This window comes from Budorcas taxicolor, chromosome 23 (assembly GCF_023091745.1).
Source record: "Budorcas taxicolor isolate Tak-1 chromosome 23, Takin1.1, whole genome shotgun sequence".
NCBI lineage: Eukaryota > Metazoa > Chordata > Mammalia > Artiodactyla > Bovidae > Budorcas > Budorcas taxicolor.
Genome location: NC_068932.1, coordinates 49628218 through 49699832, shown reverse-complemented (window position 1 = coordinate 49699832; position 71615 = coordinate 49628218). Strand labels below are relative to the sequence as shown.

At 50.2% G+C, this 71615-nt stretch overlaps 1 pseudogene; it reads right to left on the bottom strand.

Moving 5' to 3' along the window:
- Positions 1 to 56066: 56066 nt before the first annotated feature.
- On the bottom strand, positions 56067 to 67693 carry LOC128067779 (28S ribosomal protein S26, mitochondrial-like; annotated as a pseudogene).
- Positions 67694 to 71615: the final 3922 nt, after the last annotated feature.

Below are 71615 nucleotides of genomic sequence, written 5' to 3'. Positions count from 1 at the left end.
CCGGGAAGGAGATATGTCCACAGCTGCTGTGTGAGTCCCAGGATCCCACCCCACACTCCCCTGAGGACAGGTGACCTGAACAAATGAGTGACTTTGAACAAAGTCGCTCAGTGAGCAGGACGGCATCACAGAAAGACGCAGCTGAGATTCTATCTCAAATAGGAACCTCGAGCAGGCCAGGGAGTCAGCGATTCCAAAAGAGGCTGACCTGTCAGCAAAGCCAGCCATGAGCATCTCTGAGAAATCTTCAGTATTTCAGAAGGGAAAGGGGTCCGTTCGCCTGGTGGCTGATACCCACCCCCCAGCAATGCCCCTCCCCCAAGAACATACCTAGAAAGCAGTTCAGCTCAGTTCAGTTTGGTTGCTCAGTCATATCCGACTCTGTGACCCCATGGACTGCAGCACGCCAGGCCTCCCTGTCCATCACCAACTTCCAGAGTTTACTCAAACTGATGTCCATTGAGTCGGTGATGCCATCCAATCATCTCAACCTCAGTTGTCCCCTTCTCCTCCTGCCCTCAATCTTTCCCAGCATCAGGGTCTTTTCCAATGAGTCAGTTCTTCACATCAGGTGGCCAAAGCATTGGAGTTTCAGCTTCAACATCAGTCCTTCCAATGAATATTCAGGACTGATCTCCTTTAGGATGGACTGGTTGGATCTCCTTGCTATCCAAGGGACTCTCAAGAGTCTTCTCCAACAGCCCAGTCCAAAAGCATCAGTACACATATTTTAATGCAGCACATCGGGGCTGGGCATGGCTACACATGGACATCACCAGATGGTCAATACTGGAATCAGATTGATTATATTGTTTGCAGCCAAAGATGGAGAAGCTCTATACAGTCAGCAAAAACAAGACTGGGAGCTGACTATGGCTCACATCATGAACTCCTTATTGCTAAATTCAGACTTAAATTGAAGACAGTCGGGAAAACCACTAGACCATTCAGGTATGACCTAAATCAAATCCCTTACAATTATACAGTGGAAGTGAGAAATAGATTCAAGGGATTAGATCTGATAGACAGAGTGCCTGAAGAACGACGGACGGAGGTTTGTGACATTGTACAGGAGGCAGGGATCAAGACCATCCCCAAGAAAAAGAAATGCAAAAAGGCAAAATGGTTGTCTGAGAAGGCTCTACAAAGAGCTGAGAAAACAGACGCAAAAGGAAAAGGAGAAAAGGAAAGACGTATCCATCCGAACGCAGAGTTCAGAACAGCGAGGAGAGATAAGAAAGCCCTCCTCAGTGATCAGTGCAAAGAAATAGAGGAAAACACTAGAGTGGGAAAGACTTGACATGGCCTCAAGAAGATCGGAGACACCAAGGGAACATTTCGTGCAAAGATGGGCTCGATAAAGGACGGAAATGGTATGGACCTAACAGAAGCAGAAGGTATTAAGAAGAGGTGGCAAGAATACACAGAAGAACTGTACAAAAAAGAGCTTCATGACCCAGATAACCATGATGGTGTGATTAATTACCTAGAGCCAGACATCCTGGAGTGGAAAGTTAAGCAGGCCTTAGGAAGCATCACTACGAACAAAGCTAGTGGAGGTGATGGAATTCCAGTTGAGCTGTTTCAAATCCTAAAAGATGGTGCTGTGAAAGTGCTGTACTCAATATGCCCTCAAATTTGGAAAACTCAGCAGTGGCCACAGGACTGGAAAAAGGTGTTTTCATTCCAGTCCCAAAGAAAGGCAATGCCAAAGAATGCTCAAACTACCACACAACTGCACTCATCTCACATGCTAGCAAAGTAATGCTCAAAATTCTCCCAGCAAAACTTCAACAGTATGTGAACCAAGAACTTCCAGATGTTCAAGCTGGATTTAGAAAAGGCAGAGGAACCAGATCAAATTGCCAGCATCTGTTGGATCACTGAAAAAGCAAGAGTGCCAGAAAAACATCTATTTCTTCTTCATTGACTACATTAAAGCATTTGTGTGAATCACAACAAACTGTGGAAATTCTTAAAGAGATGGGAATACCAAATCATTACCATCTTTCACCTGACCTGCCTGCTGAGAAACCTATATGCAGGTTAAGAAGCAACAGTTGGAACTGGACATGAAACAACAGATTGGTTCCAAATTGGGAAAATAGTTCGTTAAGGCTGTATATTGTCACCCTGCTTGATTAATTTCTATACAGAATACATGTTGCTAAGTGCTGGACTGGATGAAGCACAAGCTGGAATCAAGATTGCCAGGAGAAATAGAAAAAACCTCAGCTATGCAGATGACGTCACCCTTTATGACAGAAAGTGAAGAGAAACTAAAGAGCCTCTTGAAAGTGAAAAAGGAGAATGAAAAAACTGGCTTAAAACTCAAAGTTCAGAAAACAAAGATCCAGCTCCATCACTTCATGGCAAATAGATGGGGAAACAATGGAAACCGTGAGAGACTTTTATTTTCTTGGGCTCCAAAATCACTGCAGATGGTGATTGCAGCCATGAAATTAAAAGATGCTTACTCCTTGAAAGAAAAGCTATGATCAACCTAGACAGCATATTAAAAAGCAGAGACATTACTTTGCCAACAAAGGTCCATCTAGTCAAAGTTAATGTTTTTCCAATAGACATGTATGGATGTGAGTTTTGGACCATAAGGAAAGCTGAGCACTGAAGAATTGATGCTTTTGAACTGTGGTGTTGGAGAAGACTCTTGAGAGTCCCTTGGACTGCAAAGAGATCAAACCAGTCAATCTCAAAGGAAATCAGTCCTGAATATTCATTGAAAGGACTGATGCTGAAGCTGAAACTCCAATACTTTGGCCCCTGATGCCAAGAACTGGCTCATTGGAAAAGACCCTGATGCTGGGAAAGATTTAAGGCAGGAGGAGAAAGTGATGTCAGGGAACCAGGTGGTTGGATGGCATCACCGATTCAGAGGACATGAGTTTGAGCAAGCTTCAGGAGTCGGTGATGGACAGGGAAGTGTGGTGTGCTACAGTCCACGGGGTCACAGAGTTGGATATGACTGAGCAACTGGACTGAACTGAAGTTGGGCTGCAAAGCGTCAAACCCAGCAGTCATTTTCCAGGGCCAGAGTTAGGCTTGCGAGCACCCCTCTCCCAGAATCATCTCTGCAGGCTGTCCAAGCACATGGGAATCTGCAGGAGAGGAGAAGGTGCTTCTCATTTTTAGAAACACGCTGCAGATTCAGACTCCGCCAGAGCTCAAATTCCTCACCTGGATCCCCCAGGGACGCTCTTGACCACTTTTAGAATTTAAATTGAATCTTCAAACATTGTAATTATTGGCTTTCCCCTTCAAATTGAATGCATTTTGTAAAAGCTGCATTTGTGGAATACAGATTTGGAGGAGATGGATTTTTCAAAGCCCAGGATTCAGTTAAATCTAGAGAGTGATATTTTGACAGGGAAGCGTTCACATGCAGTTGCATGTCTGAGTTGGCTCGTTATTCTTTCTTGAGCACATTATGGAGAAAGTCATTTGACTGGCGGCTCGGAGACCCCACAGACCCACGAGATGCCGTCCATGCTCTGGGTCCCGGTGATACACTGACTGGTTTGCTCCTGCCCTGGGAGATTGTTAACATCTCAGCACCTGAGGACACTGAGTTACTCTTTTTCCTACCTCGTCTCTGAAAGACCACCATCAGTTAGAGAACACAGGTGCTGCTGCAGAATGGATTCAGTGGCCTGAAATACTGACTCTTTCTTCCAAGAAATCACATCTCACAAAAGTACCTGAACAGTTGTTGTTCAGTTGCTAAGTCAGCTCTGAATCATTGTGACCTCATGGCCTGCAGCATGCCAGGATTCCCTGTCCTTCATTATCTCCCAGAGTTTGCTCAAAACTTATGTCCGTCGAGTTGGTGATGCCATCCAACCATCTCATCCTGTGTCGCCCCTGTCTCCCCTTGCCCTCAATCTTTCCCAGCATCAGGGTGTTTTCCAGTGAGTCCACTCTTCACATCAGGTGGCCAAAGTACTGGAGCTTCAGCATCAGTCCTTCCAATGGACTGTAGCCCACCAGGCTCCTCTGTCTGTGGATTTCCCAGGCAAGGATAATGGAGTGGGTAGCCATTCCCTTCTCCTAGGGATCTTCCTGACCCAGGAATGGAACCCAGTTCTCCTGCATTGCAAGCAAATTCTGTATTATCTGAGCCAGCAACTGAATCATCGGCAAGACCTAATCGCTTTTATGTTAAAAACATGAGGCTTTAATGAGGTTAAGTTACTCCTCTTCATATCTAAGAAAAATGACCCAAGTACGTTTTATCAGAATTTTTTAGATAAAAATTTAAATATATAAAAATACGTGCCCTGATTGCATAAAGTTTAACATTGAGAGATGAGAATTCACAATTAGGAAGAGTTATGCTTTGCTTCGTATAAAAACTCTGATTTCATTTGGATACCTTCCAATAGACGTAACCCTGAAAGGACCATGCGTCTGGTTAAAAGAGCTTTACCTTGTTGACAACGCTGAGGGTGGAAATGGCACCAGAAGATAAGGAGCCTTTGCTGTGAGTTTCGAAAAGAGATGAAGAGGAGGCCACTGGGAAGCTGCAAACATGCTCGGTAACGAGGGGCCTGGTCAGGCTGAGTGCGCTGCGGGGGCAGCTTCATGAGATGAGTCAAGACAAAAATCTTCAGAGACTGTGGTCAACATAGCAGCTTATCTCCTCTGCAAGAAGAATGTACTGGAGCTGAGGGTCAGGAGCCTGCAGCAGCAGGGTCTCCTTCCCTCCCGGGGTCCCATCTGCACACCAAGGCCCTCCCGGGGCCCCCATCTGCACACCAAGACCCTCCCGGGGCCCCCCATCTGCACACCAAGACCCTCCCGGGGGCCCCCATCTGCACACCAAGACCCTCCCGGGGGCCCCCATCTGCACACCAAGGCCCTCCCGGGGTCCTCCATCTGCACACCAAGACCCTCCCCAATTTTTCTGACCTGCACAATCATCACCTGCCTCCTGGTGGGCAGTAGACATGTGCAATTAAACTATTGGTTCTACTACATAATTTTCATAAGCCCTTCCTCTAGTCTCAGTAATCTGGCTACTCACAGGCATTTTATCACAAGGCAAGCAACTTTTACTGCCAAGAATTTATGTTACCTAAGTTAATTGAACCCAATTATGATCCAAACTACAATGTTTAGCTGCCTGCACTTTTCTGTCGTTCCTTGAAACAGGGACATTTATGGCGAGGGAGAATGGCCAACCACAGGCTCGCCGACAGTTTGTAAGAGATTTTAGAATCAGTAACTTGCACGTTAGCCAAAGCATGTTAAAAGCCAAACAATTATGACGATGAGATACATACTCATACTCCAGAATGCCACACAGAAACGAACATAAAAGAAATCTTTCCTGCAGCAAGAACAGGTGTACACATTTGAATCAAAGTAAGCAATACTCAGGGCACTATCTTGACCCTGGGAAAGGCAGTGGTGGACACCGGGGAGCTTTGGATGATCAGAGTCTTCAGCATATGGGGAAAATCTGGTCACTGAAGTCTGTCCCTGCTGACGGCCGTCACCATGGCGGCACAAATTCGTGATTTGGGAAGATGGTATAGAGAAACGGAAGGTGAGGGGTAAGAAGGAGGGGAGGGAGGGAGGAAGAAAGGGTGGCTGTTGCTTGACGCTTTAAGGAAATCTGAAGAGACCTTTTTTTTTTTTTTAATCCCAGATCCAAACATTGTAGATTTGAACATAATTTGTTTAGCCTAGATTATTAATGCACAGTTCAGTCGCTCAGCTGTGTCCGACTCTTTGTGACCCCATGGACTGCAGCACACCAGGCTTCCCTGTCCATCACCAACTCCTGGAGTTTACTCAAGCTCATGTCCATTGAGTCACTGATGCCATCCAACCATCTCATCCTCTGTCGTCCCCTTCTCCTGCCCTCAATCTTTCCCAGCATCAGAGTCTTTTCAAACGAGTCAGCCCTTCCCATCAGGTGGTCAAAGTATTAAAGGTTCAGCTTCAGCATCAGTCCTTCTAATGAACACCCAAGACTGATCTCCTTTAGGATGGTCTGGTTGGATCTCCTTGCAGTCCAAGGGACTCTCAAGAGTCTTCTCCAACACCACAGTTCAAAAGCATCAATTCTTTAGCGCTCAGCTTTCCTTATGGTCCAACTCTCACATCCATACATGACCACTGGAAAAACCATAGCCTGGACTAGATGGACCTTTGTTGGCAAAGTAATGTCTCTGGTTTTTAATATGCTGTCTAGGTTGATCATAGCTTTTCTTCCAAGGAGTAAGCATCTTTTAATTTCATGGCTGCAGTCACCATCTGCAGTGATTTTGGAGCCCAGAAAAATGAAGTCTCTCACTGTTTCCATTGTTTCCCCATCTATTTGCCATGAAGTGATGGGACCAGATGAAATGATCTTAGTTTTCTGAATGTTGAATTTTAAGCCACCTTTTCCCCTCGCCTCTTTCACTTTCATCCAGAGGCTCTTAGTTCGTCACTTTCTTCCATAATGCACACCCTTGGTTTTTCCCAAAGTCTTAATTTGGATTAGGGAAGACAAGGGGAGTCCAGTCTCTCCTCCTCAGTGACTTATGAGTGAAGGTTGCTCTTTGCTGACCAGGAGATGGTTCCCAGGTTAGGACCAGAGGACGCTGTGTCTCAGCAACTGAACAAGTGACTCGAGCGGATAGGCAGGGCCATGGAGTCTGGCTCGGTGACCACCTTCACACGTAGCACCTCTCCATCTCTGAACTCCAGAGCCAGGCGGGGGCATCTTTCCCCAGGTTTAGACCCCTGATAGGGAATCTGCCTTTTCTGAATGCTTACTATGAGCCAGACACCCAAATTCATGATTTAAATGCTTCAGTGTCTCTAACGACCTCACGATGCTGGTCATCCAATCCACACCTGTAGACTTGGGGCCGACGAACGCGGCCACACCTGCATGGGTACTCTGTGATGACCTGGGGCTCCACTGTAACCCAAGTGGGACTCACTTTGAGCTTGACAACCACCAGCTCCAGTAAGTCTGCAGACATATGCAGCCAAGCAGCTGAGGACATGCCATCAGCAGCGGTCACCCAGTGGGACTGAGTTCTCCCATCTTAGTCCCCCTCCAATACAAGGCAAGTCTGGGGGGCTCAGGCCCCAGATGCCCTGGGGCAGCCCCAGCTGTGGAGGGGAAGGAGTTCTAGGCAGGGATGGAACGTGGTGGGGGTGGGGGGCTAAGACCCCCCAGGCAGACACGCTCAGCAGGACGCCGCCCAGGGGATTGAGGGGGACAGAGGGAGTGAGTGAGAGGACCGGGGGGCTGCATCGCGGCAGGTGTAGAGCAGGGCCTGGCGAGAGCTCCAGGAGAGCCTGGACCAAAGAGGCACAGCAGCCCTGGCCAGTCTAGTCTGCTGGTCTCAGGACCGGGAGCCTGGCGGGCCCTCGGGCCGGGTCCTGCGAGCGTGACCACAGACCTTCAGGCGTCATCAGCCCCTCCTCCTCAGGACAAACTGCCTTGCCTGCAGAGCTGACTGTGGCGGCAAGCTAGGGGCTGGTGCAGGCCAGGCTGCAGGGCTGTGGGCCTGTGCAGCAGGGCTTCTGGGACAGTAAAGCTCGGGGCCGAGTGGGCTGCCCTGGGGGGAACGTGCCATCAGGCAGCTTGGTCATTGACAAGGGGTCCTCCCTGCTGTCATTGTCAGCCCCAGCCCACCCCCTCGGCCCACCCCATACTGTTCCTACTTCTCTGGGTGCCCGAGCAGCAGTGATTCAGAATCATTTCTGTCTTTGGATGGCCCCCAGCCGCTCGGCTCACTCTCTGGGGTCTGCAGCCCAGTTCTGGAGTTGGCTCGGGGTGATGCTTCCCTGGGCTCTCAGGCCAGCAGCTGTGCTCACTGGGTCCTGACCTGCTGTTCTCCTGTGCAGACCCTCTGCACGTGTGTGCATGTGTGTGTACAGGCCAGTGCCGGGTGAGTATGTGCCTGCATGTGTGTGCAATGCATGTGTGTGTGTGCATGCATGTGTGTGCGTGTGCACACACCTGTGTTAGAGCTGAAGAATTGGAAGGGGCTGGCTGTCCATGGACTGCCTCACATGGTGTAAGGAGTGTGATTGGCTGTCTGGGCTGCCAATCATCTCTGCCTCTGGGGAGAGACTCCAGGGCTGGAAGCAGAAACTGGTTTCTGGCAAAATCTCCTGCATCCCGCAGTCCGCTGGCCAGGCCCCAGGGTGGGGAGAAGGGGGCTGCTCGGCCACTTGCAGAAGGGGCTCCCAGGGCTGAAGGCTGAATCCCCCATGGGCTTCCTGTCGGGGAGCCCAGGCTGGGGTGGAGCCCCTCGGGTCCTGGGTGAACTGGGGAGGACTCTGGATGAACTGGGGAGGACTGGCCGCTTCCGGTGTCTGGCTCCTCTGCTGCCACTGACTTCATAAGAGCTGGATGAGGCCCCAGATTTTATCACGTCCTTAAGGCAATCTCAGAACAGGGAATGGCATTTCCTTCACTCAGGGAGGAAGAGGGGGAATTGGGATCCCAACCTACGGCATTTTAATCAATTACCTGAAGTACTGAGGGTCTCCCAGGTGGTGCAGTGGTATAAGGGATCTGCAGGCCTGTGCAGGAGACCCAAGGGACACGGGTTCAATCCCTGGGTTGGGAAGATCCCCTGGGGAAGGAAATGGCAACCGACTCCAGTATTCTTGCCTGGAAAATCCCATGGACAGAGGAACCTGGCGGGCTAGAGTCCACGGGGTCACAGAGTCAGACACGACTGCACATGTCCGTGACCCCATGAGAGTCGGACACGACTGCACGCACACACCACCACAGTGTGTGTTACGGTTTGTGCGTCCACACGTGCCTATGTGCTGTTTTATTCATTTTCACTTTCGCCTTATATTTTAGGAAGCTACTGAATTCTGAAGGATTTAGGAATGTTGATTTATGAGGGGCGTTGCTGCTGCTGCTAACTCGCTTCAGTTGTGTCCGACTCTGCGTGACCACATAGATGGCAGCCCACCAGGCTCCCCCGTCCCTGGGATTCTCCAGGCAAGAACGCTGGAGTGGGTTGCCATTTCCTTCTCCAGTGCATGAAAGTGAAAAGGGAAAGTGAAGCCGCTCAGTCGTGTCCAACTCCTAGCGACCCTGTGGACGCAGCCTACCAGGCTCATGAGGAGCATCATTCCTTATAATCATATTCCACGTTAAAAAATGAAATATTAAGACAATTAACTGAATTCTTGATGCTGCATTTAGCTAACACATTACTTTCAGAGATCTCAGCACTCCGTGTCAGTGCTTAAATATAGGATTTTAAAACGTATTTGGTAAAGTGTGAGAGCATGTTGAAGAGCCAGGCCCTGTGATCCCACTCTGTGTGACGATGATGAAGCCTCGGTGCTATTTCGATGGGACACGGCGACGGCTCTTCACCAAGTGACAAAACAAGCAGTGCGGAGTTTTGGAAGGGAAGCTGAAGTTCATGTTCCAACCTCAAGGAATGAATTAGAGCTGCCATAAAAAGCACGCAGGCAAGTTAATTGAAGGGTGCAATGTGTCCTCCCGATCTTGGTTGGGGGGCTTACTTACATACTTGATGCAAGAGTCCAGGCTTGGAAGCCTCAGGATTAAGGACGTGAGAAACACATCCCCAGAAACAGCTTCTCCTCATAACAAAGTTCACTAGCAAATTGTGGAAATGCCATATACATTTTATGTCGTACCATGTAATTATTCATTTGGCCTACTGCAGTCCATGGGGTTGCAAAGAGTCAGACATGACTGAGCAGCTGAACTGGATACAATTATTTATAGTTGTAATTATATAAATGTATATTTTAAAGTATCCATTTAAAATTATATATAAGATACCCACATATGTCTATCTATAAATCATGCAAAACGTGCAGTGTGGTTTCTGCCCCGTGTCTATTTTCCTTTGCTCTCCCCACTGAGGACAGGCTTCCCAGGGCCAACATGGCGCCTGACACGGGGAAGTTAGTCAAAGGCCGCAGCGGCCCCGACGCTTCCAGCGAGCGGTCAGCACCTGCTCTGTACCAGAGTCTGTCGTGCCCACACTTTTCTGTACGCTGCTCCATGCATTTTCACTTTCCCTTCATTTTTCCTAATCAATTACTCGAGAAAATTTAGAAATGTTGACTTACAAGGAATATTAGTCTTCCTTCCTCTTGGAGAACATTGAATGGATGTCTCCATCCTGAAACAGTTGTCTGACTGTCTGTCTATACTCAGCGGTCTCTGAATGAGTCACCAGCTCCACACAAACACATCGCACCCAAAACACCTCTAATTATGCACAATGACATCAAGCTCATTAACTCGCGGCCTGTTGGTCCAAACCTCCATAGGGATCTGGTGGCACTCAGCCAACCACAGGAGCTGTATTTGGATCAGTATTTGGAACCCAGTTACTTCTTATCTGTGACTGATTTATGACATCGAAGAGACAAAGGGATGGGGATTCCCTGGTGGTCCACTGGTTAAGGCTCTGCACTTGCACTGCAGGGCGTGAGGGTTCGATCCCTGGATGGGGAACTAAGGCCCCACATGCTGAGTGCTGTGGTCAAAAAACAGGAAACATGTACAAAGGGACGGAGGTGCCAGGTGTGCCAACGGTTATCCTGATGGAGCCGCAGAGCCTGTGGTCCAGGGGATGAGCCTGCTCCCGTTCCAGATGAGGAAATCAGGGCTCTGGTCTGGGGAGACACAGAGGGGACCCAGAACCCATCAGAAGGACCTGGAGGCTCAGGCGGGGGCCTCTCGCCCGGCAGTGGCCTCACCTCCCGCCTGCTGGCTCCTGATTTCCCAGCGCTTGGAAAACGTTACAGAACACTTGAATTCTCAACATCAGATCAGAAACTCTTCTATTTTCCTATCATGCTATCTATCTTGATAACTTTTTGATCTAACTTACACGGCCCGAATCCCCAAAATGTGTTTTGCCAGCTGGCACGGCTTTATTGAGCTATACATCACGATGGTGACATTGCTGCTAACTAACCAGCCACAGTTACAGATGGCAGCGATGCGTTCTCGGAGACCCGGGCCAGGCAGATGATAGCAAATGCAGTTTTTTAATGGTCTTTCCTTATTTGGTTTTGAAAATGACAGGATATCAACCAATGTGTTCCATAATTCCAGAGACTAATAATACCGGAAGGTTTTGTTTTCTCATTAAAGATGAATGGCATTGACATTTAAACAGATCACTTCCAATAGGTCCTTGGGACTTCAATCAGGTAATTATTAAGAATAGTTTCCAGCACATTGCAGCCCAGCCACATACATCTAGACGTGTGATTCACAGGGAGAGAACCATGCCTGCTCATCATTTCTGCCTTGCTGGGGCTGCCATGGGGGTCGTCCCAGAATCCCCTGGGAAGAGCGAGGCTGGGCCGGTAAAGACTGTCATTCCAGCGAAGGTTCCTTTAGAGCCTGGAGTGACCCTGTCGATGTGCCCGGTCCTGCCCCAGGGAGTAGGCTGGCCTGTCTCCTCATCTCAGGCTGTTTCCCGGACCATCTTTCTCATGCCACAGCTCTAGCTCCAGAGGACCTGCCTGGGTTCCAGCCTGGTTCCAGCCCCTGTCCCCTGAACATTTGTCTCCCTGGGTGTTGAGCCCAACCTGTGTTAACAGCAAATCTCACAGGTTGGAGTAATACACTGAATGATGGTGCGCCTACTGCTCTCCTTGCTGATATGTATTGAATAGTGTATGATAACCAAGTTTCAAGAACAAAAGCCTTCTTTGCTTGCTGCCCTCGAGGACTCTGGAAGTCTCCATACATTAAAGAGTTACTTCCTGGGCTTCTTTCCTGTCAGAGTTTGCTTTTCATCACAGAGGAGCTATGTCGGCTTTACTCTATCTATTTGTCCAGCTGGTTGCAGCTGTGACACTCTAGGTAATTACACACACACACACACACACACACACACGCGCGCGCGCGCGCGCGCGCGCGCGCGCGCGCAAAAGAAGCAGACATCTGGTAAACCCACTGGTCTCTTGACTCTAGTTGAATGTTACACAAGGCTTCCCTCATTGCCTCAACTCCGAACCTCCAGTGTGCCCTACTTCCTGGCTGTGGAGCCCCCTTCATCAGAGTCCAGCAGCTACAGGTGCCTCCCTCGGCCAGGGGCTGTCTCCCTGCATATCAAAGACCAGGAAAACCTCGACCTCACCCTTCCTCCCCGTGGCTGTGTCTCTCTCTCAAGATGCTCCACCTCTTCCCTGTTTCAACGCAGGCAGCTCTGTTTTGTCCCTTCTATGGGATAACGTTTCCCCTCTCACTTCTAAAGGTTCTCAACAGAAAGGCAGAAGTCGCTGTGCGTAGTTCTGCTCTGTCCTTGTCTCCCTTGGAACCGGGCTTCCAGACTTCAATCTTGATTCGATTCTTGAATCCGAGTGTCACTAGCGCCATGGTCTGGCCTCTCACTCTTGTGGCCACATAGGTATGATGGCCCTCCCTGCGCTCACCTGAGTGCACGACCCCCGCACAGCCCCTCCCTGCGCTCACCTGAGTGCCTGTCTCCCTTACAGCCCCTCCCTGCGCTCACCTGAGGGCCCCTCTCCATTACAGCCCCCCACCTCTGTGCTCACCTGAGTGCGTGTCTCCATCACTCACTGGTACAGGTGGTGATGAGTGTCCTGGCTGCTGTCCACAGGGCTCCCCAGACCTCTCTGGTCAACTTCCTGGTGGCTCCAGCAGTGGGCCAGTGAGGGGGTAACCCTGAGTCAGTGTTGAAAGGACACAGCCATTCACGCTCACTTAGTGGTGAGCGCGGCTGGCAAGCTGGTGGCCCTGGTTCCTCCTCCTGCTCTAGCCCAGCACCCGGGGCACAGAGGACCCTGTGACACCACGTGCAGCCCGAGAGCCCGGGCTTGTCTCACCCTGAGTCCCTCCCTCAGGGCTCCTTCCACCCTCGAGTCTGCGGCCAGGTGGACTTGGCCCGTGTCTCTGGGCTCCAGGCCCCCCAGGCCTCTCAGCGCTCCTCTCCCAGAGCCGAGGCAACCTTCCCACTCCTCTCTGCAGATGTCAACTGAACTAAACACACCCTAGACCAAATTCACCACCTCCACAAAGGTCATTTCTGATTCACTCTGTATGTGAAGTCACAAGCACTCTCTCCATTCCAAAGACCTGTGAGAGGTGTCCAGCAGTGAGATGTGATCACATCACAAGGAGCTGGCAGCTTACCAGGGTGGAGGTCCTCCCAAAAGGAGGGAGGGGTAGGGCGAGCAGGAGTGGGGAGGAGAAGCAGGTGGAGCAGGACGAGGTCAGGACGACAATGCCCTGCCGAGCACCCTGCCCCGGCCCTGAGCCCTGGCTGCCCTCAGAGCTGATGGTATGGGCATCGGGACTCTGAGGTCCCTGCCCCGTACTCGCGTCTTCCTGGCTTCAAGGAGAAGTTAAACAGTGCATGGTGGGATGTGCAAGGTTAGAGCAGGGTCGTGGCCATCCCAGCCCTACAGGGGGAAGGATGAAGGACCAGCTCCAGGTCTGAAGGAGGGCCAGGGAGGACCACACACTGCCCCTGCTGGCTTCCTCCCGAACAGGCCAGCCCTGTCTCGGTGCAAGGACTTTCGTTCAGAAATGCAAACAACACAGCGTCCATTTGCTGACATCTTCCAGTTCATGTTTAAAAAAAAGCATAATTAAGGGTTTAATTAGTTCATGTGGGGCCACAGGTGAGTGTCATTAGTGCAATGCCGGGCTGCACCTGGAACTTGTAAATGGTTTTTTTTTTCTCCTGTGCTGAGTCTGATTGACTGTAGCCATTAAACTTTTCCCAATTTAAAGCTGAACTTCAAGTAATAAAGCTGGCTACGTTTGTTTTTAATATGAGGAATTAGAGCCTGATGATGGCAGATCACGCTCAGGCTCTGATTAGTTATGGGAGCCACAGCCTCCATTGGCAGATCCTGGAGAAAATTACACAGAAAAATTGCAAAGCAGGTGGAATGTGGTTGGAAGGAACAAGGCTGCTTAGGACACACATTTGGCTCAACTGTAGCTGTTTCTAAAAGGTAAAGAATCCAACGATCACTTTCAGGAAAGAGAAGCTACAATAGAGGCTTCTCTGTTGCAGAAGAAGACATTTTCTCATGTGAGATCCCCTTGTTGTATGTCTCAGCACCTGTAACTTGCATCCCTAGCCCACATCCCTAGCCTACAGGCCTAGACTACATCTCCAGCCCACATCCTGAGCCCAAACCTGCATCTGTAACCTATACCCCTAGCCCACATCCTGAGCTCGTATCCATAGCATATGTCTCTAGCCTACATCCCTAGCCTGCATCTCTAGCCTGCATCCCTAACCTGCATCTCTAGCCTGCATCCCTAAGCTGCATCTCTAGCCTACAAGGAGAAGCTGACCTTGCTCTAGCAGCACCATTGCAGACTCTCAGAAAGAGGGGCCAGGCCTATCCTGAGATGCTTTCCAATCCCAGGTCCCAAAGACAGGCCTGGCCCCCTTTTCACCATCACTCCAGGCTGCCAGTGTGTCCAGTGAGGGGGGAGATGTATCATAAATCAATATATCTCTTGCACTCACAGGCACGTACACTCATGTATGAATAAAGGAAACCAGGGAATCAATAAATTTTAACCTGAAAATATAAAATATGGCTAAATGTGCAAGCAGGGATTTATAGTTAAAAATGCAAGTTTTAACGATTTTACATTTTATTTCCCATTTCTGCTTTCAGTCTCTATAAGCGACAGGGGAACCGTCTGTGCAGACCCAGGCAGCTCACGGGACGGGGTATGTTTCTGCTCCCCCTGCTCTCCAACCTGGCTCCAGGCTCTGCTGCAGCCAGGGCAGTCTCGCTGAGGGGTCTTCACAGCTCTCTGTGCTGCCCCCCAACCACGGGGGCCCCTTCATATCCCCCCCAGTGTGCTCAGTGTTGAGCCCTCATTGAGCGTTGCATGAATGACTGTACCAAGCTAAAGAGTAAATTGGTCCATGCAAGTGCATTTTCCAGAGTTAAAGCTCTTTCCTTGTGACTCAAGCTTATTCCTTCAGGCATCATTCTTTCTTTTTTTCATGTTACAAATCCAAAAGGAAATCCTTCAGGCTCTCCGATCTTCTTGGAGCCTTCCGGTTGGCTTGGTGGCTCTGCCTGGAGGCCAGCATGACCCTGATTCCAGCAGGTGCAAAACCCGATCCCCTTTTTGCTTCCTCGAGACCCAGCCTCCCCCTCTGCCTGCTCTCTCCCTCACTGTTCACCTGGTTACAAACCCAGGAGCCTGGGTGTCGTCTCCTGGTTCCCTCTCTGCCTCCCACCTCCCACCTGTCACATGGGGGTCCACACCGCTCTCCACCCCCTGAGGTGGATTCGGGAGGCCTCCTGGTGAGTGCAGCCACGGGCAGGCATCAGAAGGAGACAGACAGTGAGGGGACAGTGAGTCGGCCTCCTCTCTCCCCTCTCCTCCGTGCTCCACCACCTCCCTGCCGCTCCTCCCCCTTCCTTCCCCCTCCCCCTTCTGCCTCCCCTCCGTCCCTCTGGGTCAGCAAGGGTGACTCGACTCCTTTCTTCAAGACCAGGGTGCCTTTATGTGACCCTCTATGGGGCATGTCCAGGACAGAGGAACTAGAAAGGGCCCACGACAGGTGACCCTGTGGTTGACAAGGTGATGCTGGGCTGCTTAAGAGTATTTCTGACATAAGAACCAGGTTGCAGAGACAGCAGAAGGCTGGTGCAGGGCTTATCGTTGGGCCCAGTGAGGGGAGCAGTCAGCTACATAACCCGAGGGCCCACTGAGGAACGATAATGTGAGGTCCCCCATTCAAAAGCTATTAGGACTTTCAGGATGGCAGTGACAGAGCCCAAGGCCAGTGGCGGGCTCTTGGAGCACCAAGCTCATTCCCTGTGTGCACCCCCTGCCAGGAAGCCGGCCATGCCCAGAAGCGGTAGCTCGTTTCATCTGAGGGTGGGCTTTGGACTGAGCGGGCAAGGTTGCTGAGGGATGATCCAACCCAGGGCCGCCCTGGGCCCTTCCTCACCCCGCAAACAGGGGCACATCAGCCATGAAGCGTGGTTATGTCTCAGAAGAGACGGGTGCTCCTCAGACGCCCACGTTCAGACTCCGCACCAGGAGTCAGAAATCCCGCTCCTGCCACCAGCATCTCTCATGTGGAGGCACAGCTGACCTCGAGGGGCTCCTCTGAGACCCTCCTCTGGGTCTGGGGGCACGTGGCCCCAGCCTCCAGAGCCACTATGCCCCTGACCACGGACTTCTGCAAAGCTCTGCTTTTAAGGGCTGCATTTTTAGGGTGAGGCAGCGTGCACGTTTGCGCGTAATTCACACTTAGTTTATGTCCAGAGTGTTCTCTGAAAGCAATTCTACAGGAACTGTCATTTTCCCATTTTGAAATTTACTGCGTTTTTAAGCTGACTTTTGATTAAAAATACCTTGTTACATTTCACTCTGGTGAAGTCATAGATCAAGAGAGCTGCAACATATTTCCAAGGTCCTAGAGAAAACACTGCTGGTAACTTCAGTAGCTCAGATCATAAAAGAGGGGAGCTTTGCTTGTGTCTTATGTAACAGCGTAGAATACGGGGCCGCTTGCCTGCTACTTTTGTAAATAAGATATGATTCCCAAGGGATGGAGGGGTTTGGCCCTTTGGGAGGACTCTGCTTTGGGAGGACGGTGGTTGGTGGTTCCTGGCTCACTCTGGTGACACTGTGATTGAAGAGCCGTGGGACAGGGGCGAACATCTGGGTCTTCCCCTTAGACTAAGTGTGCCCAGTTTGCTGTTTTATGTTGTGATTTGGGGTTAAGGCTCACAAAGAGGGGAGGCAGGTGCAGGCAGGTGGCAGCAGTGCCCGGGTTCACTCCAAAGAAGGTGCCAGGGAGCTGGGTCCCGCTGACCACGGCACTGGACACCACAGCCAGGCGGCAGGCAGCGTCATCCTGCTGTATCCAGACCCGGTCCCCACGTGGGCTCCGGCAGGGGGCATCCTCCCGCTGGGAGCTTGTCCGCTTCCTCACCCAGGCCTGGGACATCCCGAGAAGGAAGCCGCCTAGACTCAGCACATGCTGGCCGGGGACTGTGTCTACCATCAAAGAAATGTGTATTTTGAAATTAGCCAAAAAAGGGGCTGGGCTGTGGGGCCTTGCCATTGTAAGCTTTTTATAAATACTTAGTAAAACCCTAATTTAGAGCATGAAGTGATTGTGGCGCCCTTCATTTGAGTGTGCAGGTAAGTACAAATCTAAGTGCCAAGCCTGGGGAGAAAGGGCACCAGGTCTGTTTCAGTTCTCACAAGGGCCCCTGGGGGCTGAGTGAAGGGCAGTTGGGCCAGGGTCCTCCGACCAGGAGGGCCCATGCCCTCCCCGGCAAGCTGGTCTTTCCTGCGCCCTGCGCCAAACCCGAGGAAGCTGCTGCAAGAAGTATCTGGAGGCAGGTGAAGAGCGGGGCTGCGCCTTGGCCTGGTGGGGGCTGGAGAGAGGCAGGAGGTGTTGGGGGGTGGAGCCCGGGCCTGGGCAGGGGGCTCGGGAGCTCAGGCTGCAAAAGCATCAAGCCCAGCAGATCCCAGCCAGAAGCAGGAGAGTCCCTATCTTGCTGGGAAAGGGGTTCGTGTAGGAATGTCTGTGCCAAACACCTAAGTCACGGAGGACAACTGGGTCTGGAAACTGCCCACAGGAGCCGTTGAGTCAGGGGGTCTGGGAGGTGCACTGTGGCCCGAGTGGTGGTCCAGTATGGAGTCACTGGGGGGGGACACCAGGCCCTGAGCCCAGCGGGCATTCCCAGTATCTGCTCGGCCACGGACTTGTTAATATTCACAGAGGAGGCTGAGCATTTCAATGAGTAATGAACAGGCAGAAGAATGAATGCGTGAAAGAATGGAAGGCTGGATGACTCCGTGGGTAAATAGAGGCATCAGTGCACGTGAAAGAGAGAGAAAGACAGAGGACAGAAGTGAGAAGGGGCCGAAGGAGGACAGGAGGGCAGGAGGGGCTGGAAGGGAGCCAGAGCGGAGGGGGCAGGAGAGAGGAGGGGAGCAGGCCGTGCCCAGGGGACGGGGTGGGGTGTCTGCGTCTCGGCTCCGCCCCGACCTCTGCTTCTCCTTCCACTTTGGAGGGCAGTGGCCAGAACCCCCTGCAGGAGAAACCAGGGTCCTCATGTCCTGCAGACGATGCCCTGTGGTGACTGTATGTCCAAACACGGACAGTGAGCCCAGCTGCCTCCCTTGCCTGGTGCCAGCAGCCGGGCGGGGCACTGTGACTGTGGCCACATTTCTGACGGGTCCCTGGGGAGACAGGCGGGGCAGGTGGTGCAGGCTGTGGGTCAACCCCCGCCTCCCGACATCCGGGTGGACCCCTGCCTTCCCTGTGAAGCAAGACCCAAATACATTCCTGGGGGTGGATTCAGGGGGAGCCCTGCTCACTAGCAAGCAGGGAGGCTCTGCTCCCAGGCTTCACTGGAGAGGAGGGGCTGCCTGGGGAGCGAGGCCCCAGCCCCGCAGAGGGGCTCCAGCTCACGTGGCTCTGAAGCCCCCCTGTCCTGGGCATCCCTGAAGGACAAGGGATCACGGAGGGCTGTGAGCAGAATGGGGACCATTTGTCCTCCTGGGAAACAGGCTTGGGAGGCACCGGGATGGTCTGGTCACAGACCCGAGAAGGGAAAGCTCTGGTCTGAAGACGGGTTCTTCACTACGGAGCTCTCGACGCGCTCGGAGTCCACTGCAGGCTCACAGGCCCTGGAGGCTGCGGGTCTCAGTGGGCGACGGACAGGCCGAGAGTGGCTGCAGCCCACAGGACGTGAGGCCCAGGAGACCTCCTGTGGGTGCCCAGCATGGGCAGGTCCAGGGAGAGGCCGGGCTGCTCAGCTGGTGCTTCTGATCACTTTCCTCTTTCTTATTTCCCACGTGGGCAGGGCTGAGATGGCATTAGAGCTAGGATGTGAGGGGCTGGGGTAGAGGTGGGTGGTGCAGAGCTCCGGGTTTTCTGTTTCCCTGAACCCACCAGCTCTCCCAATTCCCGGTCATTCTTCCTCTGAGAAATTTCAAAATTTATATCACTTATAGTATAAGTGTTGTAATCCTTACAATGGTTTTTTGATGGAGATAGCGGTAATGCCACAACTTAAAAATGATGGCAATTTTAGTGTTCTGCGAAATTGCTCTTCACAATGGAAATAAATCAAGTGGTTAGAAAGGAGCCTCGGATGACAGGCATTCCTGGGGCCCCCGCGCGATGCAAAGGTGTCATCTGATGGATCACGTCTGCGTCCCCTACCCCCAGAGCTGTCTCCTCATCCTCATCACGTATTCAGAATTAGCATACTCAGCCAGATGTGCAGGTTAAAAATTGAAAGTTGGGTAGGCATTTCAGCCCGAGCTCTTTTTCACTGGGTCTGCCTCAAACATTAATCAGTCTTCCATTATAAATGGCTCAGATGTGGAGCAGAGCTAGACGGGTTTCAAAGACATCCTTCCCTAACAAGTATGCCCTGATAGTTCCTAAAGCTAAAAGGGTGGTACATGACAGAGGAGGAAAAAATCATTACAGTCATTAAGGACTGTGGCTTTGCTTTAAAGGCTGCTGAGAACCTGGAGACCGTGGGCACTCGCCTCGCACGCCTGGGAAGCCGGCTCCTTCTTTTATTCATAAGCCCCTATTCGTTAGCCTCCTGTGATGGATCTGGGCGGGCACGGGGCAGGGTCTTCGCCTCCACAGGAGCCGCCTCTGAGCCCTCTGCTTTGATTTTTTATGTTTAGAAACAAAGGTTTTAGCACTGTTCCCTCACTAGCAGACACCTTGCCTCTTGAAGAAAAGCAGTTTCTGGAAGAAACCAATGACTAACATTTTTGTTATTGTTGATTAAGACACAGGTGCCTAGCAGCCTCCAAAGGTGCAGGGCTTGAGTTCAGAATCAGCGGCTCCTGGGCTTCAGCCCCAGTTCCAAGGCTGCTGGAACCTTCTGCTGGGCGAGTGTGAGGCTGTCTGTGGCCCCCGTGAGAAGGCTTCGGAAGAGCCCAGGGCCTTGACGGACCTTCACCTTCCAGGGGGGCAGCCCCTCCCTGTGGAGCCGCAGCCTCTTTCCTCCAGCTGCGTGCACTTTGCTGCGGCGAGGGATGTGCGGGCAGGTGGGGAGATGCCAGCCTGATGGGCGGGCACCTGGCATCAGGGCTTCTCAGTCTGTGCGGCCTCAAAGTACGTCTGAGCCTCTCTCCTTGTTGCGCCGCTGCTGGACACGCAGGCGGATGTGTGCAGAGAGGCTGCTCCGTGACAGAGGAAGCAAGCGGCATCCGGTCGGGGCCTGCCCAGGACAGAGCCCGGTCGGGGCCTGCCCAGGACAGTCCCCCCAGCCCACACCCTCTGCCTGCCTCTTGTTTATAGAGAAACTTCAGCCCCCTAGGCCTTCCCTGAAAGAGCAAGTTTAATCAGAGAAGTGAGAAAATGCAGAAACAAAGGGAAACAGTCACGCAAGACAAAATAGTCAGAGTTTGGCCGTTTAACAAGTCCAGGGCCTTTGCATCTGCAAGGGCTATAGCATTGTGGTATGCTCTTATCGTCCGGCATTATAAATAATACTCTGAGCCGTGTCCTGTCAGCTGCTTTGCAGATACGGAAACCCCCGCCACGTGGGAGAAGCTGACTGCATGCTGCCCCGCAGCAGTAGACCCCAGAACAGCTGGAACCAGAAAGTTGATGATGGTGACTCCCAGTGACCTCATCACCAGCCAATCAGGGGAGGGTCTATGAGCTGGCCACACCCCCTCAGACCCCCTCCCTCATTCTCTCTTTAAAAGCCTTTCCCCTGAAGCTTTCAGGGAGTTCAGGTCTTCTGAGCAGGTCTTCTTGCCTGGGGCCTGCAATGAACTCTGCACTTCCTTCCCCACAACCTGGGCGGCAGACGGGCTTCACTGCAGGCAGGCGAGCAGACCCGAGTTCAACTCAGTGACAATGGCGGTTCTTATGCTGTCAGAAGCCTCTTCCTTTAAACAAGAAAACGAAAAGGCAATAGCAACAGCGAAACAGCAGCCGCTAGCAATCTGACCCATTACATTTAGTCCAGTTCCCAGGTTTAGGTGACATTTACTGTTAACCTTGTGTAGCAGGTGGACTTACAATATATACATCAATATATTAAAAGAGGAACCTTGGACCTGCAGAAACACACTCCCCTGTCACCCTCTTCACAGTTGTGTTCTTGGGAGAGGGGCCGGTTGGCTGAGTTTCTTCTCATCTTGCTGACTGATGTGGAAAAGTGATATTCCGTGGTTGCTGGGTCTACCCAGGCCCTCTGGCTCCAGTGATGACCCCCTCGGGTCCCAGCGATGCTGGAGCGTCAGTACGTCTCAGATCTGTGGTTCACTCCACCCAAACTTTCCACCAACCACGAAGCATTTAGTAACTAATCTTCAAGCAGTGTAGAGGATTCAAGATCCTCTAATAAGTCCTGTCACTTTCTCTTTTCTCACGAGAAAATCTGTTCTTACCAATCTTCTTGAAATCCCTTGTAATACACATGAAATTAAAAACAGAGGTCAAACAGTATGGAACAAAACCCTGTGCAGTGGTGGAGATTCTTACTTGAAATTGGATTTCACAACATGGTTGACAAGATCACTGAATTAAGTGATTGTCAAAATATTTGCTCTTTGCTCAGCAGATGCAGGCCCTTTATTCCTTGGAATTTAAAATACACAGTTCCCCCCCACCCACTGTGATCAAAACTGCAGAATTAAACAGTGATTTCATACTAAGTTTCCAAACTTAGTATTTTTGATCTAAATAGATTCATCAGGCTGAATCGTCTGTATTCAGCTTCCCAGGTAGAGGAGACATTTCTTTCCATCATCATCGCGTGTCAGAGTCCTTACAAGTCCCCCAGGAAACAGGCCTGCTGTGTGTGGGTCTCGCCCCCTCACAGGTAATCTTTCTGTCTGTAGGTTGGTCAGGAAACCCTGGCCTGGGCGCCTCCCTTGGAGACGGCGGTACAGAGAGGGGCCCGGGGATGCTCTGAACATGTGCACACACGGAGCTCTAGTTCCTGGAGACACTTCCCCTCACAGAACCGTCAGCTCCCCTTCCACCTGTGGGTCCTCAGCCCAGCAGGCATGGGGCAGACATGAACCAAGCCTGTGGGATTCAGGGGGCGGCTGAGCTTGGTCAGCCCCGGGCCTGCTCGGAGCCGCGGGGTCTCAGACGCTCAGTCAGCCCCGGGCCTGCTCGGAGCCGCGGGGTCTCAGACGCTCGGGGATAGAGTAAAGTGGATCAGTTACGTATATGTGCGTCTGTCTCTCCATATAGATAAACATTGATTGCCCTCAATTAATGTCTCCATTTGATCGCTATCAACTTCAGCTGGCCTACCTGACCATGGAGCATTGTCCAGCAAGAAAGGCCCCTCACGAAACTTCACGGAACACACAGTCCACTGCTGACACACTCAGTCACAGCGCCTTCCATACACTGCTTTGTGTGTGTTTCAGGCATGCGTTAATCTGTCTGAGAATAATGAAACATAATACACTGAAAATGACTTTCCTTCCATTTTCAGTATTGAAATAGCTACACAAAAATTCACAAATTTTGGTAAGTTTCTCTTGTGTTAATGCACACTTATATGACAGATGTCACAAGACAATCTAACCAAATTGTTCTGAATGAAGCTGAAGGCAACTAAGTGCTTTCAGGTCCACCTTATGGAAAAAACGAACAACCTTTTGGCCAGCCCAGCATGCCTCCCTTCTCTTTCAGGTTTGCTGCTGCTAAGTCGCTTCAGCGTGTCCGACTCTGCGACCCCATAGATGGCAGCCCACCAGGCTCCTCCGTCCCTGGAATTCTCCAGGCAAGAACACTGGAGTGGGGTGCCATTGCCTTCTCCAATGCATGAAAGTGAAAAGTGACAGTGAAGTCGCTCAGTCGTGTCCGACCCTCAGTGACCCCGTGGACTGCAGCCCGCCAGGCTCCTCCGTCCATGGGATTCTCCAGGCAAGAGCACCGGAGTGGGGTGCCATCGCCTTCTCCACTTTCAGGTTCACCCTAGCCTTTTTGTGGAAGGTCATGCTCTGCTCCTGGGCTCGGCTCTCTGACCCTTGCACAGCGAGGCCTCTCCTGTCCACGCTGGTTGTACGTCTGCCTACCCGGCCCAGGCGCCTGCCTCTGCAGCCTCTCCCGGTGCCTGGGGATTAGGCATTTGTTCGTCGCCGCCCTGGTCAGCAGTGGAATGTCTAGAGTTGCCTGCACAGGGCTTAGCCACAGTCCATGCCCAGTGAGACCCGCGTGGGGAAGGATGAATCAGACTCTTGAGACCACAGAGACTTTAATCTTTACCAGAACTTCTCAAGCAGCCAGGCTGGGTGCTCACCGCAGAAAACTCTCCTTGAGCTGAAGTCATAGCCCACTTTCTCTTCGGATTATCTGAATTCTGTGTTTGGTTGAGGACAGTTTAAAACTCAGATCAATGAGAGCATGAGTTCTTCCGCATGCTTCATGGCACAGAGCTTCTAGATCTGTCTGTTCAGCTCGGTGCAGTTCAGTCGCTCAGTCGTGTCCGACTCTTCGCGACCCCATGGACTGTAATATGCCAGGCCTCCCTGTCCATCACCAACTCATGGAGCTTGCTCAAATTCATGTCCATTGAACCAGTGATGCCATCTAAGCACCTCATCCTCTGTTGTCCCCTTCTCCTCTTGCCTTTTTTTTTTTTTTTTAAATCACTCCTAGTGATTCAAAGGAAGGGCATTTACCTCTGTGTAGGGTTAATTCTTCTCTAGTGTCAAGACATCCCGTGACACAGGCGATGATCAGGCTGTGATAGGGAGCAGACGGCATTTCCAGAGCCTTCCTTCTTCATGGGCCTGGCTTCCCCTCGTGGCAGCTGTGGGCACTCAGCCAAGTCTCCACTGGCACCTGTGAAAGTAGAGTTCTTTACACTTAGGGCTGGTTAGCAAGAAGCAGCTGGTGGTTGATCCAGGATCCGCGTCACCCCTGGGGAGGGGTGAGTCGGTGCTGACGCCACTTTTCCTGTCCCCGGTCAACATCTGTCCATCCTTCCAGAGGCCTGGGGAGCCCAGTGGACAGGTTAATAGCATTCCGTTTTCTATTCATGGTGCCCTCGTGTTTCGTATGATTATTCTGACTATCCCATTTCAAATGGCAATGATGTCCCATTCGTTCCGGTCACTTATCTATTGTTTTCAAAATATAAATTTGAACTAGACACACAGACATACACACAGGCATACTTTTCCGCACCAGCCTCTGTGCCTGCCAGGAGTAGACCTCCAGTAACTCTACCTAGAAGGAATTGATTATGTCACCTGATACTTTATTTCAGTTTAGCCTTGGTATTTTGTCTCCACGTTAATGGAGTGAACACTTGCCTGTAAACAAAGAACTTGCCTTACCTTTCCTCAACCTTTAATTGCCAGCACAACATTTGAACAGTGCTTGGCTCATAGTATCCACTTAATCAGGCCTTGATGACATGCGCAATGCATGAAGTCACAACTGCACGCCTCCCCACATGGCTGTGATGTGTGGATTTGGTGCAACGACTTTATTAACGGTCGTCATCTGGCAGGACGTGGATAATCAGGAAAGCACTGTGACGTCTTATTTAATAAGCTTTTGTATGTGTGCGTGCCTGTGTGTTCAGCCACTTCGGTGGTGTCTGGCCCTCTGTGGCCCCGTGGACTGTCGCCTGCCAGGTTCCTCTGTCCATGGGATTCTCGAGGCAAGAACGCTGGGGTGGGCGCCACGCCCGCTGCTTCCTGACCCAGGGATGGCATCTGCGCCTCTTCCATCTCCTGCATCGGCAGGTGGGTTCTTTACCACTGGTGTTGCCTGGAAAGACTGCATTTGTACACAGCACTTAATAAATAAAATTGGTTTTTTCACAGTAAAGTAGGCACTTTTCACTGGGATATGTTTAATCTTATCAATTTTCACATTACAATATAGATGTATTCTCACTAACTATCATAAAATCTAAAGTGAGAAAACATCACAAATATAAAAATAAAAGCCTAAAGACCAAGAGCAATTATAAGCACCGACAAATATCCTGAGCCCAGTACCAGGAAACTCGGCAGATCCTATTATGAGTAATTGGAATGCACGCGATAGAGTTTTCAGTGAATACAAGGGTACTTTGATGTTAGGAGGGGCTTCCCTTGTGGCTCAGCTGGGAAAGAATCCACCTGTGATGTGGAAGACCTGGGTTTGATCCCTGGGTTGGAAGATCCCCTGGGGAAGGAAAAGGCTGCCCTCTCCAGTATTCTGACCGGGAGAAAAGACTCAGATACAACTGAGAGACTTTCTCTTTTACTTTGACGTTAGAAAGTGTTTCGATGTGCTCTGGATGTCAGATGGTTTTGGAGTTAATGAAAAAGCACTGTTTGGTGATGTCGACAACAATTGAAGGGACATTTCATAAACTGGACATGTGTGGCTCTTAACAAAGATTCATTCAGTTCCTAATCTAGGAAGAATTTTTTTCAACGAGAAAAAGAGTTCATATCAATGCTTCCAGGCAACATGAGCAGTCACAGTAAGGATTGCAGGGTTTGAAAGTTTGAAACAGAGGAGCATGGTTCCTGCCACCACAATTGTTCAATATTAGTATTCTCATTCTAAGTAAAAATTAAATCATGAGGAGAAAGATGTCCTGGTATGAGAAGAGACAAAATATCACAACGTCTTTTGAGCAGTCTATTCAGAAATCCAAGCTACTAAAATAAATATCACTTGGAGGGCTAAGGAAGTTTGATCACTGGCTGGTTAAAAACAAATTTATAAAAATTGTCTAAATGCCAAGAACAAATGTATTTGAAAACATTTCAAATATATTGACATTTATTTATAATGGTAATATCAAATGGTTATGGGGCTTCCCTGGTGACTCAGACAGTAAAGAATCTGCCTATAATTCAGGAGACCCCGGTTTGATTCCTGGGTGGGGAAGATCCCCTGGAGAAGGGAATAGCTACCCGTTCTAGGATTCTGTTCTGGAAAATTCTATGGACAGAAGAGCCTGGTGAGCTGCAGTCCCTGGGGTCGCAGAGAGTCAGACACAACTGAGAAATGGAACAATAGCAAGTGTTCAGGGGCATGTTTATCGAGAAACGTGGATGGCCAAGCAAAGAAGGACCACAGAAAAAGCCCGGGAGCCTCAAGCCTGCAGAGGGGCAGGCGGGCTGTCCAGGACACACGCGAGAGCAGCGAACAGGCGGCGGGACGTCTGGAGCCCGGGGTGGGGGAGTTTCATTTCACACACACTTTGCTGCGCAGCGTGCATGGAGCGGTCATAACTGAATGATGAGTAAAGAGACAACAGTTCTCAAACTGTATGTATAATGTCACCTCAATTCTGTTTAAACATGTGTAGCTGTGTGTCCGTGGGTATAGCTGTGTGTGTTTCTGTGTGTGTGTGTCCATGCCTGGGTGTCATGTCCCTGTGTGTGAGTGTGTGTTGTGGGTGTAGCTGTGTGTGTTTCTGTGTGTGTGTGTCCATGTCTGGGTGTCCATGTCCCTGTGTGTGAGTGTGTGTGTTGTGGGTGTAGCTGTGTGTGTTTCTGTGCGTGTATGTCCATGTCTGGGTGCCCATGTGCCCGTGTGTGAGTGTGGGTCCGTGGGTGTAGCTGTGAGTGTTTCTGTGTGTGTGTGTCCATGTCTGGGTGTCCATGTGCCCATGTGAGTGTGTGTGTGTTGTGGGTGTAGCTGTGTGTGTCGCTGTGCATGTGTGTCCATGTGGCTGTGTGCTGTGATATCACCAGACAAGCACTTTGTTTCCAGCTTGGTGGTTTGGTGTCCACCTGTGATTTTATTATTTATTATTTATTATTATTATTATTTATATTTTATTATTTATTATTATTTATTATTTATTTATTCAAATTTGAAAATGTGATCATTCAATGATCTCCTTTTAGCAGCTCTCTGGGCTCTTACTGTATTTAGTTGGGGCCTTTTGAATGCATTGTAGGGAAAGAGCCCCCAAGCAGGAGATGGTCCCCTGGGTGAGACCCACGTGAGCATCGTGTGAGAGGCTCAGAGGAAGAATTCCCGCAGGACCACGACAATGAGAAGCGCGAGCTTCTGCAGCCTTTCTGGACGTTTGCCTGTCAGACGTCTCCCAGCTGCTTTAGTTCTTCTAACGCTTTCCTTCTTCAGGAAAAGATCAGATCCCTTTAGGTCAGGTCAGTTCAGTCGCTCAGTCGTGTCCAACTCTTTGCTACACCATGAATTGCAGCTCACCAGGCCTCCCTGTCCATCACCAACTCCCAGAGTTCACTCAGACTCACGTCCCCCGAGTCAGCAATGCCATCCAGCCATCTCATCCTCTGTCATCCCCTTCTCCTCCTGCCCCCAATCCCTCCCAGCATCAGGGTCTTTTCCAATGAGTCAATTCTTGGCATGAGGTGGCCAAAGTACTGGAGTTTCAGCTTTAGCATCAATCCTTCCAATGAACACCCAGGACTGATCTCCTTTAGAATGGACTGGTTGGATCTCCTTGCAGTCCAAGGGACTCTCAAGAGTCTTCTCCAACACCACAGTTCAAAAGCATCAATTCTTCGGTGCTCAGCCTTCTTCACAGTCCAACTCTCACATCCATACATGACCACAGGAAAAACCATAGCCTTGACTAGATGGAACTTAGTTGGCAAAGTAATGTCTCTGCTTTTGAATATGCTATCTAGGTTGGTCATAACTTTTCTTCCAAGGAGTAAGCATCTTTTAATTTCATGGCTGCAATCACCATCTGCAATGATTTTGGAACCCCCAAAAATAAAGTCTGACACTGTTTCCACTGTTTCCCCATCTGTTTCCCATGAAGTGATGGGACCAGATGCCATGATCTTCGTTTTCTGAATGTTGAGCTTTAAGCCAACTTTTTCACTCTCCTCTTTCACTTTCATCAACAGGCTTTTCAGTTCCTCTTCACTTTCTGCCATAAGGGTGGTGTCATCTGCATATCTGAGGTGATTGATATTTCTCCCGGTAATCTTGATTCCAGCTTGTGTTTCTTCCAGCTCAGTGTTTCTCATGATGTACTCTGCATAGAAGTTAAATAAGCAGGGTGACAATATACAGCCTTGACGTACTCCTTTTCCTATTTGGAACCAGTCTGTTGTTCCATGTCCAGTCCTAACTGTTGCTTCCTGACCTGCATACAGATTTCTCAAGAGGCAGGTCAGGTGGTCTGGTATTCCCATCTCTTTCAGAATTTTCCACAGTTTATTGTGATCCACACAGTCAAAGGCTTTGGCATAGTCAATAAAGCAGAACTAGATGTTTTTCTGGAATTCTCTTGCTTTTTCCATGATCTAGCAGATGTTGGCAATTTTATCTCTGGTTCCTCTTCATTTTTTAAAACCAGCTTGAACATCAGGAAGTTCACGGTTCATGTACTGCTGAAGCCTGGCTTGGAGAGTTTTGAGCATTACTTTACTAGCATGTGAGATGAGTGCAATTATGTGGTAGTTTGAACATTCTTTGGCATTGCCTTTCTTTGGAATTGGAATGAAAACTGACCTTTTCCAGTCCTGTGGCCACTGCTGAGTTTTCCAAATTTGCTGGCATATTGAGTGCAGCACTTTCACAGCATCATCTTTAAGGATTTGAAACAGCTCAACTGGAATTCCATCACCTCCACTAGCTTTGTTCATAGTGATGCTTTCTAAGGCCCACTTGACTTCACATTCCAGGATGTCTGGCTCTAGATGAGTGATCACACCATCATGATTATCTGGGTCATGAAGCTCTGTTTTGTACAGTTCTTCTGTGTATTCTTGCCACCTCTTCTTAATATCTTCTGCTTCTGTTAGGTCCACACCATTTCTGTCATTTATTGAGCCCATCTTTGCATGAAATGTTCCCTTGGTATCTCTAATTTTCTTGAAGAGATCTCTCGTCTTTCCCATTCTGTTCTTTCCCTCTATTTCTTTGCACTGATCACTGAAGAAGGCTTTCTTATCTCTTCTTGCTATTCTTTGGAACTCTGCATTCAGATGCTTATATCTTTCCTTTTCTCCTTTGCTTTTCACCTCTGTTCTTTTCACAGGTATTTGTAAGGCCTCCCCAGACAGCCATTTTGCTTTTTTGCATTTCTTTTCCAAGGGGATGGTCTTGATCCCTGTCTCCTGTACAGTGTCACGAACCTCATTCCATAGTCCATCAGGCACTCTATCTATCAGATCTAAGCCCTTAAATCTATTTCTCACTTCCACTGTATAATCATAGGGGATTTGATTTAGGTCATACCTGAATGGTCTAGTGGTTTTCCCTACTTTCTTCAATTTAAGTCTGAATTTGGCAATAAGGAGTTCATGATATGAGCCACAGTCAGCTCCTGGTCTTGTTTTTGCTGACTGTATAGAGCTTCTCCATCTTTGGCTGCAAAGAATATAATCAGTCTGATTTTGGTGTTGACCATCTGGTGATGCCCATGTGTAGAGTCTTCTTTTGTGTTGTTGGAAAAGGGTGTTTGCTATGACCAGTGCATTTTCTTGGCAAAACTCTATTAGTCTTTGCCCTGCTTCATTCTGCATTCCAAGGCCAAATTTGCCTGTTACTCCAGGTGTTTCTTGACTTTCTACTTTAGCATTCCAGTCCCCTATAATGAAAAGCATATCTTTTTTGGGTGTTAGTTCTAAAAGGTCTTGTAGGTCTTCATAGAACCATTCAACTTCAGTTTCTTCAGCATTACTGGTTGGGGCATAGACTTGGATTACTGTGATATTGAATGGTTTGCCTTGGAGATGAACAGAGATTATTCTGTTGTTTTTGAGATTGCATCCAAGTACTGCATTTCAGACTCTTCTGTTGACCATGATGGCTACTCCATTTCTTCTGAGGGATTCCTGCCCACAGTAGTAGATATAATGGTCATCTGAGTTAAATTCACCCATTCCAGTCCATTTTAGTTCTCTGATTCCTAGAATGTCGACGTTCACCCTTGCCATCTCTTGTTTGACCACTTCCAATTTGCCTTGATTCATGGACCTGACATTCCAGGTTCTTATGCAATATTGCTCTTTACAGCATCGGACCTTGCTTCTATCACCAGTCACATCCACAGCTGGGTATTGTTTTTGCTTTGGCTCCATCCCTTCATTCTTTCTGGAGTTATTTCTCCACTGATCTCCAGTAGCATATTGGGCACCTAATGACCTGGGGAGTTCCTCTTTCGGTATCCTATCATTTTGCCTTTTCATACTGTTCATGGGATTCTCAAGGCAAGAATACTGAAGTAGTTTGCCATTCCCTTCTCCAATGAACCACATTCTGTCAGACCTCTCCACCATGACCAGCCCGTCTTGGGTTGCCCTGCGGGCATGGCTTAGTTTCATTGAGTTAGATAAGGCTGTGGTCCTAGTGTGATTAGATTGACTAGTTTTCTGTGAGTATGGTTTCAGTGTGTCTGCCCTCTGATGCCCTCTTGTAACACCTACCAACTTACTTGGGTTTCTCTTAACTTGGGCATCGGGTATCTCTTCACGGCTGCTCCAGCAAAGTGCAGCTGCTGCTCTTTACCTTGGACAAGGGGCATCTCCTCACTGCTGCCCTTCCTGACCTTCAACGTGGGATAGCTCCTCTAGGCCCTTACATTTAAATAAATAATTTCTTTATGTGAAGTCAAAGAAAAATAGTAAGAAACATTCATGGAAATATGACAAATTGCAGTGGGGTTGATATCTTCCTTAGATAAGCAAAAATTCTGGGACAAATAGGCAATAATTTGTTTGAAAAAGAAATGGAAAGAATGGTGTAAAAATAACAAATGGAAATGAAACACTTGACAATTTGGGTCTTTTTACTTGTTTTCTGTATATCTTGCCTTGGTACCCACGTGTCACCCCCACTTCAGACCACGGCCCTCAGGGGCTCCCCCTTTTCCTCCTACATCTGCACAGTCTGACCATCCTCAAGAGTCTGGAGTGCCATCCGGCTGGCGAAATCCTCACAACCCAGTCTTGAAATCACAAACGCCCTCACCATCCAACACAGGCAAGTGATCATTAATTCCCCAGAGTTAAACTTCAGATTTACCACCATGCTGCTCAAATCAGAATCTACTGCCCCTGCCACCCCAGGCTTTGTCTAAGGAAGTGGCTGATTCCACAGGTTCAGAGGTCTCGTGTGCAAGAGCAAACATGCCCACACTAGGGGTTGGATGGACAGCCCTTGCACGTGAGTGGCCCTGCGCTCCGGCCCTCTCAGTGTGGGTCCCTGCCTCTGGTGGTCCCACACCCGGTGCTTCACCACTGCATGACCTGCCAGCCCCTCTGTCTGGGGTGAGGTGCGGATGCCCCTGGAGGTGGCCTTAATGGATGTAACTGGAGCGCTCTCCAGGGTGCTGGAGGCGGGAACCGGTGCAGGCGTCACCAGAGGAGGGGCCTGCCTTGCAGAGCCAGTGTGTCAGGAGACAGGATTGATCAGACGTGAAGAGGAACGTGGGGAGGAAGCAGAAAGCCTGAGGGAAATGGCTGGAGTGGAAAAGGGGGTCAGAGGTCAGGCTCCACGCAGGGCTGAGGCTTCTCCGCTGCAGGCTGCTGGCCCCAGGGGAAAAGACCATGAAGTGAAGCACAAGCCAAACAAGGCCAGGCTGTTTCTGAGCAAACTCACTGAGCTCATAAACTCGAGACCTACTCACAGGAAAAACCCTGAAGGCAAAGGAACTGAGTCTGTGGGGAGTGCCTGCCCTCTGGTCTCCCTCTGAGCCTCCGGATTAGGTAAATTCTGCATCTCGACTTCCTGGAAACCAAGGGAGGGGCCCAGAGGCGGGACACCTCTCTCCTATAGTAATGAGATTGCAGTCTGGGTGTTTCCCCTTCCTGACTCCTTCCTGCTTTTCTCTGGCAAAGTCCCAGACCTTCAATTTTTTGCACGTTCCGAACAATGGAGATGATATTTTTAAATGAAAAAGTGGAATAGACATCTAAATAATCTGTGTTCCCACCTCTCCCCTTCCCTTATACAGAAGAACATGCTGGTTGAGAGAAGCAGGAACTTGAAGAAGAAAGTACTGCCCGAAACCGATGTGTGGTTTGACAGGAGTTGGGGCCACCCCAGGCTGGAGGGCTCCAGGGGTCCCAGAAGGTGGACAGGGGATCAACAGAGAAGGAAGCCCAGCGTCACCAGACCTAGTGCTTCTGTGGATGCCAGTCCTTTCACCTCTTGCCAAGCCCAGATCGGGGTTGGGAGGAATCCTCTAGCACACGCTTTCCTCGTTAGGGCTTCAAACAACAATCGTTCACTATGCTCTCCACACCCAGGGGCTGCCTGGGGGTCACCCGGTTGAACCGCAAGTCAAAGATACAGGGCAGGTGAGCACCTGGAGCCAGCGATGCAAGCCAGCACCAACTGAAACCCTTTTCCGCCAGAGCCTTCCGGCACCATCCTTGCATTCAACCCTCTGCAGAGACTCGGTGTAATCAAATGCTAGAGAAAGAAAACAGACAGAAGAATAGCTAGTTTGTGAAGGGAGGTGGGCTCATTCTTTACGTAATAGCTATTATTATGTTCATGGTGAGCAAACTTAAATACGCCCAAGGTAATGCATATTCATTTCAAGCAGATGTTAATTAAACAAACTACTGTCTACTTTTGGGGTTTTTAAATGGTTGTCTACCAAGCGGAGACAGACTGAAGTCCAGAAATGACAGAACTTTGTATTATTTACCTTATGTGTTCAGGGAAAACGTCCCGCATCTGACTTGTGTGTTTCATTGTTGATATAAATATCTGCCTAGCTAACTGAATAATTTCTTACTAGTATTGAACATTCATTTGTAATTCCAATAAAAGTCAGAAAATCTGACCACAATTTGGGGGTGGATTTAATTATCCTACCTTCGGAAAAGGGTGTCTCCCCTCTTTCCGAGATGGAAGAATGGAAACGTCTCTTTGAGTGATTGCTCTGTGTCAGTCGAGGCCTGGCAGACAGCACGCAGCACAGCTAATATTTGAAGGTCAGGCTACAGGGCGTAAAGATCCAGACTTTCCTCATACGCAGTTGTCCTGTATTCAGAGAAAGGAAACATAGGGTGTCATGTTGTGAGAAATGGAAAGGCACCTCTTACCACGGGACTGAAGCCTTTGACACTGCCGATCTCTTTCTCACGGGAAGACAGAGCCGGACAAAGTACCGCCTCCCTGTAGCCCAGGGGAGGTGGGGAAATGCCAGGAGCCCTGGGCAGCCTCAGCTTTCCAACCAGAGTGTCGCAAAGAGGCAGAGGCGGGGCTGCACCCTGAGTCTGGGGTTTCTCATTTTGCAGTGATGAACACCAGGAGGAAAGGCCACAGAGTGGGGCTGGAGATGAGTCAGCGCAGGAGAGGGGCAGCTTCCTGCTCAGATTCGTGCCCCCTGCATTTGCATTCATGCTCTGCCATCCTGCTGGGCGTGGCCCGGCAGCTCCCTTACCCTCTCCGAGCCTCAGTTCCTTCATCTGTTAAGTGAGAAACGCATGCACCATGACTAACACTCAGCAAGCACTCACCACTCTGATGATCTTACTGGAGACCAAGATCTGTAGATTCCCTTCAGCCATGTCACAGAGTCCTGGAACGTTTGCATTCACAGTACGGCCACTTTGAAGGCCTAGGCTGTTTATTCAAGCTTCAAAGGGCCCACTGGGTTGCATGTGCGCATGAATCTAAGGCTGCTTTTTCACTGGATGTACAGCCAGGGGCAGCTTTTTCACACAGCAGCAACAGAGCTGCCTCCTAGGTCCTTGATTTTGCTCAATACCAGCCTTTTTTACAGTGTCTTGGCCCTCAAAGCCGCTGGTTCCAGCCATAATCTGAGAAAACAAGGTCTCCTAAACTTGAATGATGGGCACATTAAATGGTAATGGCTGAGGGCTTTGGAAGCAGCTTTGACCCAATGTTCTGGCCAAAACTTGGGCAGCTGCCCAGACTCAGCTGCTCCGGCCCCTGTAGGACAAGTCCAGTCTTGACATCTCTGTGCAGCCACGAAGGGAAAGCCTTCCCTCCCTCTTCCCCCTCTGGAGTCCTCTGTGAAAGTGTGTGTTCCCTGGGTTGTGTGTTGGAGGCTGCTGGAAGCCCAGGCTGAGATCAGGGCAGACTCTCCAGGCAAGCCTGGTCCCCAGCCCCTCCACTGCTCTGTGGGAACCTCAGTAACTGGTTTCTACTAGTCTGTCTGGCCACCTCACTTAGGCAACATGCATGGGGGAAAGGGGCAAACAACAGAGAGACTGCTGGGCCGGACTGACGTTTATACCCAAATGCCCACAGCCCCACTCTGGCCCCCGGTGCAGTGGAGGCATGCTGGACACGGTAATACAAGGAGTCCTGTCCCAGGTATGGCTGACCCTGTGTTCTGTGTCTGTCGATTGCTGTCTGGTGTCTGCCTGTCCCAGAATGCAAAATTAGTATTAGCAGGCCTTAGCAGGTCCTGTGAGCTCCAGGGGGTGTGAGATAAGCAACATGAAGAGTCAGGCGTCTGCTCTCTGGAGGAGGGGGCGTATTATGCAGCTGGAGAATCCTCACAGTTCTTCCATTATTGAGTTGTTCCATTGGTCTATCAATGTTGAGAAGACCAAGTAGAAACCTTCCCCCAAGAGAATAAATAAATAAAAGTTAAAACGAAGCACAGCTACATCTTTGGGGGTAGCAGTGGCAGAGAGCAGAGACTTAAAGATATAGGGATAGTAGTCATCTCTATTGTGTGAAGTCACTCAGTCGTGTCCGACTCTTTGCAACCCCATGGACTGCAGCCTACCAGGCTCCTCCCTCCATGGGATTCTCCAGGCAAGAGTACTGCAGTGGGTTGCCATTTCCTTCTCCAGGGGATCTTCCCGACCCAGGGATCAAACCCGGGTCTCCCGCATTCCAGGCAGATGCTTTAACCTCTGAGCCACCAAGGAAGCCCAGTCATCACTATATATCTCTAATTTATCAAACTGGCCCGCATGAAACTTACCCAGGCCATGGCAGAAGACGGTCAATATGGCCACGGATTCAGCCACCTAGCCCCCGATGCAGCTCTGGGCCAGAAGCAGTCTTCGCAGGAGCAGGTTAGTGCACCCTCCAGCTGCAGTCCATGGCCATTGACTGGGTGGAAGCCCTCTTTTCCATCCCCTTCAGGAAGGAGCTCATGAGTGGTCTGTGCTCACGAGGGGCAGACAAGAGGGCATATTTAGGGTCTTGTGGTGACTCCCCAGAGTCCAGGGCCACCTGAGCACCCGACGTCCAGCACCACATGGGCCTGTCATACCCTTTAGCTGTGTACAACTCTTCGCAACCCCATGGACTGCAGCAGGCCAGGCCTCCCTGTCCATCGCCATCTCTCAGAGCTTGCTCAAACTCATGTCCATCAAGTCAGTGACACCATCCAACCATCTCATCCTCTGCTGCCCTCTTCTCCTACTGCCCTCAATCTTTCCCAGCATCAGGGTCTTTTCCAATGAGTCGATTCTTTGTATCAGGTGGCCAAAGTATTGGAGCTTCAACAGCAGCATCAATCCTTCCAATGAATATTCAGAGTTGATTTCCTTTAGGACGGCCTGGTTTGATCTCCTTGCTGTCCGAGAGAATCTCAAGAGCCTTCCTCAGCACCACGTTTCAAAAGCATCAGTTCTTTGCAGTCTCGCCCTTTTTATGGTCCAATTGTCATATCCATACATGCTACTAGAAAATCCACAGTGTTGACTAGACAGACCTTTGTTGGCAAAGGGGTGTCTCTGCTTTATAATATGCTTTATAATATAATAATAGGTTTGTCACAGATTTTCTCGCAAGGAGCAAGCGTCTTTTAATTTTGCGGCTTCAGTCACTGTTCACAGTGATTTTGGAGCCCCAGCTATACCCATGATGTGTAAAATCAGACCAGTTGAATGGGAGGCAGCAAGTTCCCTGGAGGCCCTAGCAGGTCCCGTGAGCTCCAGAGGGTGTGAGGCAAGGAACACAGAGAGTCAGGCCTCTGCTCTCTGGCGGAGGGGCATCTTCAGGGGCTCAGTGGTCTGGAGCATGCTGGGAAATTCCCTTCTGAGCAGAGAACACATTGCAGCTATATCACCTTCCACAAGGAGAGGAGCAGGGAGCCGGGTAGGCTCCACGTTGCCCCCTGGGAATGCTGCTCCAGGGTGCTGAGCCGGGACCTGGCCCAGAGCAGGGCAGGGCTCGCAGCAGGTCCAGCTTCTGCTACAGGCTGCCTTGCCTCTTGGGCTCCATGAGCAGGTAGACCCGGTGTTGAACCAGCAGTACCTGCAGTGGGGAAGCACACGGTGGCATTTGCGGCAAGCCTCAGGAGGAGAATCTAGGTCTCTTGAGTTCTGGAGCACGGCCAGGGCATCTGCAGCAAGCACTGTACGGCCTCTGGAAAAACTGCTAGGGAGCCTTGAGGCCTGGAGGAGACGGAGCTCCACTCCGGACCGCAGGACAGCAGGGGGCCGCGGGGCCAGAGCTCCACCTGGGGAGCAGATGTTGTGGAGGAAGCCAGCGTTAAGGGCAGGCGGGCCTGGCAGCTGTGCACCTCGAGAGGGAGGAGCCTCCTGGACGGGCCACAGTCGAGGGGGCAGGAGCAGGGTGGGGAGGGGAGGAGCGAGTTTGACCCGAGTGTGACCCCAGTCTCTTCCTTAGCGAACAGTCACGGTTCCCTGGTGAGCTACTTCCCCGGTGGCTCAAACAGTAAAGAATCTGCCTGCGATGCGGGAGACCAGGTTCGAACCCTGGGTTTGCAAGTTCCTCTGGAGAAGGGAAAGGCAATCCACTCCAGTATTCTTGTCCGGAGAATTCCATGGACACAGCAGCCTGGCGGATTACAGTCCGTGGGGTCGCAGAGGGTTGGACACACACGAGCGACTAACGCACACCCGTGGTTCCCTGGTGGCGGGCTTCCTTGTGGCCTCTCAGGGACATCCTGAGCCAACAGTGGGCTGCGGGTTCACCCTCACCCGGCCCAGAACAACCCTGAGGAGCAGTGGAGAGCCCCCCAGAGAGCAGAACTCGGAACGTACCTGATCGTCCAGCCCTGGGCCCAGCATTGCTGAGACGTGGTTCCGATCCACACTGAAGGCCTGCTTTCCTTTATGCTGATAGTGGAGAATAAGATCTCTATTCCTGTGTGTCTGTGTGTTTTCAGCCGGGGTTGCCGCAGGCCCCTGGGTCGGGGGAAGGGGTGGGCTGCAGTCAGGGCTGGTTCTGGCACCTGGTGCCAGCATGCAGTGCTGACCGAGAGACCAAGGTCAAGTGCAGCCCCTTCGCTCGTCCTTCCAACACTGCCCTGGGGCGTACACAGCCGCGAACACGCTGGCACTGGTCTCTGGCTCCGTGGAGTAGGTGCATCACAGAGGAGGAACCCAAGAAGCCCGTGGTGAGTCGTCCTGAGAAGGGTTCCAGTCAGAGAGGTCAGCTGCCTGAGGTGATTGTCAACTCGGCTTGAGCGCTAAAGGCCAGCAGTACCTGACTATTCAGCCTGCATCCCAAGAAGTTAGAGAGAATCCCGAAGAAACATTCTAAAGCACCCCACATGGTTCTTTATTCTCTTTTAAATTATCCATAGGCACTTATATTTATCATGTGAGCTATTTTTAGAAAAAGCATTAAATGCTCTGCAAGGGTAGCTGAAAGCCTTAAATTGTTGCTAAAAGTTAACCAGAGGTCTAAAATGAAATTTACTAATTTCACTGTAAGTGTGTTGCTATTTATCCCATTTCTTAATGGAAAATAGTGCACAATAACCTTTAAAAGGTAATACTTGGAGGGAGAGAGTAACGGCCAAGTAACATTTTTTTTTTTTTTTTTTTTTCGGTTTCAGTAAATTACTTTTTGCCCGGAGCTCAAGGATTCTGGTAAGAGTCAGGCCCCGTGTGCCTGAGGTTACATATTTTCCTTTCATTTTTCCATGAGACTACCTCCTGGGGTAGATGTTTTGCCCTCCAGGTTGTTACCAAGGCTTAGCAGGGTAAGCATCCTGTACCCAAAAAGTGGTCCCTAGCACTTTCTCTTTTAAAAGGTCCATCTTACCTTTATCAAGTTTCTCAGTTATAGAAGATTACGAAGTATCTTTGTAATCGTCTCACTAGCATGAGAAGAATAATCATGCTCATTTCAAAATTCAACTATGACGAGTATGGTTAACTCAGAAATAAAAACCAGAGATAGTCACTGTGAAGAATATTGTGCCTGTTATTTCAGAAGTCTTCCTGTACGTGACTTATCACTGTTCTTGTGCAGGTTACCTAGCAGTGGGTAACGCCGTGTTCTGCCTGACTGGCTTTGTCTGAGTGTTTTATATGGATTAGTTCACAAGACACAGGAAGCCATGGGATTTGCCCAGAGTTGCCCCAAACCTGGGTCTGACACAGAGAGTCTGACTGCCGAAGCCCCCTCCCGACCAGTCCTACCTGCTAGTTATGGAAACCGCAGCTACAAAGAAAGATGTCTCAGTAACACACTCGGGAGCCTGGATTTGTTTTAACATCACTGCGTAGCTAAAGCATCTTTTTGTGTCATATTTTCAGATTATGTTTTAAAGTCTGCAAAACACAGCACTTGTAGAGATGACCAAGAGCTCACGTCTGCAGTCTTCTGTTCAGGGATGCGTCTGTTGTTTGAACCGTTGTTTCCTTTTATACCCAGTATCACGAAGACTATCGTGTTACAAGCTTGTGTGTGAGCTTATGGTGGTGCTTTTGTCTGATGAATGTCAAGGAGAAAGCCGGCCGTATTAAAGAGCATGCACGCATTTCATTTTGTTAAATGTTGACAAACTGACTTTTAACTCCCAGCAGTAAACAACGGGAGTGGCTCTTTTCCCAAATCCTCACTAAATGTGAGCGCCATAAGTCTTTTTCTTTAATCTTTGCTGATCTGATAGAAATAGTAGTGGTAGCTAGTGTTTTTATTTGCATTTCTTTTAAAAATTTATTTATTTTTAATTGAAGGATAATTGGTTTACAATACTCTGTTGGTTTCTGCCATTATTTGCATTTCTTTGACTATTAGGAAGGTTGCGTGTCTTCATATACATATTGACTATCTTTCTGGCTTTCGCTAGGAATTTTTTACCCTTGTTTCTTTTAATACTGACTTTTAAATTTTATTATTTTGTAAGATCACCTTCTGTGTGAAGGATATTGTAGGATTAGTATACAGCAATTAGAAGCAATAAAGTCAGTATCATAAATCAACATAGATTATAGAGTTGAATGAATAAGGAAAAACAGAACAATGCCGATGGCACTCCATTCTGTGTAATTAAGATAACACATGAATGAGTTCTTTCGGAAATGGTGGGCAAGTTAATTTAGGTCAACACGACCACTGAGAATGATTAGAAGAGCTGGGAAAACTGTGCTGGGGAAATTAAGGAAGACCTAATTAAATGGAGGGGTGTGTGGAGTGTGTGGACTGGAAAATTTAATATTGTAAAGTTGTCAGTCTCCCCTTATTTATCTACAGAGGTAATGCAGTGGCAATCCAAACACCAACAGGTTTCATTTGTTTGTTTGGGATTTTTTTTTGGTTAATTTTTTACGATAAACTAATGAGAAAATCCTAAAATTTATATGGAAATGCAAAGACCTCATTCAAGGCCATACTGAAGAAAAAGCAAAAAGTGAGAGAACTTCCCTCATATTAATATTTATTTTCAGTGAGACTTAAGAAAGTTTGTTATTGAACCAAAGATAGACCTAAAGTTTCCATACAAATTTGTGTGTGTGCAGAAACTCAATTTATGGCAGAAGTAACACCACAGAACCCAGGCAAATAAATGGGATGGTCTATTGGCTATTCCTACAGGAGGAAAATGAACTCTGGTATTTACTTCTAAACACAGAAAGTAATTCCAGGTGGATAACAGTTTTAAATGTGAAAGTTAAGAGTAAAATTTTAGGGGCATTTCCGTTTCAGGGTAGAATCAAGCAGTTGTAGTGTCGAGGCTGCTACTGAGACTGATATGAAAACCCAAGTAGCGGTTTGCAGGGTCAGAGGGCTGCGGGAGCTCCGAGAAGCCGAGTGACCGGGCGCTGAGAACAGAGGCGCCTCCTCGCTGGTCCTCTTGCCGATTCTGGACACACGGAAGGAGGCGGGATTTGGGCTCTACGATGAGGAGGTGAGCAAAGCCCTGGGAGAGTCTCAGGCTGGAGACTGAGAACACAGACCCGGGGCCTCGTGCCCGGCTGGCGCCCCGACTCGCAAGCGTCTGCAGAGCAGAGAGGCCCTCCAGCAGGGTGCAGGGTTGGCGATACAGAGCCCAGGACCCACCAGGGGAAGACGCGTGGGGAGCCTGCTGGCTCTCCGTCACACGCCCTGGAAGAAGGGACAAAGGAGGTACACTGCACCTTAGCCTCGACTTCGCCTAGTTCTGGCTGGCGCACTTGGCTTTATGCAGAAGCCCAGCAGTCAGTGTTTTCAGCTCTGCAGGCCACGGGGTCTCCGTCACCACAACCCGTGCCTGCTGCTGAGGGAGAGACGCAGCCACAGACACCACGAACGTGGCTGCGCTCTAGTAAAACCACTTATGGCCGGGGAAGCTTCACGGTGGGTCTTCTTTAGACTTGGTGAGAACTATTTTAAATGGAACAGCTGTCGTGGACACACGTCACGTCTGGCCAGGGCAGGGCTGCCTGTAGGCAACCCTGGGTTAAATGAAGGTGGTCAGTCCACACCGTGTCTGTCTAGTAGAGGCAAGATGAACGCTCTCTGGCTTAGATAACACCCTTGGGATGTTGTATACACAATTCTGTATCTACAGTGTCTGGCATTAGATTAAAGACTGTGAGCCCTGGGAGGACATAGAGTCATATGATACAAATGGAGAGAAAAGGGACAATAGAAAGAGACCGAGAGGTAATGCAAACACGTGTTGGCCTTAGCAGATAAGAACTTTAAAATACCAGTGACTGGACTTCCCTGGCGGTGCAGTGGCTCAGAATTCGTCTGCCAGTGCAGGGGACGTGGGTTCCATCTCTGGTCCGAGGAGGTTCCCCACGCTGTGGAGCAGCTGAACCTGTGGGCGACCAGTATGGAGTCCACTCGGCACAACTCCTGAAGCCTGTGTCCCCAACAAGAGAAGGACGCCACTGCAGTGAGAAGCCTCCATTCTCTGCAACCAGACAAAGCCCGTGTGGAGCAACCAAGACCCAGCATGGCCAAAAATAAAAAATTAGTAAAAATAAATATTAAAAAAGAGTACAAATGAACTTATTATCCACAAAGCCAAAAGAGAGTTACAGGTGAGAAAACAGACTTGTGGGTTACCAGGGAGCAAGGAGCGGAGGGGAAATTGGGAGACTGGGATCAACTCACACACACCACTGTGCGTAAAACACACAGCTCACATGGACCCACCATCAGTGCAGAAGGCCCTGCTCAATACTCTTCAGGGGTGTGTATGAGTCAGGAATCTAAAGAAGAGTGGACATTTGTGTTTGCGTAACAGATTGACTTTGCTGTACGCCTGGAAGTAACATAACATTGTAACTAATTTTACCCAAGTAAAATTTTTTAAAATGCTAGCGAATAATATCTTCAAAAACAGTTAATATATAGTAGTGTGTACATGTCCATCCCAATCTCCCAGCTCACCCCTCTCCCTCTTACTCCCTGATAACCAGAGTCTGTTCTTCCACACCTGTAAGTCTATTTCTGTTTCATAGAGAAGGTCCTCTGCGCTCTGTTTTTAGATTCCACATACAAGTGATATCATAGGATATAAGGACCTATTACACAGCACAGGGAGCTCTGCTCCACGCTCTATAATGACCTGTGTGGGGAAAGACTCCAGGAAGTGTGGATGCGTGCACATGTGTAACTGAGTCAGTGCTGCACGCTTGAAATGAACACAACACTGTAAATCAGCTACATGCCCATACAGACTTAGAAAGCAAACTAACAGGTGGGCCAAATAGATGGATATGTTCACCTGTCAAATGAAAACTCTAGAACTGAAAGATACAATGTGAACAGTTAAGGGTAGGTTTAAGAGATTTAGACATAGCAGAAAGCAGGTCGTGTGAAATGGATGGTGACAGAATTCCCAACTGAAGCACAGGAGGCCAACTAGCCTAGGAAATGTAGAAATGTCAGAAAAACAACGGAAAGCAAGTGAAAATGCCTAAAATCCTTGTAACTGGCATTCTAAGCAGGGCATAGACTGTTTCGTTTCAAAGAAGCTACATTTGAAGAATACCTAATTTTATAAAATTTGAATTTACAAATATAAAATTTCTGTGAAATGCAATGGTGTAGACTCAAAATGACTCATGAAAGCTGGAGAAGAAAGAAGTAAAATAATAACAAGCAAAAATAATCCAGGCTCTTCATGATAGAAATGCTGAAAACAAGGGAGGTCTTATAGGAGCATAAGAAACACTGCCTTTGCTGGAGCAGCTGTGGGACTGGCAGATGACTTCTCAGCAGATATGGGGGAAGCAGACCGCAGAGAACGGGGTCAGCGTCATCAGCAAGAGGAGAGCGGATCCCACCAGCCCAGAATTCTGCATCCAGTAAAAAGATCCTACAATCCTGTGTGTGCGTGTGTGCGCACGTGCATGTGTGTGCGTGTGCATGTGTGTACGTGTGTGTGCGTGTGTGCGCATGTGTGTGCGCGTGTGCACACGTGTGTGCGTATGTGTGCGTGTGTGCGTGTGCGTACGTGTGTGCGTGTGTGCGCATGTGTGTGCGTGTGTGCACACGTGTGTGCATATGTGTGCGTGTGTGCGTGCGTGTGTGTGTGTGTGTGTAGCTGCTCAGTCATGACCAACTCTCTGCGACCATACGGACTGTAACCCACCAGACTCCTCTGTCCCTGGAATGTTCCAGGCAAAAGTACTGGAGTGGGTTGCCATTTGCTACTCCAGGAGATCTTCCTGACACAGGGATTGAACCCACGCCTCCTGCATTGCCCGCATTGGCAGGCAGATTCTTTACCACTGAGCCACTTGGGAAGCCCCTTAAACTCTGAATGCAAAATAAAGATATTTTGTGAAAAAAAGAGAGGATTTATTACCAACAGAGCTTCATGAAAAAAAGCTTCATGAAAACCTCTCTTCAAGCAGAAAGAAAAAGACCCCCAATGGACAGGCAAAAATATAATGGAAACCAGGGAACGGAACCAGTGGCAGGGAAATGGAAAGCGTAAATACATGTATAAACATAGATTGACCATGTATTGAAAAACAAAATTAATATTGCCTGGTGTGATTTCCAAGGCAATAAATTAAATTTTCAATACCATTTAAAAAAATTTAAAGGTCAACTACCTATAACTCAAGCAGGAGGAACGTAAATGGAAGTGAAGGGTTCCAAGGTTCAGTTGTTATGGAGACAGTGAAAAGCAAACTTGTGTTAGGGTGTAATAGGTAAATGGTGTATGTTCTGATTTCCCTGGCAACCACTAACAGAGCAACGAACGACTGTATAACTGCCTATTTAATGGAGGGAAAAATCAAATCATTAAACATATTTGATTATCCTTGAAAAAGACAAAAAGCAAAAGAAGAGACATAAAAGAGATGGGTCTCACTGAAAACAAACGGAAATGGCAGATATAGATGAGAGAGGACGGTAATTTCACTAATGCAAAGTGACTAACTCAATTTAAGGCTGGGATCATCAGACTGGATAAAAGCAATAAACTTTAACTATATGCTTTTTCATAAAAGATGCTATATTTAATACAGAAGTACAGAAAGACTGAAAGCAAGAAAAATAAAGGGATTTATGATGCAAATACTAACTGCACATCTGTAAGCATCCATCAACAAGGCTTCAGAATACATAAGAATATGAAAATACTGCTCAAATGGCAGTAAACATATGAGAAGGTGTTTCCCTTTATTAATTATCAAGGAATTGCAAATCAAATTGTGACATGCAAATTAAAATGTGATGCAACTACAATGGCTGAAATTTTTTTAAAAGATGATAACAGGGTTATAAAAATATGAGTCAAATGCACTGCGAGGAGTGTGAAGACCGGCCCAATGACTTATTTACTGAAGGTGGAGATGTCCCCCTACGACCTGGTGATCCCTAAGTCTGTACCCAGAAGCAGTGTGTGTATTTGTGCATCAAAATAAAGGTGTAATAATGACCATCGCAGAATTATTCAAAATAGCCCCAATAGAGACAATTGACTATGCCAAAGCCTTTGACTGTGGGGATCACAAGAAACTGTGGAAAATTCTGAAAGAGGTGGGAATACCAGACCACCTGACCTGCCTCTTGAGAAACCTGTATGCAGCTCAGGAAGCAACAGTTAGAACTGGACATGGAACAACAGACTGGTTCCAAATAGGAAAAGGAGTATGTCAAGGCTGTATACTGTCACCCTGCTTATTTAACTTCTATGCAGAGTACATCATGAGAAATGCTGGGCTGGAAGAAGCACAAGCTGGAATCAAGATTACCGGGAGAAATATCAATCACCTCAGATATGCAGATGACACCACCCTTATGGCAGAAAGTGAAGAGGAACTAAAGAGCCTCTTGATGAAAGTGAAAGAAGAGAGTGAAAAAGTTGGCTTAACACTCAACATTCAGAAAACGAAGATCATGGCATCCGGTCCCATCACTTCATGGGAAATAAATGGGGAAACAGTGGAAACAGTGTCAGACTTTATTTTGGGGGGCTCCAAAATCACTGCAGATGGTGATTGCAGCCATGAAATTCAAAGACGCTTACTCCTTGGAAGGAAAGTTATGACCAACCTAGATAGCATATTCAAAAGCAGAGACATTACTTTGCCAACAAAGGTCCGTCTAGTCAAGGCTATGGTTTTTCCTGTGGTCATGTATGGATGTGAGAGTTGGACTGTGAAGAAAGCTGAGCACTGAAGAATTGATGCTTTTGAACTGTGGTGTTGGAGAAGACTCTTGAGAGTCCCTTGGACTGCAAGGAGATCCAATCAGTCCATTCTGAAGATCAGTCCTGGGTGTTCTTTGAAAGAACTGATGCTAAAGCTGAAACTCCAATACTTTGGCCACCTCATGCGAAGAGTTGACTCATTGGAAAAGACTGATGCTGGGAGGGATTGGGGGAAGGAGGAGAAGGGGATGACAGAGGATGAGATGGCTGGATGGCATCACTGACTCAATGGACATGAGTTTGAGTGAACTCTGGGAGTTGGTGTTGGACAGGGAGGCCTGGCGTGCTGCGATTCATGGGGTTGCAGAGTCGGACAGGACTGAGTGACTGAACTGAACTGAACTGAAATGACTCTCAGCATTGTAATGGTTAAACATATTTGAATATTTGTGCAATGAAATACCATACAGTCCTGACATCAGCTAAAGAAACTGCACACATGCCGTGCTCGGATCTCACAGGGGTAAAGCGAGCGACATAGCCGGTCACGGCGGAATGCGTGTCCCCAACTCTGTTCACGGTCTTAGCACTCAGGCAGTGGTTGCCCTTAGAAGGGAAGGTGACATCACCCAAAGGTGGCTTGTGTGGCTTCTGGGTGGTCATGTTGCTCTGTGCCCTGACCTGGAAGATGTTCTATTTCTTATGATAATTCACTGATCTGTGCCTTGTTTTCAATAAAGCTGTTAAAAAATAAGTACACATGTAACACCGTCATATTTCATACGGTAGGAATCTGTGACCTCATCCAAGGATCTATACCAAGTACGACAGACACTCCCCCCGGCTGGTCCGGGTAGGGGAGTGGGGAACGAGGAAAGAAAGAGGAAATAAGAGGAGGGGAAGGAAGTGGAGAAGGAACAAGAGACAGACCAACTGATGGGCATCACACAGACATCACGATGCAGAACCATCGCTCGAGAGAGGAGACCCCACCCCTCTCCTCCACGGTCCTTGGGTGGGCGGCCTCTTTCGTCCCCGTCCCATGAGTTCGTATACATAGTGTGTGAAAGGCACTCAGTCTTTCTTATAAACAGCTCAGTAAACTCGTTCGATGGTCACAATTTACAGAGCATGGGTTTGGGAGGGAACAGGTGGGGCATTGCCCAAACGTGGGTAAGGCATGTTATGGAAAGGGAAACAGATGCTGGGAAGGTGAGAAATGCCCCCCCTCCACTGATGTGTCCACAAAGAGAAGTAGGGTTAGGACCCCCATGGGCAGGCGTGCGTTCAGATGAGCCAGTGAGCGCAGCTCCTGGGGTCACACCTTCTGAGGACTGTGTTGCTTTCATCAGTGAAGAGGCCTCGACACAACATTTAGAGCCTTCTAGATTCTCAAAAAAGAAAAAGGACGTGACAGGATCAGCCTTGGGAAGGTGAATAGTGCTGTCCACCTGCTAGGTGGACACTGGTGGAAGCCCGTTCCCCCTGTGTTGCAAGCACAAACGGCCCCATGCTTCCGGTGGGTCTTAGAAAAGTTTAATGAAATCAAACTGTCATATTGGCCAAAATGCCTCAGTGTCCACAGCAAACACATAAATGGCGTTCACTATGCCCCGCTCTGAGCGGCGGCCTGTCTGAGCTTGGTGGTTGAACCCATAGGGAGGTCACCTTCTCAGCAGCCTAGGACCCAAGTTCAGACCCCGTGAGCTGCCGGGCCCCCAGCCTGTTTCACGTGCTCCAGCCAGTGGCCTCGCCTCTGGGGAGGGGGTGTTTCCTGCGCCGGCACTGAAGGGGAATCTGCAGGTTAGCTGAGCGGTGCACATGGGAGTGTGCTGCCCAGAGACGAGGCCGATGCTCCGTGGACGTCGTGATTCCCCCGGCGTCCCCTCTGATTCGAGCCTGGAGGCCAGGGCTGGAGGGGGCTGAGAAAGGTCGGGCCCTGCTCTGCTACTTCTGAAGATGCTCCCTTGCTGAGAAACCGCCCCCAGCTCTCCGGGGAAAGATGGGCAGATGCGGCCCTTGCTTACAAGAGGAGGAGGGACAGACTGTCCTCCCAGGTCAGATGTACTCTCTGCAGACAGAGAAGAGGAACCCGGTTTCTCATTTGCAGCATCGGTTCCATCCCCCCAAGATGCAGCAGGAAGCCATTTCTGCAGCAGCAGCAATGTAACATTTAGAAAATGGATCTGAGTAGAAGCATACGTCATGTTTATGGTTCTTAAAAAGCATTCGAAGGACATTTACCCAAACGAGGTTATTAAGACAGCTTTTCTGGCTGTCAGATCCACTTGCTGGCCCTTCTCTCTTGTCTTCGTTTTTTTTTTTAGCCAATGTGAATATTAAAAGATTTGCTTTGTAAACTAATTTTTTAAGTTCCAAGAGAAAAATAGCGGCTGAGAGCTCACACGGCCTCTTCCCTCGTCTTCTCGGTGAGGTGAGGACATTTACTGGGGTCCTCTCCATCTCTCCGTTCACAGACCATTGGTGACAAGTCGTGGGGGATAATGCGTGAGAAAATGAAATTCCCTCTCCTTCTGGAGATGCGCACGCCCATCACTCAGCCCTGGCACTTTTAACTCTCGCTCTCTCCAGCTCGCCGCGAGACCCATGCAGGACGTCTGGCTGCGCCTTCGAAAGAGAAGGGCCGAGACGGTGCGTGACCGCGTTGTCCATCTGATTTGAAGTGTATTTCTAGACTAATCACGTCATTACCGCTTCCTCCCTGATGGACCCTCTGCTTTCTGAATGACTGGAGTGCAGTTCTGCTGAATGACTTTTAATAGCCAGGAGCTGTGGGGCCCTACATTTTCCTGGAAAGGGGAATGGAGGAATGGTTTTCAGAAAGAGGAGCACGGTTCCAGGGCACATTCACAGGGGAAACAGGTGTCCTGTAGGCCTCTGTGAGGGCCTGTCTCCGGGCTTCTCCGAGGTCTGTCTGAATTCCAGAGGCTTCTGTAGCCCCCCGAGGTCTCTGTGGCGGGGCTCCGCTCCCTCCCGCCGGCCAGAGTCACTCGGTTCCCCTGCTCCCCAACCTGGTCACCTGTCTTCTCTGCCTGCACTTGTGCTTGGACGATGCACAGGCTCTGGGGGTCGGGAGACGAAACCCAGAGAGGTTCCTCTGCCCCTCGCTAATGGCCACAAGGCCACGTGGTGCTGGGTGGCTTCAGCTGCTGGCTGCTCTGTGTCAGGAGAGGTGACGGATCTCAATTCCTTTGATTCCCATCCACGCGGACAGTCCTATTTCCTGCTCCTGGGGACTCTATGACCACCAGCCAGAGGTGCCCTCCCCCTTCTGCCCTGTCCCTGCCTGCACCCTGCTCACCCTGCAGGTGAGTCGCCCTCCTGGCCTTGCTGTGTTTCCTTCCAAACCACCCCACCTAATATGTGCCGGACCTCGGCACCAACCTCGCAAACATTCTCTTCTCATCCACCTCGTCCTCATCTACTCAGTTCTCCTCTGAAGAGTCTGGAATCTTTCTTAGTTGCAAACCGAACACTGCCACCCTGCTCCAAGGCTTCCCAGCTGGCACTGGTGGTAAAGAGCCCACCTGCCAGTGCAGGAGGTGGAAGAGATGTGGGTGGATCCCTGGGTCAGGAAGGTCCCCTTGAGGAGGGCATGGCAACCCGCTCCAGTACTCTTGCCTGGAGAATCCCATGGACAGAGGAGCCTGGCAGTCTTCAGCCTGGAGGTGTGCGCAGAGTCAGACACGACTGAGAGGTTAAACAACAGCAACCCTGCTCAGAGCCCCAGATGTCCCTCCATCAGATGCAGCCCTTACCCCGCAGGACAGTCCAGTTCCTTGGCCATGTGGCTGCCTCCCACCCACACCCTCTGCCCACACCAGGCGCCTGTCATGCGAGCAACCTCAGCTCTTCCTGAGCCCCAGACTGGCACTCTCATCCTTAGTCCATGCCACGCACCATTGGATAAGAATCCCAGGGCCATGAAGCAACAGAACGAGGAGCCCGACAGTCCCAGACCTGCAGATGTTTCTCAATGGTCATCTGTGGGCAGACTGAGAGAGAGACAGGGGACCGGGGGACAGCAGCAGGGCCCTGAGGTGTCAGAATCTCCCTGAGTCCTGAGTATCCAGGAGTCAGCTGAGGATGGGCTGGCAACTGGAGCCACAGGGAAGGTTCTAGCAGTTCCATCTGGTGAGGCATAGGGCAGGCAGGAAGCAGGGGCTTCAGAGACATCCCAGTGCTCAACAGACCAGACTCAAATCAGTGCCTTACTGGACGAAGGACCATGGGCTGAAGAGCCGTCGGCGTTCCCAGAGGGGCCTGGGGCTAGGCTTTTCCGAAGATTCTGAAGATGCCTCTCAGTGAAGGGTGCTCTCAGGGCCTCTGTCCTCAGATCTCTAGGAAACGTGGAAAAGACAGATGAAAGCAGGCGTGATCGACATGCTTCAGGCCTGCGTCGTGTTTGCTCCGATGCAGAGTCCCCAGGTGTGTGCCTGTGTGTCTGTCTGCAGGCGGCTGAGAGTTACAGAGGTGGCTGAGATCCCATAGGAGTCAGCAGAAGGCAGGCTTCCCTGCACAGGATGTCCTGAAGGCTGCGGAAACCGCCCCCGTGCCAAAGGGGTTTTTGTTTGGCCAGCAAAGTAAGAACAGTCTTTTGCTTTTGAGCACCTAAAATGTAAAAGCAATGGTATTTGACGACGTGAAAACGGTATGGCAAGCAGATTGCAGAGCTCACTGACCAGCGACACTGGGCCCAGCCCGCCTGTGTGTTTCTGTCATTTACGCTGAAACAGACCCACAAAACTGAAAACATTTACTGTCCAGTCTGCCACAGAAAAGCTTTGCAGACCCCTTCCTAGGAGACCAGACCAGCTGATTGAGTGCCCAAGGCCAGGACCCAGGACAGGGGACGTCTGTGAAATTAGCAACTGCTGAGTTAAGAGAACTAGACAGGAGCACAACCCCGAGACAGAGGAGCTTTGGCCTCCGCGGGCTCAGGGGTGGACAGAATTCTCCGTTTAACCTACCGGCCGGTGCAGGCAGCCCAGCTGAATAGTAGAGAATCAGCTTTTACATTAGGAAAGCAGAGTCGCACCGCTGCCATTTATGATGGAGTCAGGAGGTGGAAGCTTCCAGAAGGAGACCCACTCAGAAGAGGAGCACGTGGCCTCGTCTCCTCCTGCGGGTGGCCCACCAGCCCCGGACCTCGGGGGAGCTGAGCTGTGTCAAAGCTCCACATCACTGGTTGGGTCAGCTCGGGATGCACCTGGTATTCATGTCCCTCATTTCAGGGTCCTCTTCCTCCTTGGTATTAGAAACACGTTTCCTTCCTGCTGGGCATGTGCTGAGGTTCCCTTGTGAAAGTATTAATTCTATAAAATTCAATTAAAACTCCTGCCTTTTCTGATCTACACGGGAGCTCTGTGTCCGTCCTGCCTCAGAACTTACCCAAAGTAGCCGAGCCTCACTTCAGGGCATTTTACAGAAACTATATTTCTTTACAAAGTTAAGACTTGACTTTGTAACATTATTACAACATTATTACGTGACTATCATTGTAATAATGAAGTGAAAACTTGGGCCTTCCCTTGGTGTGCTTGGCAAGGCTGGGCTGGGCACCTGGAGAAGGTCTTTGGCGCATCTTGTCCAGAGAGCTGAATGTGAGGCTGTTTTCTCATTTGTCTGAGGAGCCTGTGCTGGACCCCGGCTCCCCTGTTACAGCCATGCAGCTCTCCCTGACAGTGAGCTTTCAGAACCTTGCCTTTATGTCATCAAATCAAATCCAGGGCTGCCTTAGTTGCTGACTGAGATGCATGCTACAATGACCTGCAAAGTGACCTTTGTCCCTGGCAGCCCCATGCAGCGTGGTTGCTTCGGCCATCAGGACCCCTGGACCGTGCATTGCTCTGACTCAGTTCTGCAGGAGCAGCCGCTCCGGCCACACCAGGACGAGAGGGTAAGTGTGCTCATCCTCACGGCGAGCTCTGACTGCAGCTGGGTGTTCGATGCCTGGGGGGGACTCAACAGAGTGCCACGGCTGAGGGCTTTGAGCAGCAGAAGTGTACTGTCTGAGGGTCTGGAGACCAGGAGCTCAAAACCAAGGTGTCGGCGGGGTTGGTTCCCGCCGGAAGTTCAGGGCAGGATCTGAGGGTCTCACAGCCCCCTCCCGGCGTCCAGGGGCTGCTGGCACGCTCCCGTGGCCCTCGGCGTGAGCCTCTCCCCCATGTGGCTCTGTGCCTCTTCTCTTCTTATAAGGACCTGGGCCACCGGAGGCAGGACCCCCCTAATCAAGCATGACCTCATTTGAACTTGACTATCTGCATGACTACTTCCAAACAAGGTCACATCCCCAGGCCCCTGAGTCAGGGCTCAGCCTGTCCTTCAGGGACACGGTTCAGCGCTTGAGTTGCCGTCTCCCTCGCCCCATCTGCGAGGTGCGTCTCCTCTCTGTCTGTGACCCGCTCGGCTGAGACGCTGCAAACAAGGCTCTGTTGCTTGGGCATCTCTCCGCTTGCTGGTTTGGTGAGAGGACAGACTCCCCTGGCAGTGGTGTGGAATGTCACCAGCAGTCTTTCGATCTCATTTTCCCTCCAGGCAGCTGAGCAGAGAGCACTCATCAAGGACCGGATCCTCAAGGGGAGGGTCACGCCCTCTGGGCTTCAGGCACTGGCTCACCCCCGAGGCACCCTGTGTCCCGTGTGGGCAGGTCTGAGCTGTGATGGGGAACTTTGAAGCTCCTTCCCTCCACAGCGTGTGGTCCCTGGGATGGTTCTTCAGAGGCACTGCTGGTTAGCTGAGCTTCCTTCTCCAGCTGTGTGTGGACCCTGAGATTTCTCTCCAGACACGGCAGGAGATAGGGAATGTAGCAAGTCCAATTCCCATACGGGAAAAATGACTGCATCTTTATTTTGTAATTGCCCTGAAGTTTGGGACCTGATTAAAATATCTTCATGATGAGGAAGATCTTAGTAATAGAGTAACCTCTCTTAAAGCTACTGCTTTAAGCTTGAATCAACTTTCCAAAGAATTAATCTGTGAACCACAGTACATGTAGGCCAAGAACTGCCGTCTCCAGAAGGGAGGCCTGGGTACTGGGGTCCATCCTGGGGGCTCTGAGGGCCCCTGAGTGTCTCTCCTTCACAGGCTGTGCCCTGACCTCCCTAGAAGAACGTCACCCTCAGGTGGGGCCTCTTGCCTGCTGTGGGCACCTGGCCCTCAGCAGTGGGTCACCAGCTGAGGCTTCCACACTGTTGGGTAATTAGTGCAGCAATTCTGCTTCTTCAGTTCAGTTCAGTCGCTCAGTCGTGTCCAACTCTTTGCGACCCCATGAATCGCAGCACGCCAGGCCTCCCTGTCCATCACCAGCTCCCGGAGTTCACTCAGACTCACGTCCATCGAGTCGGTGATGCCATCCAGCCATCTCATCCTCAGTCGTCCCCTTCTCCTCCTGCCCCCAGTCCCTCCCAGCATCAGAGTCTTTTCCAATGAGTCAACACTTCGCATGAGGTGGCCAAAGTACTGGAGTTTCAGCTTTAGCATCATTCCTTCCAAAGAAATCCCAGGGCTGATCTCCTTCAGAATGGACTGGTTGGATCTCCTTGCAGTCCAAGGGACTCTCAAGAGTCTTCTCCAACACCACAGTTCAAAAGCATCAATTCTTCAGTGCTCAGCTTTCTTCACAGTCCAACTCTCACATCCATACATGACCACAGGAAAAACCATAGCCTTGACTAGACGGACCTTAGTCGGCAAAGTAATGTCTCTGCTTTTGCATATGCTATCTAGGTTGGTCATAACTTTTCTTCCAAGGAGTAAGCATCTTTTAATTTCATGGCTGCAATCACCATCTGCAGTGATTTTGGAGCCCCCCCAAAAATAAAGTCTGACACTGTTTCCACTGTTTCCCCATCTGTTTCCCATGAAGTGATGGGACCAGATGCCATGATCTTCGTTTTCTGAATGTTGAGCTTTAAGCCAACTTTTTCACTCTCCTCTTTCACTTTCATCAAGAGGCTTTTTATTTTATTTATTGTTTTTTAATTTTTATTTTTACTTTATTTTACTTTACAATACTGTATCGGTTTTGCCATACATTGACACGAATCCACCATGGGTGTACATGCGTTCCCAAATATGAACACCCCTCCCACCTTCCTCCCCATAACATCTCTCTGGGTCGTCCCTGTGCACCAGCTCCAAGCATGCTGTATCCTGCATTGGACATAGACTGGCGATTCGTTTCTTACATGATAGTATACATGTTTCCATGCCATTCTCCCAAATCATCCCACCCTCTCCCTCTCCCTCTGAGTCCAAAAGTCTGCTCTACTCATCTGTGTCTCTTTTGCTGTCTTGCATACAGGGTCATAACTGCCATCTTTCTAAATTCCATATATATGTGTTAGTATACTGTATTGGTGTTTTTCTTTCTGGCTTACTTCACTCTGTATAATCAGCTCCAGTTTCATCCATCTCATTAGAACGGATTCAAATGTATTCTTTTTAATGGCTGAGTAATACTCCATTGTGTATATGTACCACAGCTTTCTTATCCATTCATCTGCTGATGGACATCTAGGTTGTTTCCATGTCCTGGCTATTATAAATAGTGCTGCGATGAACATTGGGGTACATGTGTCTCTTTCAATTCTGGTTTCCTCGGTGTGTATGCCCAGTAGTGGGATTGCTGGGTCATAAGGCAGTTCTATTTGCAATTTTTAAGGAATCTCCACACTGTTCTCCGTAGTGGCTGTACTAGTTTGCATTCCCACCAACAGTGTAGGAGGGTTCCCTTTTCTCCACACCCTCTCCAGCATTTATTGCTTGCAGACTTTTGGATCGCAGACATTCTGACTGGTGTGAAGTGGTACCTCATTGTGGTTTTGATTTGCATTTCTCTAATAATAATTGATGTTGAGCATCTTTTCATGTGTTTGTTAGCCATCCGTATGTCTTCTTTGGAGAGATGTCTATTTAGTTCTTTGGCCCATTTTTTGATTGGGTCATTTATTTTTCTGGAATTGAGCTGCATACATTGCTTGTATATTTTTGAGTTTAGTTGTTTGTCAGTTGCTTCATTTGCTATTATTTTCTCCCATTCAGAAGGCTGTCTTTTCACCTGGCTTATATTTTCCTTTGTTGTGCAGAAGCTTTTAATTTTAATTAGATCCCATTTGTTTATTTTTGCTTTTATTTCCAGAATTCTGGGGGGTGGATCATAGAGGATCCTGCTGTGATTTATGTTGGAGAGTGTTTTGCCTATGTTCTCCTCTAGGAGTTTAACAGTTTCTGGTCTTACATTTAGATCTTTAATCCATTGTGAGTTTATTTTTGTGTGTGGTGTTAGAAAGTGATCTAGTTTCATTCTTTTACAAGTGGTTGACCAGTTTTCCCAGCACCACTTGTTAAAGAGATTGTCTTTACTCCATTGTATATTCTTGCCTCCTTTGTCAAAGATAAGGTGTCCATAAGGTGTCCATAAGGTGTGGATTTATCTCTGGGCTTTCTATTTTGTTCCATTGATCTATATGTCTGTCTTTGTGCCAGTACCATACTGTCTTGATGACTGTGGCTTTGTAGTAGAGCCTGAAGTCAGGCAAGTTGATTCCTCCAGTTCCATTCTTCTTTCTCAAGATTGCTTTGGCTATTCGAGGTTTTTTGTATTTCCATGCAAATCTTGAAATTATTTGTTCTAGTTCTGTGAAAAATATCACTGGTAGCTTGATAGGGATTGCATTGAATTTGTAGATTGCTTTGGGTAGTATACTCATTTTCCCTATATTGATTCTTCCAATCCAGGAACATGGTGTATTTCTCCATCTATTAGTGTCCTCTGATTTCTTTCATCAGTGTTTTATAGTTTTCTATATATAGGTATTTAGTTTCTTTAGGTAGGTATATTCCTAAGTATTTTATTCTTTTCGTTGCAATGGTGAATGGAATTGTTTCCTTTATTTCTTTTTCTACTTTCTCATTGTTAGTGTATAGGAATGCAAGGGATTTCTGTGTGTTGATTTTATATCCTGCAACTTTACTATATTCATTGATTAGCTCTAGTAATTTTCTGGTAGAGTCTTTAGGGTTTTCTATGTAGAGGATCATGTCATCTGCAAACAGTGAGAGTTTTACTTCTTCTTTTCCAATTTGGATTCCTTTTATTTCTTTTTCTGCTCTGATTGCTGTGGCCAAAACTTCCAGAACTATGTTGAATAGTAGCGGTGAAAGTGGGCACCCTTGTCTTGGTCCTGACTTTAGGGGAAATGCTTTCAATTTTTCACCATCGAGGATAATGTTTGCTGTGGGTTTGTCATATATAGCTTTTATTATGTAGAGGTATGTTCCTACTATTCCTGCTTTCTGGAGAGTTTTTATCATAAATGGATGCTGGATTTTGTCAAAGGCTTTCTCTGCATCTGTTGAGATAATCATATGGCTTTTATTTTTCAATTTGTTAATGTGGTGAATTACATTGATTGATTTGTGGATATTGAAGAATCCTTGCATCCCTGGGATAAAGTCCACTTGGTCATGGTGTATGATCTTTTTAATGTGTTGTTGGATTCTGATTGCTAGAATTTTGTGGAGGATTTTTGCATCTATGTTCATCAGTGATATTGGCCTGTAGTTTTCTTTTTTTGTAGTATCTTTGTCAGGTTTTGGTATTAGGGTGATGGTGGCCTCATAGGATGAGTTTGGAAGTTTACCTTCCTCTGCAATTTTCTGGAAGTGTTTGAGTAAGACAGGTGTTAGCTCTTCTGGAATTTTTGGTAGAATTCAGCTGTGAAGCCGTCTGGACCTGGGCTTTTTTTTGCTGGAAGATTTCTGATTACAGTTTCAATTTCCGTGCTTGTGATGGGTCTGTTAAGATTTTCTATTTATTCCTGGTTCAGTTTTGGAAAGTTGTACTTTTCTAAGAATTTGTCCATTTCTTCCACGTTGTCCATTTTATTGGCATATAATTGCTGATAGTAGTCTCTTATGATCCTTTGTATTTCTGTGTTGTCTGTTGTGATCTCTCCATTTTCATTTCTTATTTTATTGACTTGATTTTTCTCTCTTTGTTTCTTGATGAGTCTGGCTAATGGTTTGTCAATTTTATTTATCCTTTCAAAGAACCAACTTTTGGCTTTGTTGATTTTTGCTATGGTCTCTTTTGTTTCTTTTGTATTTATTCCTGAGCTAATTTTCAAGATTTCTTTCCTTCTACTAACTCTGGGGTTCTCCATTTCTTCCTTTTCTAGTTGCTTTAGGTGTAGAGTTAGGTTATTTATTTGACTTTTTTCTTGTTTCTTGAGGTATGCCTGTAGTGCTATGAACTTTCCTCTTAGCACTGCTTTTATAGTGTCCCACAGGTTTTGGGTTGTCGTGTTTTCATCAGAAACACCAAATGCTTTATTTCAGATCAGGCCCAGCCCCTTTACTTCCGTGGTCCCTGGGTGGGCAGTGTCCTCACTGGGACCTCGGCAGCCCTTGTGCTGTGGCTTGACCGCCAGCCCCTCTCTGGCGATGGCCCAGCCACAGCTCTCGGGGGAGCCCAGAGCCGCTCCCACCCGCGCCTCCAGGCTCTCTCGGGTGATGAGGTCTTTGGGTCCTCCTGCAGCTGCAGCGCTTCCCGCTCCTTGAGCGGGGCCCAGGCCTCCGCCTCTCGCGCTTCCCGGGCGGCCTCCTCCGCTGGCCGCCGCTCCGGCTCCCGCGCCTCCTGCCACAGCCTGGCTTCCGCAGCTCAGGCAGCCGTTGGTTCTCTGCCTGGTTCCAGGCCATCAGCTCGTGGTGCTCAGCGGCATCCTGCAGCGCCTTGCGCTCTGCCAGGTCACCGGCCCGGGCCTCATGCACCTTCCTGCGTACCTCGGTCACGAACTCCTGTCTGAGGGCGTGCACCGTCTGGCGGTACTGCCGGTAATGCACCGTCAGCACGAATAATTCCGCAGGATCCACGGCGGGTGGGGTTGCCAAGCGCCCGATCTTGGACTTGGCCGGCGGATCGTGGCGGGTTTTTTGGCCGCTCGCGAGCAGCAGAAACAGGGCAGGAGGGTGGCCCAAGGGCCGCGCGCCCAGGGTCTCATCAAGAGGCTTTTAGTTCCTCTTCACTTTCTGCCATAAGGGTGGTGTCATCTGCATATCTGAGGTTATTGATATTTCTCCCGGTGATCTTGCTGAGTTAAATAAGTTTCCAGTGTTCCATCACTGACTTTACTGTTCAGTCACTCAGTCGTGTCCAACTCTGTGACCCCATGGACTGCAGCACGCCAGGCCTCCCTGTCCATCACCATCTCCCAGAGCTTGCTTAAACTCATGTCCATCGAGTCAGTGATGCCATCCAACCACCTCATCCTCTGTCTCCCCCTTCTCCTCCCGCCTTCTATCTTTCCCAGCATCAGGGTCTTTTCCAACGAGTCAGCTCTTCACTTCAGGTGGGCATAGTATTGGAGCTTCAGCATCAGTCCTTACGTTGAATATTCAGGACTGATTTCCTTTAGCATGGCCTGGTTTGATGCCCTTGCTGTCCACACTGTCATGCGGCCTAATTTTATTAATAACTAAGGCTGGGCGGCTCTTATCACGAGCACAGTTTCCTCTTGATGGTCTTGTCACTTGTGTTTCCATAATTACTGCACTTGACATTGTAGCCATTAGATAAGATGCAAGTATGAAGAGTCTGGGATGGCGAGCACCTCCTTGGGTGAGGAAAGGGTAACAGGTTTACAGAGAGATCATCGGGCCCGAATCTCTGCTCCAGGCGGGCATTAGATCAGATCCCACGTGGAGATTCCTGAGGGGTCGAGGCTGGTGTTAGATTGGAGGGGCGGATATGTTCTGCAGCTGTGATGTGAGTTTCAGTCTGAATGTTTACAAAGCTCAGGATGAATTTGGTAACAGTGATTCTGCATTTGAGAGAACACAGAGGTGAAGTAAGGATGTACCTTAAAAAGAGGCATGCAAAAAGCATTGCTTCCAGGTAAACGCCTGCGACTTTCAGCTTCTCTGAATTTGTCATCTCTTGAATCCCACAGCTGTCCTACAGGCTCACCCCTGTCTGTCCTTAATCCTCAGAAGGAAGATCCAAGCACAGAAGGTCTACATTCTGGCTCTGCAGGTGATGGGAGTGTTCACGGCTGGACCTCTTAGATCTGGGACCTGCAGCTCTGTCTCCTCACCGCCTCCTAAACCCCAGTCAGACTCATCCCTGCTCCCAGGGTCAACTGGTTTGACCTCACTGAGCCTAAAGGGCTAATCAAGCCGTGCCCTCTCCGCACACCCTCCAGAGGCTGTGAAAGCATGGGGGGATTGCTTTTGGTTACAAATAAATCGTGGTGAGTAGGTGAATCCACGAGGTAGGATTAACATGGGCCAGCTCTCTCTGCCCTGTTCTCCAAACACCCTGACTCTGTCTGTGGTCCTGTGGGCCTGCAATACGAGGACAGGCCCCCTGGAGCCTGGCCGGGGGGGATGGGGGTCCAGGCGGGAGGGGTGGGCTTTCCCCACTCTCCTCTTCCGGCTGTGCAGGCCTGGGTGCTTCCTCACCTGTTCCTTGGCTGCTCTGGGCAGCCGTCCCCTCACTGCACAGAGTGGAGAGGGCCCCTAGTTCCCCAGGGAAGGGAAGGTTAAATGAGGTGATGCAGGTTAAGGCGCAGCAGGACCCACGGGGGGTGCTCCCTGGCTGCCATGCCTGCTTGTCTGCCTCTGTCCTCTTGACCCTGCTGGCTTTGCTCCCCTGTCTGTCCACGTCTTCTCACCTCCCTCCAGCCCTGCTGGGGGTGTGCCAGCTGCTCTGAATTCAGGAGCACCCCCGAGCGGCCCCACCACTGGGCCACTGCATGGGGGGACTTGTCGCAGGTACACGACTCCCCACCTGTAGTCTGAGGGTCTCCCCATGACTAGCCCACCCCCCTTCTCCGCATCCTGCCAGCATCTCCCCCAGAACTCTCATGGGGAGAGTTAACTGTTCTCTGCTCCTTGAAGGAGTGACATTTATAGCTGCTTAGATGCTCTTCACAAATAAGGCTTCTGATGTATAAAGAGTTGTCATGTTATTTATCGCTATCTCCAGGAAGAAGATCTGAATTTAGATCTGAGCCATCAATACTGTTTTGTATTTACAGCCCCGCACATTAATGGGAAATTCTGAAGTAAGCATCTCCATTTGTCTGCCTCACTTCGGTCCCTGAGTGAATGGAGCCTGGACTCTGGGCCAATCACCAGCTGATGCGTCTGGCCTGTTACAAGAGTTGGATAACAGGGAGCCACACAGATGTCCCCCCATGAGAGGCTGCCTGTGACTCAGACGTTTCCCTGTGACGGACCGCCAGGCCCAGTGGAGGCTGAGACAGAGCATCCTGTGCATGCGAGCCTGTTCAGTCGCTCAGTTGTGTCCAACTCTTAGAGACCCCAAGAGCTGTAGCCCGCCAGGCACCTCTGTCCATGGGATTTCACAGGCAAGATACTGGAGCGGGTTGCCATGCCCTCCTCCAGGGATCTTCCCAACTCAGAGATCTAACCTGCGTCTCTTGCATTGGCAGGTGGGTTCTTTACCACTAGCGCCACCTGGGCAGCCCTGTAGTTTGGACAGCCAGAGGTGGTCCCTGGGTGACCTGACACCTCCTCGTGCCTGGCTGAGGGGCCAAGATGGGAGGTACAGGTAGTGTCTCCCTGCTTGGGGGACCCTCCAGCACTTGTCACTGCAGAGCCCTCCAGTCTCGGGCTGGGGCTCTGGGGCCTCTCCAGTGGGGCTGGAAAGGACACTGGCTTTCCTGGAGGACACTGGATGCCCGGCTGGGCCATGGAGGTCTATGGCTCTCGTCCAGTCCAGCGTTTGGAGTCACAGTCAGTGAGCATTTTGCTCCCCTGTTGCTCCACATCCAGAGGATGGGCATGGTGGTCGGTCCTCCCGTGGGCCCAGACGGGAGCCCAGGTCAAGAAGACCAGCAGGCAGGTGGCTGGGGGCTCGTCCTCCCAACCTCTGCCTGAGACACAGCCCCAGAGCAGCCCGGAGAAGACCCTGTCTCCCCTTCCTCCCGCCCCTGCAGACCGAGTTCTCCTCCCATTCCTTCCGCCAGGCTGACCTGGGGACTCACTTTCCCTGGACGCTGCTTTGATTCCTGGGCAGGAGTTCAGAGGGGGAGTCCATGGTGTGGCTGCCCCCTGCCCCGAGTCATCGGCAGGAGATACACTGAGTCCCACCAATGGGGTGTCTTGGAGCGTCTGCAGGAGCAGGCAGCTCACGATTCACGTGAGCAAAACTGTGAGTCAGAAGGAGACCCTGCTCTGTGGGGCCCGAACGGATCCGAGCAGACAGCCTTCTACCTTCCACAGTGGCTGCAGTGCCGCGATGGCCCGGGAGCCAGGAAGGTCCAGCTAGAGAGACAGTCTGCCCTGAGTGCCCATCCTCCCTGGCCACTTAAAGGCTGCTCTCTGGGTTCCAGGGTTTCTTCTTCCAAGTCTGGGATCTCGTTTGGTTTCCTCTGAGCATCAAAGAAGAAAGGAAACGGAGAAGGCAATGGCAACCCACTCCAGTGTTCTTGCCTGGAGAATCCCGGGGACGGGGGAGCTGGTGGGCTGCCGTCTGTGGGGTCACACAGAGTCGGATGCGACTGAAGGGACTCAGCAGCAGCAGCGGCAGAACATCAAACACTGCGCTCTTTTGATGTGAAAATGGAAAGCAGTGGACGATGCTCGGGCCACCTGCTCTAGGGTGGGGGTGGTGTCGAGTCTCCCTGTTTGTCTGATTTGAGGACTTCTTGAGATTCATTTTCAGTGAGAAAGAAACACATCATTCAGAGTGGCCAGCGGGACTGGCTGCAGGCCACTGCTTTAACACATTCCCTTGCTCTGCCCTCAAGGGAGCTAGCAGACCCTTACTTTTAGGTTGAGATGGAGTCTCACTGTCTGGCAGGAGGGGCCCAGGAGCCACCTTTGCCCCTCAGGCCTTGCTGCAGCGAAGCCACCATCTGCTTCTCAAGCTGGGGGCCGAGCTGGATGTGCACTGTTCCAAAGACCTCCTGCACCAGGGTTCCCATCGGACAAGGGGAAGACCTGGTCCCATCCTCAGGACCGGAAGGCCACCCAGCTGTTCCACGGCCACGTTGGGGCTGGCTGGAGCATTCTTGGCCTCTCTGGGTGTCAGTGACACAGAGAAGGATCCTATGGTCTTTGCCACTGCCCCCCACATCCTCCGCCTTCCTTTTTTCTGTAGAAAACTTTAGCCCAAGAATAAGTTTGATCAGAGAATGAGAAAATGCAGAAACAAAGGGAAACAGGCGATATCATTGTCATCGTCATCGTCGTCATCATCATCATCATTATTATTTTTTGGTCTCCTTTGTCTGCTCTCCCTCATTTCTGCGTTTTCTCACTTCTCTGATTAAACTTACTCCCTGGTGGCTCAGAGAGTGAAGAATCTGCCTGCAGTTCGAGAGACGTGGGCTCCGTCCCTGGGTTGGAAGATCGCCTGGAGGAGGGCATGGCAACGCACTCCAGTATTCTTGCCTGGAGAATCCCCATGGACAGAAGAACCTGGTGGGCTACAGTCCGTGGGGTCGCAGGGGGTCGGACACGACTGAGCGACGTAGCACAGCCGAGCACAGCATAGCCCAGGACCTTAGCTGCTTTGCAGGGGGGATAGATAATATTCTGAGCCATGCCCTGTGAGCTGTCTCATAGATACCGAAACCCCCACCAGATGGAGACGTTAACCCCATGTTGACCAGACTGTGGCCAAGACAGAAGCTGCCACCGTTCTGGGAACCGGCCTCAAGGAAATGGGAACAAACCAGCCCTGGGACTGAAGATTAATTCTACCTAAAACAAGCAAGACGATGCTGATCAGACCACCGATGACCAATTTCAAGATGACTCTCAGAGCTGATGGTACTGTTTCTGCATGTAGCCCCTCCCTCTGCCTATAAGAGCTCTTGCCCCCTGGTTGTGGGAGGGGGAGTCAACCTTTGGACATGGCTTTCTCCCATCCTCCCTCAGGCTGCCTGCCTCAGGAATAAAGAAAGCTTTCCTTTCCACCAAGCTTGCCTCTTGAGTTTCAGCTTTCAAGCATCTGGGGCCCACTTTCAGTAACTTTGGCCCGTTAGCCTCAGGTAGGCTCATTGAAAGCAAGTCCTTTGGTGTGTTGGGGGAATCATAGCCACCACCTACCCCAATCCAGTCAAAACATTGCCTGGGGGCTTCCCTGATGGTCCGTGGTCAAGAGTCATCCTGCTAATGCAGGATGTGAGTTCCGTCCCTGGTCCGGGAGGATCCCATGTGCCACGGAGCAACTACTGAGCCAGCAGTCTGGAGCCTGGGAACCGCAACCCCTGAGGGACTGCAGCTGCTGAAGCCTGCGCACCCGACAGCCGAGCTTGGCCCAGGAGAAGCCGCAGCTGTGCGAAGCCGGGCACCCCGTGACGGGTAACCCCCACCTGCCGGAAGTAGAGAAAAGCCACACAGCAGTGAAGACCCAGTGCAGACAATAAATAAACAAAGAAGATAAAGAATAAAACCAAACTTTTTAAAGATTAAAAAAAAAACCCCAAACAATGCCTGGAACATGCCTGGAAGGGACCATCTTACAAAACGCTCAGGCGTTTTCCGGTCGACTGCCTTCCCCATCCATAAAATCTGTGTCTCTGCTTTCCTGCTTTTGGGAACCTGCTGGAACAACTTAGCTGCACATCAGCTGAACAGAGCAGTCTGTTGAAGACCCCCTCTCTCATTGCAATTGAACTTTATCCGATTGCAAATAACTTCAATGTGATTAATGCTGAGCTCTCTCTTCAGGCAGTCAGTGGCGTGTTTACCAAGACTTGATCTAAAAAATGTCATTGCTTCACCAGCATACAGGTTGCCAGTTCTCCTGTTTGTGACAACGTAAAACTCAGCGTCGCTTGTCACATCTGTGCCACGTCAATTAGACTAAAAAGACTGCGCCACCTCGTTAGCACCGTTTAGAATTAGGAATGAGCCTGTCACTTTGCAGATTTGCCCATTTCCAGCAGGACTGTTTGACATGAATTTAGGGAATCTTAACTGGCTGGGATCAATGTTAAGAAGACTCAAGACTCGGGAATTGTCTGGGCTGGACTGTCCCCAGCCTCCTAAGAGATCAGCAAACACTGCACTTGGTCCCGCGAGCTTTGAAGTGTTTTCACAGGGACACGGGAGAACAGTGAAGAAATGTCAAGACATGGCATCTAAATCTACACTGCTCTGCACTCTATTTCAAGCAAGGAGGGGGTCACTGGATTATAAATGCAGAATTGTGTGTGGAGGGGTGGGCTCAGGGCTGTTGACAAGCTGTTTGTTGTTGTTTGCTTGCTAAGTCATGTTCGACTCTTTGTGACCCCATGGACTGTAGCCGCCAGCCTTATCTGTTCCAGGGATTTTCCAGGCAAGACTACTGGAGGGGTTTGCCATTTCCTTCTCCAGGGGATCTTCCCAGCCCAGGGATGGAACTCATGTCTCCTGCACCGGCAGGCGGATTCTTTACTGCTGAACCACCAGGGAAGCCTGTAAGCTGTTTAGCTCTGTCCTTCTGACTCTTGTGAACTTAGAGGCCCCCCTGGAACTTTGGGATTAACACTTTCCTAGAAAAATCAATGTAAATAAATAGTCAAGAGATGGTGGGCAGTGAGGAGAACAGGTGTTAAAAAGGTGAGTTGGCATTTACCTAGACCTTTACCGTGAGCTCGGCAGAAACATTTTAATTTGATCTACCATATAGGGCATTCTGCACAACATTATTGAATGCTTCATATGTGAAAACTGTAACTGCATCTTTATGTTCTTAATTTCAGCTGCATCTCCTAGTTAACGTTCCGAGATTTTAAGCGTGCTTATGCAAAATACAAACACAAAACGGGCCACACCGCCGGTCTGTCTTTACCATCCGACTCTGAGAGCTCCAACCCCCTCTTTGACTCTGACCGTTGCACACTTTCTGGCCAAACTTTGACCCCAGGGCAAGGACCAGAGTAGCGAAAATGAAAAGAACACTACACTGTGAAGTCTTTTCTACTCGAGCAACACACTCGACATATTAAAAAAACGTAATTTCCAGGACAAAGGCACCCAAGAAAGCAGAGGATTTATAAATACGTGGCAAGGATACCTGCAGACACAAAGGGTCAGGGGTCTGATGCTGCTGCTGCTGCTGCTGCTAAGTCACTTCAGTCGTGTCCGACTCTGTGTGACCCCATAGACTGCAGCCCACCAGGCTCCTGTGTCCCTGGGATCCCAGGGATTCTCCAGGCAAGAACACTGGAGTGGGTTGCCATTTCCTTCTCCAATGCATGAAAGTGAAAAGTGAAAGGGAAGTCGCTCAGTCGTGATGAGTGTCACACAAAAATCGGACTTGTGGTCAAGCAAACTGCAAGTGCAGATTCCTGCCCAGAGCCTTGCTGGGACGTACAAACCCCAGAAAGCTCAGGCCTCATTAACCAGAACATTCTCTGAAAATGACATTTCTGCTTCTGTGGCTAGTTGACTTCCTCCCCGCTTGGAGAGGCTAAGATGTCACCTGCAAGGTCACACATAGCTTAGACCTAAGCTGGTGCTCTCTAAATGCCAGCTAAGAACAATCTCCCAGGCACACCTGCTTCCCAGCGACCCCACATCCAAGCAGATAGTTCAGCAATCAAAGGGTTCCCCAGGACTCCAGCCCTAAGCGCTCCTCAGGCCTGCCTTCCCCAAGGCATTATCCACAAAGAATTAACGTCATTAAGATAACATGGTTTGTCTTAAATGTGAACGTTGATTTAAGATGAGGCCACTGTGTTGGTGACTTAGGTCATGACAGATTATCCCTCTGGCCCCTGTCTGGTCTGCGCAGATAATCTCTCTGTGCAGTCAGTTTGTTGTGTTATTTTTGGAAGACAAAGATAAGCCGGCTCTAATAAATTAGATCAAGCTCATCTAGCAACGTTTATCTTTAAGTAGACCCCTCTGTAGCCTCTTTCATGTTATTAAATGCTGCTTATATTTTAACCATGTCCACCACAGTGCTGTGGATAACCATACCCACAGCAGCATAAAGACTGCAGACTCACGGAGGAGTCACACCCAGCTAGTGTCCTCACAGGGGGATGGACGATCAGGAGAGCAGATTGCCCTGGGTAATGTGGTAGAGGACAGAACTCATCTGAAGGATTAAGAGCTTGCAGAGAAGAAGGTCAACAGACCCAGATCTCAAGTTAATTGATGGGCAGAGGTTAATTTTAACTTTTTGGGGGGAAATTTGTCAATTACCTTCTGGGTTGTAAACAATTGTTCAGTGACTCAAATGCAGAAATGCAAACTCTGGCTTTCAAACCTCCCAGCTTGGAATTTATTAGTTCAATGTGTCTATAAGTTGGAACTCGTGTCAAAGGCACAGTCCTGAGATGGCTGTCATCCCCCCAGGGGAGCAGGAGCCGAGATCCCCTGACCTCATCAGCAGGCTGAGGCACAGGGCAAGTTAGGCTCTCGACATACATATGCGACCGCTTGGCTGGTTGAGACAGCCTGCAGGGGGCCTTCATGCGGCGGCAGTGGGGGCCTTCATGCGGGGGCAGTGGGGGCCGTTGACTCCGGCAGTGTGGGCCGTCGGTGCGGCAGCGTGAACTGTCAGTGAGGCAGTGTGAAGAGTCAGCGCCGGCAGTGTGAAACTTCAGTGCGGCAGTGTGGGCCGTCAGCACCAGCAGTGTGAGCTGTCAGCGCCGGCAGTGCGGGCCGTCAGCACCAGCAGTGTGGGCCGTCAATCCGGCAGTGTGAGCCTGTGTCCTGATGTCCTTCCTCTAAAGCCTCTGTGGACGTGGAACCCCGAGTTTGGCACGTGTGCAGTGATGGTTTGCTGCGTCCTTCGCTGGGGGACACTTTGAGAACCAGACTGCTTTCTGCAAAACTGAGTTTCACTGAATGAGCAGCAAATTGTCTATTCTGGATACCAGGTCTGAACTCATTCCTATACTCCTTTTCATGTTAAAAATGTTAGATGGTAATAACTGACCTGGACTGGCCCAGTCTGACGTTTAAGCTTGCATTAGATAGAAGCTCTTGGGCTCCTTTGGGCTGCGTGTCTGTCACATGGCTGGGTGTGGGTGTTAGGGGACACCACAGGGACACGTGCTGTCTGTCTGTCCAGCAGCGGGCTTTCTGCACTAGTACGTGTCCTTGGCCTGGACTCTACTGAGCTTGGGTTCCAAATGATGGTCACACAAATGCACGTAAATTGGTGTAACACTGTATGTGTATAGGGCCGAGGAGAATGGGGACTTCTCTGGGAAGGACCTGACTGAGCTGCTTGGTACTAAGCCTGGTTTTGAGGCTACTGGGTGATCTCTGGATCTCATGGGAGTTCATCCACCCACCAATCTACCCACCCTCCCATCTACCCACCCACCCTCCCATCTGGCTTCCCACCCTCCCATCTACCTACTCACCCATCCATCTGTCTACCCACCCAACCATGTACCCATCCATTCCTCTACCCACCCACACATCTATCCATCTACCTGCTAACCCATACATCTACCCATTACTCATGCTTCTACCCACCTACCCATCTACCTACCCACAAACCCACTTGACCATTCACCCATCTGTTCACTCATCCATCCATCTACCCACCCACCCGCTCACTCTTCCACCTACCCATCCACCCACTAACCCATACACCCACCCACCTATTCACCCTCTCACCCATTCACCCCCTCAAACTTCCACCCATCCAGGCACTCATTGTTTACTTCATTCATCACGTTTTAGCACCTTCCCAGCCAAGCCCTGTGCTCCACGCCAGGATCGCAACAGACTGAATGAGAGATAACACAGTTCTTACTCTTCAGAGTAACATTACCTGGGTTCATGCTGGACCAAGAGTTACTCCAAGCATGCATTTATGTTTCAAAAAAAGGGCCCCTCTGGCCTCAGAAACCTAGGAAACTGGGTTAGACATGTCCCAAGGTCCTACAGACATGACCCTGAGTTTGGGGCCTCTGGCCTTCACAGTGATGCCAGATGCTCTGAGGTCCCCTCACAGGGAAAGGGAGCCAGCCAGATGAAGCATCTGAGGTCCTACGGGTGTCTGCCCCTGACATCTGTCCCACAGTACAGCCATCTTCCTTGTGCAGCGCTCAGTTGCTAAGCTCTATTTCTGAGCAGTGAAGGCTCACCGTGAAATCACTGAAGGAACAGTGTCCCCTGCTCTCCTCATCGCTCTTCCCACTCAGGGCTGTGTTATAGCCCCAACCCTGCTCATGCACCGTGGCCCCATTCTGCAGAAAGCAGAGTTTAGAAAGGGGGTCTTTTGGCTCAACATCCTGGGGTGTACCAGGCTGGTCTCCAGCCCCCATGTAGGTCCTGACAAGTCCTCTGGGCACAGTGAGATTTGAGCAAGGAAGGGTACAAGGCTCGGAATCAGGGCTCCAGGTGGATGCACGGAGATGTTCCCACAGGGAGGAAAAACGGCTGTGCCAGGGCTGTGGCTCCAGGAGGAAAAGGAGCAGCCCAGCACAGACTCGGCACAGCGGCTGGGGCAGCGCGTGCTGGAGGCCAGCCAGCCCGGACTCAGGCCCCAGACTCAGGGTTCCCCCGGCCAGGGGCGGGATCCGCAGCTCTCACAGGTGGCGGGGCATCCAGGGACCCGTGTGAGGACACACGGGGCTCAGGGGGGACACACGGGGCTCAGGGGGGACACACGGGGCTCAGGGGGGACACACGGGGCTCAGGGAGCCCCCGGTCCCCACTCCAGAACCTCAGAACAAAGATGACTTTGTGGCAAGTCGCCTCCGCACTCCGTCCCGATGAGTCCTCAGGCGTGTGGCCGCATTTGATGAGAGTGGAGCTCACAGAGTAAGTCCAGGGACAGCGTCCGTTTAGCTTGTGGGTGCGCTCTGGGCAGGCTGGGGGCAAGGGCCGCCCTGAGAGGCGAGAGCTGTCTTGCCAGGGTTGCCATGGCGAGGACCCCCAGGGCCACAGCTGCCAGCTTCCAGGGCTCTGCGCGCAGCAGGCCCCCCGAGGCACCCTGCCCGAGTTGGCAGTTAGCCTCTTCAGCTTCCATCGCTTCGTTTTTAATCACTCAGTGTATTTGTGGATAATACCAACTCCATCAGAGGAATGGTCTATAATTTGCCGGCGTGCTGCTTTACTGAGAGAAATTCCACTGGGTCTGGAACCTCAGCTTCCCGAAAATGAACTCGGACACAGAATGGGCAATTTTCAGTGAGAGCTATTATTGACATGTTTGCAAAACTCATCTCTTCGTAAGTATCCTGAGATTTAAAGAGCCTTATACATCTTCTGATTACCTATCAAGACCATTGCCTCAAACCTCTGGACAGCAGTAGTCGCGCTCCTGCTCAAGTGGTCTGCAAGATGTGAGCCACAGCCAGCGCTGTCCTGCATCAGGGGCCTCATTTCACCTCCTGGAAACAGCTCCATGAAACAGAGGTGCTGCACGTCCTGGGCGGAGACGTGAGCAGAGGTGGCTGGGGTCTGATGTCTTAAAAATATGGCCCGAAGTATGAATCGATACATCCTGTCACTTGTTTCGTGTAATTTATTAGAATGCAAGAAGATCAACAAAGTTGGTAATTATTATTTATGAGAGTCTCTTTTCCATAAAGCTGAGTCAGCAAACATGATTGAGACGACGGTCCATTAACCCCCATGCACAGCTAAGCGTCCCGCTGGAAAGAACAGAGCTGAGATAGAAATGCATTGTGTCAGCATCACTTTTGAGCACATTTCTTTTTCTTTTCTTTTTTTAATGTAGGAATCTCTGCCTAATGTTAGGAATTGAGAAGTATGAGCTGGAAGACGGTCTCCTAGTTCCTCTAATTTGGATACCTAGCTAATGCTTCAGTCAGCTACTAGCTGTCTTTGTAGCTTTAGGAGGAATTGCGTGGCCGCATCTGTGAGCGAAGGCCCTTGGGCATCTGAATAAGCTCAGTCTTTAGAGCTGAGCATGCTGATGTAGCAGCAGATGAGCAGCTCGACTTTGCACCTACTGGACGTTTCTGAAGGTACTTTGCGGATGGTTGGGGAGGTGATGAATGCGAAAGACTCAGACCCTCAGTCTGTTCAGTGTTGGCATCTGCCATCAGACTCCACTCCCCGGGGAGAGGGCCGCAGGCTTCACCACTCCTGGGAAACAGCGGTTTAGTTATTTACTCAAAACTGGAGCCCGGGTGGGAGGCCCCACTCCTGAGAACCCATACGGCATCTTCTACCAGCTGTCGTCACTGGAGCACAGAGTCTGGAGGTCAAGGCCCGAGGAGCCAAAAAGAAGGTGGTGAGAATTCCAGAGGGGGCAGAAAAGAGCAGGACCTAAAGGGACGAGGATGAAGCGATGCAGCCAGGCTCCTCCCAGAGGGTCTCTCGTGGTTCTGGACGCTGCAGGCAGGATGGTGGCCTGAGTGCTCCAGCTGGGGCGGGGGGGTGGGAGGTGGGGGCAGGGCCACCATTCTATGCACCGAGGGGAAGGGTCATTGCCCTTCCTCCTCCCCGGATAAGGGACAGCCCAGGACCAGGAACCTGGACCCACACCCAGAGTCCCCAGGCACGCTGACTCTCTGCCCTCCCCTCAGCTGGCTGGCACTGATCTTGCCATGTTAGAACGCAGCCCAGAGAGGTCAGTGGCCAGAGAGGTGCACACTGCGATGAGTAAGGGGTCAGCAACGTTACCTGGCCGTCAGCAGTGCCAACGTGGAGGGGAGGAGAAGGCCCGGTATTGCACACAGTGGGTGACCAAGCCGTGGAGACCTTCGGAGAGCCCGGGAGACCCTCGTCTCTGGGGTCGCACACTCTCCGGTGCTGCTGGAGCAAATCCAGGCTGTGCAGTGGTCCAATGCACGTGACTCCATCTGACCTTCTGAGGAGTAAGAAACCACTGTCAGAAGAAGCGTTCTGTTTTCCAGAGACTTCCAAGTCCCCACCAGAAATTAATCTCATGGGAAGTAACATCAACCAGCCAATGGTCATTCCCCAGAGCAGCCTACAGAAGCTGTCAGATAGACAGCTGACCACCTGGAGCTTGAATTAAACTTTGGCGTGAAGAGAACACAAGGGCAGCTATCCTTACAGAGGCCGAAACCTAAGGTGCACAGACAGAAGGGGCGGTGCCTCTGTTGCCTCTGGACCAAGGTCAACTGTGCCACACACCATCCACTCCCTGATGGCCGATGAGCAGCGGGCTCCAGCACCCTCGCTGCCTCAGCAGCCAGAGAGCGAGGGGCCAGACACGCAGGTTGCATGGCTGTTCATAAGTGCAGTTGAACGGTCCATGTTTGGATGCGGCAAGCTGTGTGATGCCAACGAGAATCAGGGGCGTGCAGGGGCTGATTCCTACCTGGTTGTCTTTTGTTGAGGATCCTTCCAAATGCCCTGGGTGTACAAGGCAATTTTAGTATAATTAAAACCTGAATCACTCAAATTACAGAATTAATTACATTCAGCTTCAATCGCAATTTCTAATTGATCCCGGTCTGCAGACTCTGCACCTGGAGACCTTGGTGATGCTGGGAGGGACAGAAGGTGGCCCAAACTCCATTCTCTTCTCAGAGAATATTTCTGGCAGTCATGGTGGGTCCATGCACCCCACACCTATGCCCACAGCACACAGCACGTGTGGGGGTGCTGAGTGCTTGTAAGTCAAAGATACAGCTGGAAGACAAGCCAGAAGGCCAGAAATATCATCTGTCTCTAAGCCCCTGAGAGTGTGAGAAGAGCCCAGGGAGACCCCTGGGGCGGGGGGCGGGGTGGACTCGCACCCGGTCAGAAAGCAGGTCTTGGACGTCTGCACCCGCTCGCATACCTTCTCAGAAATGAGCCTAGTGTCTCATGCCAGAACTCGGGAGACACAGAATGGAGAGGAGCAGCTCTGTGGGAGTCAGGGGCTTGCCCAAACCACAGGGAACTGCAGCTGTGAGCGGCCTCACAGCTCCTGGAAGAATCTCCCACACCCTGACCAGATTCATCAGACAATCTGCCAAACGAATGCTAGAAATCACTTCAGCAAGTGAGAAAACTAGTTTGTGAACCTCATGAGAAATAGGGCGACTTGGATATGGCAGAAGGTAGTTCAGACCTTTCTCATGGATGCAGCTGGCTCTGTTAGCGCTCGACTATTATGATACCGCTGGTTGTGTGGAGAAGCTCCTGCAGGAGTGTGTCCCAGGGAGCATCTTTCAACCTCCCTGTGATGCCACGGTGCCAGGTCAGAGCACACTGTGTTCATGTGCATTGAGAAAGGGGCCCTTCCCTCAATCACGCAAAGAAGCTGTGTCCATCAGTGGTGGCCCTGGTTTGTTAAAACCACCAGAGCCCAGAGAGTCAGATGGCACTTATTTGATGGGCACAGATGTCGGCATCCTTTGGGGTGACAGTGGATGAAGAGGGCCAGTCCAGGGGAGGCTGAGACCGACGAGGGCCTGTGGGGATGCTCTGGGGAAGGCGCGCAGGGAGTGCCCCGGCTCCCGAGTCCCTCAGGCTGCTCCACATCCCCCTTCTCTTGTGCCCGGGGGGAGACGCAGCTGGCAGAGGAGTGAGAGGAGGTTCGGACAAGTAGGTGAAGAGGGAGTCAGAAGCCCCAGGAACAGATTCGCAGCGCTGACCCGGGGCGCTCTTTCTATCCGCAAAGGGCAGATAGCTTAGTGGGAGCCCCCAGGATGGGGCCAGCTGTCCCTGAGTGTGGTCGGCAGAAGCTGACACAGAGTTAGACAGCTAGAGAGGGACATCTCACACCCCACTGTATCTGTTCTCAGGGCACGTGTAGAGACTCGGAAATGGGAAGCTGGCTGGAAAGACGACAGGGAGGTGGAGCTGGGGGACAGGTGGGTGCGGGGCTAGGCGGGGTCTGCCCACGGTGGGGTCTCCCGGCACTCTTGCTCCAGGCTTCCCAGGCCACAGGTTCTGTCTGCTCTGCACACAGGAGCGTGAAGGGGGAACTGATAGAAATCTGTGATGAGACCAGCCACTCATGG